This window comes from Xiphophorus maculatus, chromosome 16, assembly GCF_002775205.1.
Source record: "Xiphophorus maculatus strain JP 163 A chromosome 16, X_maculatus-5.0-male, whole genome shotgun sequence".
Classification (NCBI taxonomy): domain Eukaryota; kingdom Metazoa; phylum Chordata; class Actinopteri; order Cyprinodontiformes; family Poeciliidae; genus Xiphophorus; species Xiphophorus maculatus.
In genome coordinates this window covers 15094646-15166734 of record NC_036458.1, presented here as the reverse complement: position 1 = coordinate 15166734, position 72089 = coordinate 15094646, and the positions used below count along the sequence as shown (strand labels likewise).

Sequence of the window (72089 nt, the reverse complement as noted above, 5' to 3'; positions counted from 1 at the left end):
CCAGAGGGTCTGGGCTCCTCGCTGTTGAGAAATGATTGTTTCCTGGAGGCGTGGACTGTGTTGAGGTTCAAATTCTACCCAATTCTTATGTTTGCCCGTGATGTGTAATGTGCCAGTTCAACGCTAACCAGAAATCGTCTACTTTTTAAACAACCTCCACTGCGAAGCGAGAAATACCGATCCGAAGGAGGCGGCCGTTAATGTTAACCCAATGTGTGGCTAACACAAACTTGTTAAATAGGCATATTGTTCCCCCTTGAATGAGCCTCTCAATATGTTAAGAAATAGCAGTAAAGTAAGTGCATGTGTGAAGGGTTGATTTTTGCTATAAGAGGTTGACCAAGTGTTAAAGCCCAGGCAGAGGCCCATATCTACTCTGTCACCTGTTTAACCTAAATATGGATCAGAGAATTTGAAGACTTTAGTTGTCAAATAAATGTAAATCCAAAAAGATCATAGATAGTATTGTCATTATTCATCATTATTGTCCAGATTTCTCCAAAGCTTTATGTCTTCACTGAAGCTCTGAACCATTTATCCTCCCTGCTTATGGCCTTCTGTGCTTTCATTCCTTTCCTTACCTGCTCCAACAGAGCATGCCGAGGCGTCATTGACTGATTTAGCAGCTACTGTGTGAAAGACCTGACATTTCTGCTGAGACGACAAAAGTAAGGACATCATTTTTTTGGCTTCATTAGCACAAATCAGAGTCCTGCTTTGTTGCAGATGTGATGATTCTATTTTAAGCGATAAAACTCTCCTAAAGAAAGTTCGGTGTTGATGGAGAGTAATTGTAAAGCTTGCAATTATGCAAGAACAGTTGGGGGGCAAAAGAAAAAAACAACAAAAAAAAACCCAATTTGCAAAATGTATAATGTGGAGAAAGTATATTCTGAGTCTGAGCTCAGCATTCTCCTTTATTGCATGGCTTGGTAATGTCACAGCTGTCAGCCACACTCAGTGATTTACAGTTTCAGCATTAAGAGAGGTGTCAACAGCAGAAACAAATGGTCCGTGAGTTAATATACTGACGTGCACAACATGCAAACTGCATTTTCAAGGAGAACAGTTCCTGCATGCATTAAAACCGACGCAGTTTCAGAATATCTGAACTCCTGAAGCACCAAAGATACTTCATTTAAGAAGAGAACGGATGAGGAGGTAAAGCCAATTATTGACAATTTGTCACCTCTTCCTTGTCTACAAACCGTAAAGATGCAGAAAACGACCCATCTATTAAACAACTTTCTCTGCTTTGATTCCTGCTGCAGCTTCTTTTGCCATTTTATTCTCCCTGCCGGTGCATCAGCCGAGTTCCTAAAAATGCATTTGGTGGAGGTTTTTGGAGAGAAAACTGCTTGTTCAGACACAACCTTTCTTCCCCCGGGTTGTTTTTTTTTTTCTCCCTGACATTTGCAGTCACTGTCCTTCATTTGCTGCAATATGTACTTTTGCTGCCTCGTTTTCTCCTTCTCCGCTTTGCTGTGTCAACACGGATAACGCAAAACACACTCTGGCTTGAGTGAGGCTGTTAAACGCCTACTTCAGCGAATGCTTGTGGTCACAATCAGTTTAGCGGTGTGTTTTACACAGAGTGTGTTTTGAAATGAGCCAAGTTCTCCCCTGCAGACATTCTGACTGAAAACTTTAAATGTGGACCGACAAGACCATGCAAAGTTCTTCCTGAGGCCTGAGGTTGCTCCGTCACCCCACCTGAGCCCTGCTGAGCAACTCCCGGCCTGTTGCTGGGTAAATGCAAATCGCCACCCCTTCCTGTGATTGGTTGTTGTAGCCCTGATGGTCCTATGTACTGGAACAGTCGAATCCTCTCTGAGCACAGCCATCTGCCACAGACAGACAGCAGAGAGCCGTCCTACCAACTGTTCTGGGGCCAGGTGTTTGTAATGTGTTGGCTGCTAAACTTAGACAACACACTCGACTGTGTGTTGTCAACTGACTGATCCAGTATCAGTTTGTTTTTTCACATTTTCCCAGTCAAGTATGTATCTTCTTTCAGTGCAGATGTCCTAAATAATCTCTCATATTTGTGTATTTTTCTTCCAAGTCTTGATTAACAAAGTGATTCCAAAAGAGCTGAATACTTGGCATAAACTAGATCAGGTGCTCTCAAACTTCATGAGCAAATGTCCAAGTATAATAATGATGTTCGTGTTGAGAATTAGGGCGTGATCTGCCTTCAATTAACGTGTGCAATTCTTCTATGGTGCAACTAACTGGAATGCAGTCATTATGGTCGGTGGTTTAGGTTACATCCCAGTTTGATTGCTCAATATGGGCTTTACTCCAAGGTAAAGAGATGTTCAAGTTGCAAAATTTATTTCTACTTCAGTATAGTCTGCATGTGATTTTGCATTTGAATTACTCATAAAGATACAAGACTTTAAATCGATGACATCTCAGGATCATCTTCCTGTGCAATCGGCACCATGGCATACGTACTGGGTTCATGTGGGATTTTTTTGGGAGGTTATTTTACTGAAACTCAGGGATCTATTATTTATAGCAAATGCATCACAACTGGTGAATTTTCCTTGAAGCTTGATCCCATACTATGACGATTCGCTCACATCTGCATTCAAAATGTTTGAGGAGGCTACAACAGCAAGACAGCCCAACCTAATTTTTGATTAATTCGGCTATTAATTAATTGACTTGTCTGGACCTCTTGCTGACTGTGGACAGACATAGCATATGTACATATCAATAATTACGAATGACAGTGACGTCACACCAAAAGGACCTTAATCTATGTTGATGCACACTTTTTTCATAAGCAATAAACATGAGTTACTTTGTAGATGTGACAAGATTTGGTATTTCACAGATGTTGGTTAATTTCTCTGAGTATGAGCTTAGCTAAAACAGAATTATGACTAACTGGATACAGTTTAAAAAAATGAAGGGCTGTGTTCATAATAGAACCGCTGTGCAAAATCTGTTCAGTCATATGTTGGGGCAGAATTCCCCAGAAAGCTACTTAGGGTCATGGAAGATGTTCTTTCAGTGAACATGCACCTTTGGATACAATATCATATGTGGCAATAAAAGAAAATGTGCAACAGCAGCTTTGGCCATCTGATACAACTTTCATGTTACGTATGAGCAAAAGTTCCTGTGTCAGTCCATTTATAACTCTTCTATAAATACATCAAGCTTCTATTTCACCCTTATCTCTGGTCTGCCTTTAATAATAAGGTAACATAATCTTTGTGATGAATCCTAGACGTTGGCAGCTGCTGAATGTTTATCTTCTTACATCTAAATCTCTCCCATCTGGTCAGTGTTGATCTATAGAACTGATAATGCTGTTGCATTATGCACACTAAGATACACTTTTCTTTATAATCATTTTTTGCTATTTCTTTCAGATGCAAACACTTCTGCTGCATTGGTATTTTAAACATGCTGGTTCAGATGCACATTACTTGTTTCTTTACAGAATCTGCAAAACTTACATTTTTGAAATAACACAGCTGAAAGGCTGGCTGAGCTGCCACAAACACACTGAAAATGGCTGCTCAGATTTTCGTTTTGCAGTATTCTGTCTCACCCTGCATCACTTTTAACAGGTGTGACTGTCATTGTCAAAAGACATTAATTCACATTTGATTTTTTTGTCATCATTAGTCAAGAGAACCTAAAGGATATCAAATTTTTTTTTAAATTTGGAATAATTAAAGTTATCAAAACTTTTATTTTGTATCTGTAAAGGACATACGACATTTCACAATGTGCAAACAATATTCTTCAAAAAATCTAAAGCCCATCAGAACCAACAACAGAAATATTTGTTATATGTTCAAACCTTTTCAGTTTATTTCCAACCATTGCTCCACTCCTTCCTGTCTCAAATCTTCCATGAAAACTGTAAAGTTAGCTAGCTAAAAGAAACCGAAGCACTTAGGATACCTAAAATAAACATGATGCTCAATTTGACCTCAAATCACGCTGTATTTATTACAACAGGAAGTGGAAGGTAATTACTTTATTTTGTTTAATTGGTTTTTATTTCAGCTTTTTTTTTAGATTTTGGCACTGGTTTTTCACAATCAAATTATTTATCAATCAGTTAAATTATTTCTCTCCAAACTGACATTGCCTTATCACTTACCTTAATTCTGTTTGTTGTTTTTTGTTATGTGGAAAATCTATGAACATGATTGTTTTAAATTTACTTTTTGTGTCAGTAGATGAACAGAGGAATAATAATTATTATTCACAATAACCAGCAGAAAAAAAGAAAAAGTTTTATAAGTCAAGCAAGAAAAATCTTTGACATAGGATTGCAATTAGTGTTGGTAATTTGTCCATAAAGTCTAAAATACAGCGTCCTTTGGGGAGTATTTATGTCCCTTGTCTTACTACATACAACATGATGTGTTGATGTATTTTATTCAAATTTATTTGGATTTTATGTGACAGACAAACACAAAGCTGGCATATACATACACCAGAAGCATGATAGCAATTGATTCTTTAGCAGTTATTCACACAGGGGGACAGAATGCAAATGCACACCACAATTTTCAGATATTTGTGGTGTGACAAGTTAGAAAGCTATGTATAATTCTCTGTCCACTTCACAATTATGCACTTATGTTGTGTATAATTTGTTGACAAAAGGAGAACAAGTTCAATGGGCGTGAATATTTTTGCCAGGTACTATGTATCCCTTTTTAAGAAACATAATGCTAGTTTAAAGCAAAGATTTTCCAAAGATTTGACTAAAGTTAAAAATACAAATAGTATAACTCAAACATAACTTTTTTTCTCTCTGTCTTGTCTTTTGTCAGATAGTGAAAGGCCTGGCCTTCCAGGCTTCCTCTTTCTAAATGTTTATAACTTAATTCTATGTACTGACCAAAGCATAACCCTGGAAGTTGTGGTGGTTTGAATTTTATTAGTGTGAATGCAGACAAGGACTGACTGCATGTGTATCTGTGTGCACAGACTGAGAGTTTGGCAAAGTGATGTCCTTCCAGAGATTAAAGCTGATTGCAAACAAGAGACGGGCAGGGAAGCAGGGGGAGGAGCAGGCAGAGGACATGGGCAGTGGAAATTTTTCATCTACAACAGGCTGCCAAGTCAGGAGTCTACACAAAATAATATGTTGAGCATAAATCCCAGTGCAAAGTTTTGAGTTTTGTGAAAAAGATAGAAGTGAGATTTAAGGCAGATGGGTTTTTTTTATGTGATTGAGCAATCTGTTGCACATGAACATGTTTTAGATGCTTCAGTATTCCTTTGAGATACTGCAAGACAAGTAATATATATATATATATATATATATATATATATATATATATATATATATATATATATAGATATATACTGTATATATAAATGATAAGAGTGTGGAAAGAAACATCTGGTGATTTCTCTCCTATCTAAAGCAAACAAGGTCAAAGATCCCAAAATATTCATATGGTTTAGCAAGACAAATCACAGAAGAGTCCCCTCTGTCTTCTCACAGGTCAGTGCAGGTTACAAGGCTGTGCCATGACTACGCAGGCACACTCTGCCTCCCTTAGTCCGTCCGTCCGTCCCTCCTTCCCATATTCTTTCTGTCTGTTGACCACCTGGCGTTAGGCAACACGCTCCCTTTCCATCTGCTCCTGTTCTCAAGCTGAGGAAAAAACTGAGGGACAGATGGATGGATGAAGGGGGGTGGGGTGTAAAAATAGGAGTAGGAAAAATAAACAGTCAGGTCAGCAGTGATAGCAGCTGAATATTCTTTATCAGTATTAGATTAGCAAAAAAGTCTGAGCACTACAGGAGAACACACATCGAATCAGCAAACAGAATTTTTTGTATTGCACTGCATCAAAGGTGTAGATCAATAGAGTTTTGCACCAATATGGCAGAGTAAGAATAATTAATGTTATAAGTTCTAATCTCCTGGAAACATTAGAGATGTCAACAGAACCTCATGAATCAAGCAGTGAAAGCATAAATTTTGTCAGCCCTGACATTTTCTGATTTGGGCTGAAATATTTCCCCCATCAGACAGAGATCTGATATTTTTATGATCCAGTCAGAAAAAAAGTGCCGTAGTTTGATTTTCCAGAAGCTGAGGCTTAGAGAACTGAGCTCCTCAGATCACGTACAGAAACTTAACCCATGACAGCCATGTTTGCCTGGTGATGTGTGGAGGTTAAAATCTACCAGAAATACACAGAACAAATAAACAAATACTAGAATATGTCCCTAAATAATTAAAATATAAAACAAATATATGTGTATTTTGACTTTTTTGAACTTTATATCATGCTATCATGTCATTCCCTGATTAAAAACAACGTCAATGGATGGAGAAGCATTGTTGTGATGAAACCAATTTTAAGACATCAAATATGGCTTTGATGCTAAATCGTTTTTTAAGTTGTTTTTCATGTATATAATTTAAAATACATGCTTAATTGCGGTACAAAATGTCACCATTTGAACGGAAAACACAACACCACTCCTCCCCGCTCTTTTATAAATATAAATTGAATATGTAGTCATTAGACAGTTTATTTTATAATGTCATGGCTGTATCCTGCAAGACATTGAATTTAAATTAATTAATTTTATCTGTGATCTTCATCCACTACAGTCAATGGGCGGGGCTACCACTATTCCTTTCAGTTTTAATTGGCCTAAACTCGACTTGCTTTGCAGGTTAACCAATCAGATGGCAGGCTGTATTTAGCAATGAAGACTCTAATGTGGAAGAGACTTGTACTTTTAATCCTGTAAGTAATGTTGTGAAGATAAGGGTAGACTATTCTCTAAATTTACTTTTTGGCAAGAATATTCAATTAAAAATGAATCTGGTGCTCATTTAAATGTTCCAAGGACTCGAAAGGTGTTTAAATATTAATAAAATAAAACATACTCACTGTCACACACTGTCGTAGTTAAACACACAGTGACACCTTCTCTGTTGGATATGATTATTAGATAATAAAATTGCAAATAGACTAATGCGGGTGCCATGACTTTTAAATTGCATTTGCATACAGGTGATCAGTGTTTACCAGATGAACTGGTGGTGAGTGGTTTATATAATCTCCCTTTGTTTTTTCTGTCAACATTACTGTCAAAGCAATCCATCGGAGGCCATATTAGCTAACACAGCAGACATATTGTAAAGCTACATGTTTAAACCTGTTTTGTTTCCACATTTCTGATTTCATATTTCAAGCAGTTACACTCTACATATTTTTACGTTGGACCAGTTGGATGGTTTCTGACTCTCCTTGGTGTACATACAGGACATTTATCTTTAGTGGCTGAGAGACAAAAGCTCTTTAAGATTTGCAGGGACATTAATAATAAATACAAAAGATTTTTTGTTTGTTTGTTTGTTTGTTTGTTTGTTTTTTTAATGCATATCAGTCATCTTATAACGTTACCCAGATTGATGGGCAGTAACAGTTGCATACCTAAAATTATTGCAGATAGCTTTCCATATTGGCTTACACTACTGAATATTGCAAACTAGGAATTTTCCAAAACAAAAAGAGACCATTTGAGGCAATTAAATTTTTTTTACTTGTCTCAGAGAAGAATTTGTATCAAGGTAATGTAAATGGACATACAATTAATGTGCACTGCTTTAAATTCAATTTACATTGAATCTATTGAACAAGGCAAGCTTCAATTTTCAAGTATAGAAATACTAGACAGAAAAGGCAAGAACATTTATTTACACGCCATTTCTATATAAATAACTTGGTAACTTTCCAACTGTTGTGAGACATTCGATGCAGAAACACACAGGTATGTGTTTCACAGCAACACAAAAAACATGGTGACCTTCAAGTATTAAGGGACGTCCACCCAATCTTTCAGATTCCTCAGAGACTGTCATAAAGCACGCTCTGAGCTGACACCTCAGGGTGCGAGGTGTAGGTGTGAGAGTTATGATGTGCAGTTAAAATTTAAAAAAAGCAGGATCAAACGCAGTTTGACTGTACAGAGTGAAGATGTTTGTGTTGTATTTCATGCAGACTCCTCCATAAAACTATCCTGTATGCTTCACAGTTACTGACCTCAATTTACTGCAACAGTTTGAAGGAACAGGCGGAGTTACACCCCACATTTGCAGTCAGAATATTTCGCCAGGCAAGCCAGTCAAACTTTAATCCAATTTGGAAATGTTTGCACTGCGCTGTGCAACAGTCAGAATACATAAAACCGTCTGTGTTTAGATGAGAACAACCATGGTGAAATATTCATTTTTCTGCATTCATGAATGCCGGAGCTCTGCTCCAAATTCAATGACTATATTTTTGCACAATTTCCTCAGACGAATGAAGTAACAAATCTGATTCAAGAATTAGCAGCTAAAAAAGAAGAAAAAAATGGATGATTTTATGCTTCAGCATTCCTTTACATCATTATGCTTCCCCTTCAGGCTATTTGGGGCATGAGGTTACTTGCCACCAGTAAGGTTTAGATCTATTTCGGATCAGAGCAGGGTTTCTTAAGCAGCAACATAATCACAGCTAATATGGACAGAAATAGGAGCTGAACCAGGGCATCGCTTTCAGAGTGCACTACTGATGCCCTTATGTTCTTCCTGTCAACACAGCACACAACTGCAGATTGTCTGCAGGCGGGAGAAGTCAAGTAAACAGAGCTGGAGAGAAAATTGCTCTTGACAATGGTTTTCTGTGGAAGTTTGTTTTTAAGCTGCATATAAATATATTTAGGATTTGCATGTCAGACTTTCAAGTGGCTTTCTGAAATGGTGCATTCCTGACAAATTTGTCCATATATTCCCACTTATGAGAAGCCAGCAGTAAAATGTGTTGTTACAGAAAGCATTTCCATGAAAGAGCAGGGTGTTAGCGGCGTTTTCAAGTCGGACTCTATCTTTTGCATTCCTGGAGTTTACCTCTTTTGGGCAAATATTTGAGACAGGTAGGTCGGCAAGTTTTACTTAGCAATAAAGAGCCTAAAAGAAGTCAATGAAAGAAAAGAAGGAAAATGGACACAAAAAAACAAATCTGAAAACTAACAAGAATATATGAGAAATATCAACAAAGCAGAAACAGACACTATAAATACAGGCAAAGTAAACTATAGAAAGAAATGTGATGCAAATCCACCACCCTGAGCTGGTTTTCTTACTTTAGAAAAAACTCCAGTGTTTTATTTATTTTTTCAGCAATTCAATCAAGATTTAGGCTAACCTTCAGCAACATATGGCAAAAAAGAGGTAACTCGGGTGTGGAGGACAGATTTAAAAAAAGTTTGTTTTCTACTAAAGCACCAACACTGGTGGCATCTGGTTCTTGGCCAATGCTCCGAAGCATGGCATCCAGCTATCACTATGAAACATGTTCTATCCAGACGCCTCAATGCTTCTAGTAAAACTACCCACGGCTGAAGTCCAGTAATTAGTTTAATCTTAATGTAGTTACTCAAGACGAGTCAAATTTGTGCTAAACATGTCAAGCTAGCTGAGAGAGAATGAAGAGAGTGTGGTGTGAAATAAATATTCTTGAATGGCTCCATAAAAATGTCTCTTCATTTAACAGGATGTAGTAGTGGGCTACTGAGTAGCGTCCTTCTATCGAGAAGACAAAACAACGAGTCTACTGAGGAACCTGGGGATGAGCTGCTGCATATTTGGGTTGTTACTATTGCCAACTAGTGCCACAGCATATACATATACCAGTTGGTTGCCATGGAGATGGAATGCCGTTTGGTGGACAGACATTCCAGATCACAAATGCCTGATTCACATGGCAAGATTTTAAAATTGTTGCCTGATTTTCAAAACCAAAAAGACCATGCATGTGCCGATAAAAAATCTTAGGTATAGAGGTTTGTTTGTACATTATGTGGTGTCACCAGAGAGCGTTCCCGTTTGTCCTTGGGGGACACCACACACTCTGTGATATCAGATCAAGACAATCCAATACATTGAATATCCCTCATTTTAGACCCTAGCAGTCCCGATGTTCATCCAAGCAGACCAGATTACTCTTAACACACGACACCTGACAGAAATATCTCTTAAGATTATCTTAGGAACCATCCCGATAACCAGGGCGTCCTTAAGGTTGTCAGAAGGGGAAAATCAGGACAACAGCAAGCATAAAACCTTTGCATTGTGAAATGGGTGGATGTTGCTTTGATTTCTTAAACAAGTCAATTTCTTGCTTTTTGTGAAGAAATGAAATGTGGTATATTTTTATTTCCATACGTACATATGATGGATACCAACATTATAATGCATAACCCTTCTGTGCAGGTGATCTATTAATCAATCTCCTCTATCTTATCATCTATCCTTCTGATATGAATCCTTGACATTTCCGGAACATCATTAACACCATGCATTTAAAAATGCCAGGAGTATTTAAATTTTGGTGCAATTATTTATTTCCCATCAGAGACACATCATTTATAGACTGTCACTATGACTCCTTATGAGCTCCTCATTAAATCAACGTATAAATCTATTAATCCAGCTAATATGTTGGTAAATATATTTAGCATTTATAAACAAATAATACACTGAACTAACATAAATTCAGGCTGACTGAGCAGAGAGTAACACTGTATTTCTACTGATAAGGGAAACAATGTCTCAAGGAGGAACATAAATTTATTCTACTGAGTATTTAAACCTCATCAGACTTTTGAGAAACCTCGTAGGAAAGTGTTGTTAATGTTTTCTCATTCTACCTGAGCTGCGTGAAAAGGAAACAGGGTTTTAACTTCCTTTCTCCTCATCCAACAGAAGCCCCCCACCTCAAGGCCATGGAGATATCACAAGCTTTCAGGATCTCAAGCTCTCATTCAGCAGACAGGATAAACGTCCAGCTTCTTATCTGTATGTCCGTTGAAGGATTCCAGGCCTATCGCAATTAAAACAGTCCTAGCTTGGGTTGAGCTACGGGAGGTTCCCCAACAGGCGATAAGGGAAACACGTCAATTCTTAGGTGTTGCACAGAGAAACCTCTCTGATAAGAATGTTTGTAAAGAAACATGTATTAGAAATGTTTCAAAGGAAAAGGTAGCAAGCACAGAAATAAGTGATGCTGACAGAGAGAAAACAAATGAATCTCTGTTATCATGATACAAACAGCTGATAAGAGTGAAACGGTGATGGCATACCTCTTGGGTTAATGCAGTGGTTTCCAAAGATTTTCTTCTGGGCCCCCCTATGGATTACAATAAAATCCCCCCCAAAAAAGAAAAAAAAATCAACTGGACACACACATGTTTTGTTTTCAAACTCCACTGAAGTTTATTTCACACTTTTAGGTTACAACAAAACACACTACAAACCATCTTTACAGTGAAACACTTTTGTGTAACTGTTTTTTTTTCATTCATCCATATTGCTTCCCCCGCCCCCCACACTTTGGGAACCACTGGGTTAATGGAAGCTTCACATATCGCACACTTTCTTCTTCTTTCATCGTGGAATTGAGGAAAGCTGCATTTAATCGGCCTCTCATGCCAGGTCTTCCAGCCAACTCAGAAATGTGGCTTTAATAGAGAGGAACCTCAAACTGGAGGTGATGTGTGTGAGTGATAAACCCCATCTAAAATTTATCTGCCATAGAAATATTCAAAACGCTTTAAGCATCAGAAATTATCCTCACAATAATATCAGCTTTTAAAATCTGTGAAAGGATGAAATTCATAACCATTCAAGGACAGCACAATTATTTAAGTGTGACTCAATTATTACTGAGAATCAGAGCTACAAAATAAACGTTATTAAAACTGTCTAGTCCTCTCAAAACACACAGTCCCTGTGCTAACAAAAGAACCTCCCTCACTTGCTCTCTTTATCTCTCAAGGCCTTCAGCTGTGCTTCAATTTAACAAAACATTTCCTGCAAGCTGGAATTGGAAATGACAGTCTGGATGACTTCAGAAGCAAATGGAAAGGTAAAAATGTCACATATTTCAAGCTTCTTATTAATCCGGGGGATTAAGAAAACCAGAAGCTAAGAATAACATTCAAAATAGAATGAGATGCAGAAATATTTTAGCCATTTCTAAACATTTTTTCCTCATAAGAATTCACCAGTGTTTTTGGTTCAGGTTATTCCTCACAGCATCTGAAAAATATCAACCAGACCTTTGCCAGGAGTAGTTGCATGGAAAATTGCAAACATTTGGAGGTTGAAAAAAGAAATAATTGAAGTTGTGATGTTTCCTTTAATCGGCAAGTTCTTGGTTGTAAGTGTTCTAGTATGAACAACATAACATCGATTTTTATAAGTCAGAACAGTCATAAAACACATTAGGATACAAAACCAGAAAAAGCTAAATAAGTGATGGACAGATAGAGACTGGGTGGAACATATCATGCTCTCATATGAAACTGACAACAACAGGATTCAATTAGAGCTAAAGCGAGTCTCAGTTTGGAAGATACTCATTGAAGGTTAGGTGCTGGATTTCTTCGATCCACAAGGAAATGAGCACCAGGGAGATTTACTAGGAAGCATTGATATTCAGCAGCAGTTTATACACAAGGATGCATCACTTTGGAGACTTTATGAAATAGACTTTAATGTTACCAAGCTCACACCTTCAAAATAAAGACACAATACTCTTCCAACAGTATACATTTTTTATTAGATGTATATGCACATTTCTGACTGAAATCAGGCTAAAGTTTGGATTAGGGCATGACAGAATAATGAGATAAAATTGATTTCTTTACTTTCATTTCTTTGGTAATTGTTAGGAATGTCTAATTCTCATCCTTCAATGTTGGCTGATTTTCTTTTGCAGTTGCATGGAAAAGCCTCTATATAACTCAAATAATTGATTGGATCTTATATCAAGTGTATTATGTAATACTAGACGATTACAAAACCACTACATCATATGTGAGTTTGAGGACAGATATAAAAATATTTTCTATAAATGTGTCTCTATCTCATTATTCTGGCATTCAGGAAATAGAAATAATTGTGTTTATCTTTAGTGACCTAAAATACAATATGTCTAACATATATTCTGTCAGAGAGACAAGAGTATCCTTTGTATTTCAACTGTGAAAATGGCAGTGCAGTTAACTAATATTGATCCAGTCTTTCTGAAGGTACATCCAAAAGACAATCTTGAAACTTTTAGATGTATCCCTTGTCCTACACGGTTGAAGTAAATAGTGAAACTGTCTCACTAGCATGCAGTCAAGCCTCACACACCTCTACTAATGAGTTTATATTGGAGCCAGGTGTGCTGAAGCAGAGCGACATCTCAAAGTTGCAGGACTCTGGCCCTCGAGGAATGCAGTTTGAGACCACAACTTTAAACTGTTGTCCAGACAGATAATTGGTAAATGTACAACTCAAACTCCTTCACTTCTGTTTCCAATGAAATAAGCTCCAGGGCTTTTCTGCTTCAGCTGGATCTGGCTCTGACTGACCTCAATCCCCTCCCACTGAGGATCCTAACCAGTTGTGCAGCCCTTGGTTGTTTTCAGAGAAGGCATCAATCCAGCTTGTTTTCAGCCCTTCAGCAAGTCAAGGTTCCCATGGCTGCTGTGTTTAGCCTTACTCTTCATTCCCCCGCCAAAGGTCTCTCTCAAGCCTGTTTTGTTTGCAATAAGACATGAAAACTCGACTGGTTTGAATTTGAAAAACACTCTAAATGTATTGGTTTTAAAACCACATGGGAAAAAACGCAGGGACAATGAGCAAAATGCAAAATAAAATCTGACTGCCAACTACAAGCTTTTATGAATTCAATTCAATTCAAAATATATATATATATTTTTTTTATCCCAAAGAAAAATTAACTCTTTTTTTGTGGAAAGCAGGAAGTCTTTACTCTTAAAAAAATAATAAAACCGAACATGCTGATACAACCAAGAGAGCGATCGGGCGAACAGCTATAAAGGGATGAGCGCGGTCACACAATGAGCCTGTGGCAAATGCCTAAAAACAGACAAGCACACGCAAACAAACCCATATTGTTATGCCTCCTCTTTTGATTTATAATCTGATATTAGCTTTGATATCATCATCATGCTGCTCTGTCAAGGTGGCATTCGGTGAAACGGAGCCAATTTCTGTTGTTGTTGCCTCTCAAATCTTCTGGAGGATTTCCCAAAATAACTGCCTCGGCTTCCACCGGCGTGTTCGTATTTGTGCCAAATAAGGTAAGGAAAGGTTGAATGAATGGCGATGTCATGTCAGAAAACAGACTGTAAAATATTCTTTTTGTTGATGGAAAAGTTGCTTGACAATTACTGACATGTAAGCCCAATGGCTCTAAAATGAGTACTGTATAACCAAAGACAAGTAAATCCTTTCAAAACTGTTCTTACATATAGAGTGTGAAATAATAATAATAATAATAATAATAATAATAATAAAAACATTGGTTTGAAAGAAACAAAAATATTGCAAAGTGTGCATACCCTTAAGCTTTGACCTAATTTGACCTTTTAATTCATTTTCGGCTTTCAGTCTTTGTTGGTTGAAGTCTCTCTCTTTTGTACCTTTCAAAAGTTCTCCAAGTCTGTCAGTGTAGGAAATTGTCCCTGTTCACACCCACCTGCTAGATTTAGTTCTGGACTTCCTACAACTTTAATTTCCACCTATAAAGTCATTCTTTTGTCTATTTGGATTATTTTTTATGTGGAGAAATAAAATCCATCATCTTTCTGAGAAACACTTAGAAGATTTTAGGTCAAAACTGACTGGTATTTGAAAGTGTCCAGAATTTCATCCACATAGACACCTTTGTATGTTTGAATACTTTTAATCTTTGACAGCCTCTCCCAGATTGTTGCTTTAACTGAAAGATCCAAAGGAGTTAATGTCAAGAAAGTTGGACTAGGACAGATTACATTCACTACAACTGACGTAATTTCTTTACTTAACAAAACAGAATGCTAAACCTAAATCAAAAGGTGTTTCAGTTAAGTGGAGTGGACCCCCAGGTTTCACGTGGTTGGAGACCATAACTGCTGAATATGCTTATGATAACCTTAATCTGAATAGTTCAACCATCTTAATATCCATGTACAGAGAAGAAACTGTCTTTGCACTACTACAGAAGCTGGTAGTTTTAGAGAAAAAAGTATAAGGTTCCCTGGGATAAAGAAGTAAATGTCATCTTTGACATTTTTTAGCACAGCGGAGGAGGGGAAAACATCATTCAAAAGGTGTAGGTCAATAGTTCTCAGCCCTGTTCCTCAGGGATCATTGTCTTTCATGTTTGTATGTGTCTCCACCACACCTGATTCAAATTAGAGCATTATCTCATTGGCTTGGCATAAGGGCTACAAAAGCCTGGTAATCACATTTATTCGTGTGTGCATCAGCAGGGAGACATCTAACACATGCAGGACAGTTGGTCTTGAAAATAAAATTGATAAGAAACCAAACCAAACTTGGACTGGTATATTGTAACAACCCCAATCAAACTGAGTCACCAGATGGACTAATTTTCATAAAAGTAGTTTATTTTGTAGCCTTGACAACAGGCTTTTCTGTTTTCAGTGACTGCTGTTTTCTGCTTTCAGGTGGCGTCTGGAAGAGAAAATGCTGGAGTTGAAACTTTTTGATGGGGGTCGAGTATAATGAAAGTTCAATGTACTTTAAGCTTCACAGGAGGGGAAACGTGGCTCAGAGGGGAGTCCAGGTGCTTGCAGAGCTGAGTGCTCTCAGGAGAGATTCACAGGAATAATCCTTGGAATCACAGAGGACACATAACCGAAAGGGCAGCTACAAAAGGAAGCTTGATTATTCTAAAAATGGTCGCTCATCAGGTGAAGTAGTTGTTAGCCAGCTCCTCATATCCACCGCTGCCTAATCAGTCAACCTGCAGTGAGATGTGTCACCCTGCCTGTCCCCAGTGGAAATCTGCAACCTAGTGAAACTTAGGCAAGCAAACACACACAGAATTATGACATAGCGCTATTGTACATTTCTCTTTAGAAGTCATGAAGCTTCTTTTAAATTTATGGAATGTAATCAGAGTATTTTTAAACCTCATCACCCACTCTTTCTCCACTTCAGATACATTTTAACTCCATAGTTCTGTCTTTGCTATGCTCTAAAGGGCTCCCTCCACCCTTACAAATACTAGGGCACCGTGTCGCATGAAAAAGCTAACCAACTCACAGAAATAGTATTTTCCCATTCAGCTAAGACGCACCAGCTGCTCACCTCATGCTGTCACAAAAGAGACGGATGTTCTTTTTCCAGCAAGGCGGCTCAGAGGTCGTGCAGACACGTTCCACCTCTGCAGCTCAACCTTGGCAGATACTGTAAATTTTCTTCACCTCTGCTTAATGTCTTCAGTGTGCAGCACCCAGTAAAACACCAAAAAATCCATAGCTGCTCGCGTTAAATATCATATAAATGTGTGTGAAAGAGAGAGACACACACACACTCCCACAAGCGGAGATTAATTTAGTTTGACACATATGAGGTCGCATGCCTGAGGAGATGGTTTAAGATGTGGAGCTTCAGCAGGATTTTATCTCAAAGCTTCAGCTTTAGAACGGGCTTGGTTGCAAGAGTTGCATGTTAAAAAAACATGGAAAGAATGACAGCAACGTTTACATCTTCTGTTATTAAAATGCTCCTTGGGGATAAAAAATTAGGAAGGAATGAGAAATGGAGAATAACCTAATGCAAAATGAAAGAGAAAAGGAAATGAGGAGAAATGTAAACAACACAGGCCATCTGACTACTGCGCTACTGGGTCATCGAAGAACAAATGCCTGCCAATTTATCTCCTTAGCTTGTTATTTCTTATCCTGAACTACACTTTATTTTTCCCTCAGTTATTTAATCTAGGCATTGCAATCTATTTAGTAAAAGTCAAAATAACATATCATATTATCAGATCCTGTCACAAAGCACATGTTGGAAACTTCCTTTTTGATGGCTTCCTGGCTGTAAAGTTTATACAATTCTTCATAAGACACAAATAGCGGTGTCAGTCGACTCCCAGGAGGTGAAGTAGGGGAAATTAAGTATTTTCTATTTGCAAAAGCAGGGTTTTTTTTATGTATTTACCTACTTCTATTTTATTTGAAGTGTGTTTGGATGAAAATGTTATGATAAAATGTTATTGCATCTTAGCTTGGAGTGGACAGCAGTCAGACTGATCTCAGAGTTTGGAGAAATAGAGGAACTTTTATGGTGGAGAAAATGGTTCCTCATATATAAGCTCCAGTGTGGTTCTTGGGCTGCCTTTACTGGAAAAAAAAATCTGCATACTTATTATTAAATATGAGTTATTTAAGCGGCTTTTGCTTCATCAGGAACCTTTAAAAAGATAAGTGAAGTGGAGAAAACTTTTCAGTAGAAAGTAAAGTGAATGACCATGAACTGGGAGCAGGTGCTGGTGGTTAACCCTGACCCCAAATGAATCACTCTCCCGTTCTAAGTTTAAAAACCATTTAGATTTGGTCATTTATATCCCAGGTGACAATGCTAACTACGTTTAGCAATGCGAACTAATAATGTTTTTCTCCTAATTGTTTACTTTCAAATATTAGTTATCTGTTTGGTAATTGGAGACTTTTTTTTTTCTTTGGTAAATGATATTTTAAAAAGCCCTGAAAAAAATATGTGAATAAGCAGTTTGCTGTTTATTGCTCCTATCTTTAGTATTTTGTGTTTTGAGGTCTGGCTTAATGAGAAAGTTCTCTATTTCTTACTGGGAACTTTTTAGTTTAAGAGAACCTTTGTGTTGAAATGTTTCAATTTCAAACTTAGAAATATGGAAGTCTGAGTAAAGACTGAAGACATAACTACATCACACCCATCCACCATTAATGCAGTGATATCTTTTTTTTTGTTTTTTATGATGTGGACCTTACCCAGCGTTCTGACCCAGTCCAAGACCTGTGGCGCAACCATTTTAAAATGTATAGAAAAATGGAGTGTTGATTTTTCATCTGGGCTCTAGTTGAGACACTAATGACAAAAACCTACTTTACAAATTTAATAAAAGGTCCCTTTGTTGCAGCAACTTGAAAGAAAATATGAATGTCCTAACACGTCTTATTCTTTAGTGGGGCTAATTTGCACTTTCCATAAAAGAAATCAGTCAAATCTTGCACTTATAAAATGACATACAGAGAAACATGCAAGCATGTTAGACAATGGCCTTGATTAGTATACAGGCTTATAAAGACACACATCTTGTACATGTATCCTTTGTATTTATGTGAAGTTTCTTGGTGCCTCTGGGTTTTCTATACCTTCATTGTATATCTATTTCACTCACCGACACACATACACACTCAACACACGTGGACGTTCCTTGACCTAACGTGCTTCTTTTGCTGGGTTGAGGTTGCTATGGGAACCCACCTCTGACAGTTTTCAGCTCACACATAACATGCACAAAAAAAATCCACTCAGGAGGCATAGAAAGTACAGACATTGGAAGGAGAAAATGAGGACTGCCTCCTTTTCACAAGCTGTGGAGGACGGCTGAATTGGCCAAGATTATGTCTCTGTGTGGCAACATGTTGGCCTGTTGATAACTGATCACAGATCCTGGCTGGAGGATGTATCTAATATAGCTAGAAGCTGAAGCATGGCCAATCTCTATGAATTTTTCGAATGGTATGCAATATTTTCGGGAACCTGATAATTATACTATCATCATCTTAGTTTTGTGTCCAGGTTTAAATATTGTTTCATGCCCTGGCTAGGACACTTTTAAAGACTCATGAGCAGCGATGTAACCCGACTGCAGCTGTCCTTTGACTTTTGAGTTTTGAATAGAGCAGGTGATTTTATAGGGAACTCCAATGATGTCAAACAAAAAGTTGAACAAAAAATGTATATGAGCAAAGCAAATAATCAGCCTCATAATTTGACACATTTCAGTATCAACATGAACAAACCTCTGTGATCTGCTGACAGGTTTACTATTTGAGGTCATTTATCTAAATGCTGCTCACTCAGCCCACTTTCTTACCAATTATCCAAACTTTTTGGTAAACAATAGATTCATGTGCAGCTGGTTGTTTACAGCAGATCATTTTCAACTCATATCCTTAAGGGGAACATTTTGTACTTGCTTTCCATTTCTTCACATCACCTCTAACTTGCATCCTCCAAGTTATTTATTAGAGTTTATTCAGTTTGATGGGGGTAAAGGTCAACTATCCCAAACAGGGCTCAGAACAAAGCATAGATCAATAGAGTAATCTGAAATAACATTATTTTAAAAGTTATCGCTGCTATTTAGGAAAACAATAAAGTACAACAGAAGCAAGCTGGCATGCAATCACAAGGTTACCAAATTGTTTGTTTATGGATGCAATTTGGCAGAAGGAAGGAATAAAATGGCAGCATGTGGAATGGAAATGGGTGTTTGGAATTGGCCAAAGGGTGAATTTAACCAAAGCACCTTGTACAAGTAAGGTTGATCAAAAAAAACAAAACAAAACAAAAAAAAAACAGAGTTCACGCCACTAAATCCTTTGGTTTAGTCTGTCTGTATATCATATAGTATGTGCATGGCATGTGAGGAATGGTACTGACTACAAAGTACTTATTTCCAAACCCCATCATACATTCAAGAAACAGTGAAAACAATAATTTCCTCAATTTCCTATTGAGCAAATATAGAACAGCCCACATTACACAATATTGACCATCTGGTTGCACTGAACATGCAGAGATAAGATTTAAGTGACTTTACACAAGTCACAAAAGACTTGTCTGACTTTTTCCAGAAGCTGCTGATTTTAAAAACTGAAATGTAACAGAAATATTAATCATTTTCATTCTCATTGTCAGACAAAGCTCAGGAACTGTCCAGTCCACAGCTTTGTGACACCCAGTGAGATGACACATCATGACTGATGCCAAATAGTGTGATAGGCAGGGGGCGCCGCAAGAAAATGTAAAGAGAGGAGGAATCATTCATTTTTCCTTAGTCACACATAGACATACACCTACACAGAGTGATGTAAGCTTGTTGTTTTGTTTTTTTTTGGTGAGGCGGGTATTCTCTTATCTGTCTCTGTGGAGGTCTTCAAGTGAGTCTGACACAGGAGGGGGGGAGCTGTAGAAAGGTCAGCACTGCTGTGACTCCCCGGTGGGAGCACATCAGACATAACACTGGGGCATCAAAACCAGAACAGTGGGATCTCCTGGTGTGACATCACAGAGGCGGAAAGTCTGGCTGAGACGGAGGATGATGAAAGGCAGCTTGGATGAGAAGAAGCTGCAGAGGAAGCAGGAGATACGAGGTTTTGGAGAGGATAGATGAGAGCTGGAAATGGGATCATCCCACATGTGGCCTGCATCTGGTCAATACAGTTTCATTTATGACTGTTGCTCTGGCGTGGTGAGTTAGGACTACAAGCAGGACTTTTCATCACTTCAGCTCTCTCCTTACTACTCTTCCAAAAAGACAAGATTTATAAAGTTGTCCTAACAACAGATTTCTACACCTAAGATCCTCCAAAGCTAAATTATGTCAGTGGATGGCCACACATTAGATCTGTTGTGACATACTACTTTTATTTTCAGATTGTGACTATAAAGAGTGGTCTTTTAGAAGCTAAATTTATTGATTGGATTGTTTCTGCAGGCAAAGAGTCGCAATAGATTTTATTTAGCAGTGTCAAAGGAAAGGGGTGGAGATTAAAATGGCAAATATTTATTTGTAAAAAATGCAATAAAGCCACAAATCATTTATAATTCTGCACTGTGGAAAATTCTAAGACTATGAATGCTTTGCAACCAGAGGATGCATTCCACCACCAGATTTCCAGAGGTATTTTTTTCTGCAACCTTTTACTTTACCTTTAAAGATTTTCCTGATTATTATTTTTTTTTTGCTCAGCTCTTCTGTTTATATCACATAAACACAGATTACAAAGAGCACAGATGGCCCAAAGGTCTTAATGACCTTTTTTGAATAAAAAAAAACAACCACCATCTGCATGAATCACATCATTTAAAAGTAAAAATACAGTGACTCATAAGACTAAAACCTGCTTGATTCCAGAAGCACATTAGCGTAAAAAAAAAAAAAAAGATTACAAATAAAGGGAGATGGAGGAGAACGATCACAGTTCATTGCCTGCGTCACTGGTAAAAGAGACACCAGAGCCTTGGGGTGGGGTGGGATAAATAAAGTGTGTGTGTGTGTGTGAGTGGGTGATGTGGGGGGAATTGGTGGTAATATTATCCACGTCTCCCTGCTGCCTGTCACACTCTGCGGGGCAGTGATGTCACTCTGTCCTGCACGTCACACAAGTACTATACACAAACACTTGTGGTGCACGTACGGAGCACCATCCAATAATAAAGGTAAATACTTAAGGTAAATCGTTTCTGGCTTCTCCTTCATAGAGTGAAGTAAATGGGTGAATACAAATAAAACTAAACTCAATTCAATAACATGCTTGTGTGATTTTCTCTGAAAGAGCAGGATGAGAAACAACCTTGCACCCACACTTCCACTTTCCCTCGCTGCTGCTGCTGTTTGATGTCACATCAAACCCTGTCCCTGTTTTCAACCCCACTCAGCACTTTTACTCCTCCTCTATAAATAGTCTCCCATTCGAGCCAGCCCCTATCATCCCCCCACCTTATTTCATCCAGCTGCGATCAGGCCTCACCTGGTGCTTCATACACAGCACGCCACGATGGAGGGAGTCACGATGACGAATGGCTGTGTCGGATCTGAAAACACTTTAGCCCGGCCCGTCACAGGAAAATACTGCAGCACCTGAATGGGAGGCCAAGGACGCTGCTACAATGACCAGAGGAAGCTTTTAGATCCCAGTGGGGGGGAAACACTGTGTACTGCAGAGCTGGGTGGTGAACACAACTGCTACCTTTGTCTATTAGTTTAACATGGATTCAATTGGCTGAATGACATTACAGCAAAAACACAAATCAATGAATACCTTTTTGGCACAAAATCATTTGCCTTCCTCAGAAATTACACTCTCTGCCTGCTTTCCTTCCTTATATTAAACATTTTTGTTTTCTAATGTAAGGTCTATGCATTTAAAGATTTCTTAAAGAAATGAAAGCTCTTTCAGAATCTCCTACACTGTAGGTGAAAGCTTCAGATTCCTAGAAGCTGTGTTTGTTTCAACATGTGAACGTACTGTATGTTCTTAGGAGATCCACCTTTACAAGGTTTCTCAGTTTTAAGTTGTTGGTAGATGAAAGCATGCTATTTATTTATGCCAGTTTTTTTTGACAACTTTTAATAGCTTGAGATTGAAGAATCTCATAGAACACATATTATTAAAGTACAGCATTCACTACCATTATGAGCGTCACTTATGGGATACAGCAGCTACCAGCTGGATTCTTGATCAACATATCACAATATCAACATATCCATTTCACTCCATTGTTGTTTGCTAAAGCTGCACTCTGTAGACATCCTCCACTCTCTTGTTTTTTCGAGATTCTTAAATTTCTTCCTGTTTAGTTTGCGTCTAACCTTTTTTACATTAACGTCATGGTAGTCAAAACAATATTCAAACCTGAACCAGGTATGGGTGTCAACTTTCACAGCATAAATGATCAAAAGATTTAGCTCTGAGTAGGGCTTTGGCTTTGATAGTAGAAACCAGTGGAGCAATTCATGAAACAAACAAAATTGTCCTACAGCCCATTTTCTTTCAAGAAATCTTATACGAAATTTGTTTATTATCATTATTATTATTATTATTATTATTATTGCATAAAATGGATTTGACACCATTTCTAATGTTTTATAATAACCTAGAAATACTATGGCTCTCAGAAGTTTGCTGTTCAAACCAGTCGGCTAGAAGAGATGTGAAGAATTAAGAAGGTTGCATATGTCTACACACATTTAAGCTAACATTGTCTGAACACCTTTTAGATTGAAACATAGCTTCCAGCTTTATTAGTTGCACAGCATTTAGCAGGGATAATAATGATGACGATGATAAAAATGCATTTCAGTTCTCCCAGTAGAATTTGTCTGATAGTTGCTAATTTGCATCCTCAGCTAGAGTTTGCAGAGAGGTCACACAGGCTCTAAATTAGCTCACTGTACAGATTTATCAGTTAGGGCGCAGAAGAAAACACAATTACATTTGTTTTATATGACAAGAAATGTTGCAGTGACACATGTTTTGTACAAGGATGCGGACCTCATTATGGTCAACCAAAGATCAACAAACTGAAATCTAACCAAAGAAAACAGCGGGAGGGTGCAGGAGGGAACAGCGGAAACACTGAACAGACTGAATGTTCCCATGGTGCCCCCTTTCTAAGGCCTGCTGATTAGGCAGACTGCAGTCAGAGAACAGGAAGGTATTTTCACAGCAGGCAGGTGAAGGTAGCACTGACCACCTGCCTGACTGAGTCAATGCAAAGCTCCAATTGTTTCATGTTTGTGCAGGCCACATTTCTGCCAGACTGAGTCATTAGAGATGAAATGTTGCAACTTGAAGGACAGAAATGATTGCTGTTTTTAGCCTGAAATAGCTAAAATCACACTTGCAGCTGTAATATTAGGACTTATTACATAGCCTAAACTAATTTCTACTAACTGTTACATTTCATTCCCATGTTTCCGTCTTTAAAGCTGAATACAGCGGGTATTTTCTTTTCCACGTCTAAAATGAAACGAGTTGATCCTATCTAGCCTCCCAGCTGTAATTCAGTCTGCCATCCAGGCTCAGAATCCCTCGCCTGCGTGACGTCAGAAAGCTCATTGTGTGCCTGTTTGCGGCATCGTTGTCGGCTCATGTGTGGCTGAAGAGGATGAGGGTGGGTGGGAGGTGGGCTCTGCACTGTGATGTCAGGGAGTTGATTATGTGTGGAGATCCTGCATCGACACAAGCTTCACGGCCTCCTACTGGCTGAGAGGAGACCATATGGCCTGACTGATTGTTTTCTGTGTGCACCATGAAGAGGACATCCAGAGAAAATTATGTTCTGAGTTTGCTTTATTATTTCAGGTGATACAAACACATTTTTGGAAAAATAGGTATGCTCTATATGTGGAAATCGTATTCCAGTTAACGACCATTCAGGTTTATATTTAACCCCATGGTCAGGTTTGGATAAACAGTTACTCTTTGTGATCCTTAAAGGATGAAATCTTCTAAACTTCTTACCTGTCGAGCCATTTGGAAACAATGCATGCTGTCTTGGAAAAAAATAGCTAGGCCTATACCGCCCCCCTGTGGATGAAACCATGTTATAGTTTTTAAACGGGACTCAGGGTCCTCCACATTTGATGGCATTTCTGAAAAGATTTTTAAAAAGCGATTGTGATTTTTTTTTTTCCTTGCAGAAGCATAATTTGACATGGAAAAATCTGCTGCAGGTTTATTTTAGAGTTTTGTAGATTTCTTTTTATCTCTCCTTCCTCAGTGTGTGAGCTGGCTTGTTCGTTTTCCTTTATTCCCTTTGACTGTAAAAACGTTTTGCTTTCATCACGTGTTCTTTTGTCTTTCCCATTTTGAAGATGGGCTAAGAGACTTAGGCCTTTGTGTCGCATCATGTTTACACTCCTGGGAAGCAGGACGTTATGGATTGCTAGCAACAAGTTAAATATTCGGATGGACTTGAAATAGTACTCTTTCTATCTCCTTATTTTTTATGAGGTGGCAGAATTCATGTTTCCATAAATTGCAGTTAGTCATTCATGTCCTGGAGCAGCAGCGTATTTGAATTAGATGTTTTGGGTTCTTATCCAACATCCTGGAGGACTCGTAGCTGTGGTTATGGAGTCATTTCTTTCTAATTGTGCATAATGGCTCTCAGTGTGGTTCATTTATGGTCCAAAATCTCAAAAGCATGATTTGTTGATCTGTTTGGGGTTTTTTAGACTACGGTACTTCATGCAATTAAACTTGGTTCCATTAAAGTGATTTGGATTTATCAGTTTAGCATTAATAAAACCTGGGTGGGGATCAAGAAACTGAACCACAAAGCTCTGGTTAATAATCACATTAGTGATTAAGCGAAGAGCAATAACTTTTGTATATTAGCCAGGTTGGTTTCAATTTTTATACATAAAAAAAATAAAATCATAATTTGCTTAATGATTTGAAACATTCACATATTACGCAAAAGCAATAACATAAGGAATGTTTAAGGGGGTAAATATCTACCTCCTATTGGGCGAACTATTGTTGAAGTGAAGTTGTAAGAGCTGAAGAGCTTTTTGTTTAAAAGTGAATGGACAATTTAGCACAAATCTACCAGCATAAGGCCTCAATCCAAACTCACATCCAATGTGGCAGAATTAAACTAAGATTTCACAGATATTAGTTGTTATATTCAAAAGAACACAAACACACACTTGCTTGCATTAATCTAATTTATTTAACCATTATTAACAATCATGTAAACTCATTGGACTATTTTGTTCACAATAGCCTCCTATGATATTTTGTTCATGTAGAAAGTTACATTCTGAGTCCAAACGGGCTCCTTAACAGAGGAGAAAATAAATACTGGAATGGCACACACGCACAATATAAAGTTACTGCTATGAAATGGACTTGGTGTCAGACTTGGCCCAGCTCTGTTGATATAAAAACAAATTAAAACATCTGCAATCGTAGAGCCATCCTGCTATCATATTACGGTCAGCCTTTAAAAACACTCTTTATGGAAGTGTCTCCCAAACGAACACAAAAAAAGCAATAAAAATATGAAAATTGCCTTTAAGACCTCCAATACAGGAACAAATTAAAAAATAAAAGAGATGGACGGGGAGATTCTAGCGTCACATGAATAAAACTTAAAACCACCTATTAATTCATAAATTCCTTGAGTCAAAAATAAAAATGTCCCTTCGTCTTCTTCCATCATTTGGTTACTGTGACGTCCCTGAAAAAAAACATTTGAACGTTTTTTTTTTCTCTTCACAAAATTAAGACGCAGTAAATAACATTACTTACACTCGTACTCCCCCAGACTGTAGGTGACTAACATTTAACATTTTAAAGTGCCAATGAGCTGACGCAGACAGGAAGCACTGAGCTGATGGCACCGGTAGCCATTTACTTATTTTATTTAATTTTTTTTTTCCACCAATGGGACAGAGGTTTGACTCTCACGTGGCCAAACGGATTTTAGTGAGGACACCGGACTTCCTCATGCTAACTAATGCTAACTTGGTTCTTCTATTCACAGGAAAACCTCACCAAAGTGAAAGGATGTTTTTTTTTTTTTTCTTGTGGCAACCTGGATATTAGAATTTAAATTGTAAACCAGTCTCTGAAACAATGTTTTGTCCTATTACTTTTTACTCTGTCAATGCAGAAAATCACAAAAATATCCTTTTAATCTTCCATAAATGAATCCTTTTAGGTAAATATTAACATGATCAGTCCAATCATGCTGTAGTGCGATCTTCTTCTTCTTCTTCTTCTTCTATACCAGCGTTGCCAACATGCAACCCAGCAGCAGGGGGCATTTGGACGGTTTCCACGTGTTAACATAAACATGAGCTTACATATTTCAAATATATGAGGAATAAAATGGTACAAAACACTGAATAAAAATAATTAGTTTTTTTTTTTTTGTTTTTGTAATTGTTTTGTTTTCTTTACAAAGAAGTTGTCTAGTCAAGCAGAGAGGATAGTGGAAAAACTCAAAGCAGGACATGTGAGCTCGCTGGACGGCCCCATGGCTGATGTAGCAGTCTGCAATGATTTTTAGTCGTGAGGGGTCGCGACCTGCCAGACGATGAGGTGGCTTCGCTCGGCCTTGGCGGGCGCCACCGGCTGGCTGCCAGCCTGCTCAGACAAACCGTCCAGCTCGCTGCCTTCATCACCTGCGGAGGAAGAAGATGAGTCAGATAAACAATGTTCAGTCACGGTAAACAGGCGGGACATAAGCTGTAGTGTTTTTACTTTAAATTTGTTTCCTTACTGTGTAGAAAAATACAAAACACCCCTGGTAAAATGCCTGGATGTGTTGATGTTAAACAAATGAATGTATGACAAATCATTTAAAGACATTTATTACATAGATTGAGACATAATACTGGACAATACACCAGAGAAGCACCGGGCATTACAGTGGAGCTTTGCAGACATTTAAGAGTCGCTGTGTTTGCAGTGTGCTGGACCCACCGATTCTAAAATCAATGTAACCTTCTCCTCCGCTCATGACCAGGAATGTTTTGGGCTCCGAATTTGCCGTGTCTGAGGATTCAGATGGAGGATCATCAGAACCTGAATCTGCACTGCCTGGAGGTGGCATCGCTTGACCTGGGACAGAAAGCCAAATAAAAAAATAAAACAGAGTTTTTGTACAGATTTTTTCTTTCACGCACAATTGCAAATATAATCCCTTTCATTAAATGAAAACTACAGCTCTGAAAATCATTCTTCTTTACTTTTCTGTTGCTACTTACTATGTTATCCTGGTCAAAGCAAAATTTTGCACTTAAATTTCAGCTAGAAAATATAACATCACTAAGACTAAAGAAAATCTTAGTAAACTTGAAATAAGACATAGCTAACAAGTAACTTTTCAGCTACTGCAGATGTAGGAGTGAGAGCTTGTTTTAAGTCAATAATTTACTTATAACAATACATTTTTCCAAACTGTGAGAGAATTAATCTGCCAGTGGAATTAGTACTTTTTCACCAATGTTAAGAAATTATTTACTTTGAACAAGCTCATATATCTAGTTGAAAACTTACTTTCAAGTTAGTTTTATTTCAAGTATACTACGATAGTTGCACTAGAAACTAGACAGAAAATACTTAGTAAAATTTAGTTTCTATGTTTGTTTTGCAGGGCAAACAAAGCTGTTTTACTTCATCGCTTATAAGGCAAAGCAAGTTTAGTATTTATTTATGTAGCACTGTTCATACACAAGGCAATCCAAAGTACCTTAGAGGACATCAAAGGAAAGACAGAAAAAACAAAACCCACAAAAGAATGAGCATAAAAGAAAAAGATGTTATGATATAAATATTCACGCCTGACATTACACTCTGCCTTTTCTTATCAACACTTGCCTCGTCAGCCCTCGACTCTCACCTGGAACTGTGACAAAGAACTTCACCGCATCCCGATGTCCGTGGAAGCAGAGCTGGGCGTGGGCCATGGAGCAGTACGGCACGAAGCTGCACGGCACGGCGCCTTCTGAGCAGTCATCACTGTAAACCCGCACAGCACTGCCAGGGCGATTTGGCACTATACCTGTGGTCTTATTAGCTGAAGCAGGAAGAGAGGAAGATGTTAATAAAATGTGTAGATGTAAAAACAATTTGTGTATTTTGAAAAAAAATTGTCTACTAAAAGGACCTTGTTGAAGTGAACATGACAAAAGTCCAGCAATTTAGAGAGCAGTGTCCATGGCAACGAAAGTTTTATTTCTAATTGTGACCAGGATTCCAATCATTTCTGCACTGTCTGACCTTGTTTTAGATGAAATATATGTGAGAGGCAGGCAAGTAGAACAAACATAGTGGCTGGAAAAGCAGGAAGGGAAAAAGAAATCATGTTGGTATCCAGGTCTAATGAAGCTCAACTCTTGATACACATTGTTCATATCCTGTATGATTATATTACTGCTTTTTAGAGCAGATTTTAAAAATTACAGCATATTTTTATGTGGCTCGCTTGAAGAGCTATATAGGTGTGTTTTTGCATTAACAAACATGCATTCTACCTGAATATCAAATAAATGTAATTTTTTTTACAATAAGTATATAAATTATTTTGCCTTCTATATGTGAGTCACTCTGCAAGAACTGCTTAAATATTCCCAGTAGTGGGACAGAGCAGCTAAATCGCTGCTTCTTAACCGATAAGATGCTCAAAGCAAACTGCTAAGTTTATGAAGCAGAAAAACGAACTTTTATTTGAAGTTCCGCCTGCAAATTATGAACTGGAACCGCATTGAAATATACCAAGTCAACTTATCAATGAGTCGTATCAAAATTGAGAGAAAACATGTTAGGATTAGCTCAGCAATTTGGCAAAGTCAGGCAATTTTGGTGCTGGATGTAAATGTTTTTGCTCTAATTCAACGCTCTACATCTTTGGATAATGTTGGTATGAATGTTTGTGGTACCTTCAGATAATGGGATGGAGATGATGACTCCATTTCCTGTTCCCACCCACAGTCGGGTGCAGGAAACCACCAGAGCTGTGATTCTCACAAAAGAGAAGCCCAGTTTACCGGTACCTGGAATGGAAGTGAGAAGAAGCAGAGAGAAACAAGTTCAGGACTGCCTAAAAACACACAGGTGGTAAAACGGTAATAACCGTGTTCTAGAGCGATAAACATGATCTCAGATAACTTTTATATGGTTTTATGAAACGAATCTGGGTTGTAAGCAACATTCATACCCAGCATTTTGCTGACGTAAGGCTCAATGTCCACGTCTTGCAGGTGCTGGTAGGTGTGGGCGTGAAACAAGCGCAGGGTTGAATCCAGTCGGATGGACACCCAGATGCCGTCTCCAACCCAAGCCAGTTGGCGCACCTGACTCTCTTTTCGAGGATGAGCATCAAAAGATTTCTGAAAATAAAAAAAATATAAAAAGAGCAATGAATGTCAAGCATTACATACCTTTTGCTAACAGGGTTCATAGAACTGGGGTACCTCTATCCTCATGGCTTTGGGCTGGATGACGTAGATCTTATTTCTGTAGCCACACCACACCTTGTCATGGACTACTGTCATGCAGCGGATAGAGTGATGCGGCCGCCCCAAATCCAACAGGTGGTAGTTGGTCAGATCCCACTGACCGTCTGGAAACAGCAAAAAAATAGAGTAAATAAACAGAATCATCATTATGAGCCTTTGTAGTTTGAGCAAAGACAATTGTAAAAGAAATAAATTCCACATGATCCAAAGATAAAGATAAGATAAATATCCAAAGATAACATTAGTTAACTCTTCAGATGCTGCATGTTACACACTTACCAGTTCCTCTGTGGAAAATTGCTAATGTCCCATCAGCCAAAGCTACCAGCACCCTCCCTTTAACATGCCTGCAACAAGAAAATCATATAATTTAGAGAGATCTATTGTATGTTGGTGTATTCTCCACAATTATTGGCACTTCTGGAATAAAGCCTTAAAATAAGTTGATATTTAACTACAGTACCAATATTTACAAAAAAAAGTTCCACCATATCTTGATCACATTTCAAAGAAGGAAAAAAATCTGGACTAATAGTGAGTTTCACATCAGTGGTTTTACAAAAGGAAAAAAAAAACTTTTTTAATGTTGGGATTGTTCAGCATTTAATAAATGTAGCAATATTAAATATTGTTTTTTTTAATATCCTAGTAGGAGATTACACAACTTCAGTAAAAGACTCATTTCATAGAATGCTTCATCTTCTTCCTGTTCCCGTTTTACCCATGCATAGTAAGTATTGTAAGAGAATGCATTGTAAATTAATGATGAAATTGGTTAAACTGAGTGAATAAACTGATACATTAATTGATTGGTACACCATCACCAGAGGTGCCAATAATTGTGGGTGGTTCTGTATGTGTGGCACATCTGACACTGTACTTACACTATGCCGAGGATGGAGTCTTTGAGCTTGATGGCATGAAGACACTTTCTCCATCGAGCCACAGACGAGTGGACATACAGGCTTCAGGAGGAACAGAGAGACGAATTTAAGACTTTAGTAGTGGATTTTGAAATAAAAATAAATAATTTAGGTCATAAATAATTCAAATCATCAGATTCTGCACTTATTATTAAGGTGTCATAACTTCCTTGCAATAAACTTTCTCATTAATGGAGGCACTGCCCTTTCATATCAGCTAAACAAACAGCGCCCTCTGGTGTAGGCTCCCATGCTCACCATCCGTTCTGAGCTCCCAGCCACATGGTTGGAAGAGCGCTGCTCATCCTCAGGACTTCACTATCTGACGTTTCCATGGCTTCTGGTAGGGAAGGCTCACCGTCCTCCCCAGAACCCCTGAAGGGAAAGAAATCAGCAAACGTCTGATTACATAATAATTTACCAATAAATGCTATCAGAGTAAATCCAAATACTGCACCCTCTGTCTCAAGTCCCATCCTTTTCAGAGCTGATCATTCTCACCTCTGTGCTTCAGTAGGACAGGAGTCAGTGGGTCCCACCCCCAGAGGGTCTGTAAACACATGTTCAGTGTAAATCCCCGGCTGGTTTGGATCTGCTCCCTGATCCTCCTCTCCTTCCTCACCAACACCGGCGTTGGCCTCCGTCGCTTCTGTTGCCTCTTCGGCAGTAGGGACCCCGTCCTCTGTTGGGCTTGTCTCTCTGGACAATTCAACTGAGGGAAGAGAGAGTTAAATGATTGATGAAATGTTAGTATTTCAAACTTATGAGTCAAAGACTGATGTCTAGAGATTTATACAACACAAGTGTTGAAATGCTATTGATCAAAATAAGCTGCACTGAATCTAAAGATGTCACATCCACTGAAACTAAGTGTTTTAAAAGACGTTTTTGTCTCTTTTTTTGGCTGTGCATAGGTACATTATGTTCATGTCCCTTTAAAATGCTGCAGGAAGAATGTACAGCTACCTGAGCCTGAAGTGGCGCTGTACTCCGCTGGCTGCTCATTGACACCTGAGCTCGCCGTCTGAGGAACGGCGGTGACACCTTCAGCTGCCGCCGTCCCGTCGCTGCCCGTTGAGCCCACACTGGCCACGCTGCCGGCCAGCGACACCCCATCCCCTTGACTGGCCTCTGGGTCCTGGGGGACCTCCTCCCCTGCAGGGTAATCTGAATCCAACACTCCTGAAAGTAACACACAAGATTATTTTTTTAACCTACTAAAATATGTGCTAAATCAAACTGACTATGAAGAGTGAGCCGTTCACCTACCCGGTACGCTAGCGATGCAAATCACATGTGTGTTGCAGGCGTAGAAGCTGTCAAGCAGCTCAGTGGGCTGGGTGGCATCCACTACCATGACTTTAGTGGAGGAACTGGTGCTCATGCACACCCACACACGACTGGACATCTCGTCCTGGACTATCGGCTCCTTCTCCCCTTTCTCCTGTTTTTCAACGCAACCAAATAAAAATAAACCAACACTCATCTCTCATTTAAACATGACATTAAACTTCTATGAACTCCTCACCTTGTTCTCTTGCTCCAGCTGGTCCAGGCTGCTCTGGGAACCCTTTATCTGCTTCGATACCTCTAAGGAGGAAACCATCCGACCCCCAGACAGGTTGACCCCTGCAGCGCACCACAGCTGATGAACAAACAGAGAGTTAGTTAAAAATATCTTTTCAGAAAAAAATAAAATAAACCACACACCAAAAGTCTTAAAATTTGCTGTTTTAATATCTGTATTTTCAAACTCTTCACTTGTTTACCTTCATAGAAGCATCTTTCTGGTCCAAAGGTCGGAGGTAGACTGGGACAGGTAAGTTCATTTTGTTTTCCATCTGCCCTCCATTTGCAACCTGGAGAAACAAAACCAGGTAGAAGAAACCAAACGTATGTGAGTAAGAAGAGTAATTAGACAGAAAAATAAGAAAGCATATAAAATATGCCTCATCTGAGCATCAACTGAAGAGACTAATGTTAAAATCCAGAACATGAATCAAAAATTAAGGCAATGAGATGAAAACATTTTAAATAGATACAAAAAGATGAGACGCAACAAAATGGATGACAATCAGTCTTACTTGTGTCAACACTGCCTTGAACAGTATTCATACTTGAACTTTTTCATATTTTATCATTTTACACCCACAATTTTTCACCTATTTTACTAGGACCTTTAAGTTTGATACAGCAGCACAAGGCTGCGAATTATAATTTTTTCAGATTTTTACTAATATGAAAAAGGGGCATGCATTGGTATTCTAGTATATCCAACCTGGAATCTGTGGAAAACTTAAAAAGGGATGTTCACATATTCATCCAATCTGACTTATTTTGAGCGATTTTGCAAAGTATTTTCCCAGGGCATCTACTGTAAGTACAGATCCACACCACACTTTTCAGATTTATATCTGAAACAAAAAAAAGTTAAACTACACATCCTTTTTCTTCTTCTTGACATTTTGTTCACTAAAACAACCTAAAATAAAATCTCAGTAATGTGCATTGTGATTACAATGTCAAAAATCTGTTTAAAAAATGAAAGCCTGTGAGATTTCTCACCTTGTGTTTGCCCGGCAGGCTCCATCCATGCACAGTAACCCGGCCGTCCTCTTTCTGCATGTGGGCCTTAACCTGTCGGTACTGGGCTTTCTTCTTCTCCTTGTGCGAGGGTGAGCTGCACTGCTCCGTTCTACATAAATGTAGAGAAACATTGTTAGCCAACAGGTGCGCTGTATTCATGCACTCCATGTCATTTCATCACTCACCCTTCATTCATGAAGTCAAATATCTTGGACTTCTCAGTGGGGAACTGTGAGAAGGTGCTGCTCCTCTTCACCAGGCTGCCTGGGGAGTTGTACTTTAATTTGGACGGATCTTCGACGGTCTTCATGGCCGAGGAGCTGGAGGAGGAGCTAAACAGTCTGCTGAAGCTGCAGGGGGGTGAAGTTACAGAAAGCCGAGAGGGACACAAAGCAAACAGGAGTGCAGGGGAAGAGCAAGGCAGGGGGTCACCAACCGGACAGTACAGGAGCACCAACATTTGCTGTACCATGACAAACAAGGAAGCATGCTAGGAGTTTTAATATAACACTTTCTATGATATCCTTATACAGTCGAACTAACAATAAAACAACCAAATAATTATGATTTCCAAATTTGGATCATCGACTGTTGAAAAAATCTAATTTAAACACATCAGACGTAACTGACTGTGCATTAAATTTCATTCTGATTCTAACTCTAATTAAATAAAATAAAGCATCTGACACATCTGCTGAAGACTTTTGGGTCCTTACTGAACTACTCCTCATAATAGTAAATAATACATCTAATCATCTCTAAAAAGATCTATATATAAAGCAGAAATGTTCTCATTATGGAGTCATGAACAGGAATTTTAAGCAAGAAGCATTTGCATATGTGGTCTACCTGCAGCCTGCTGCAGGTAGACCACATATGCATCAAAAGGCACAAATAGAATAGAAAAAACATCAAAAGGCACAAAGCAGGCAGGAGATAAGAAAGATCCAGGAACACAAGGAGAGTCTTCTCTAAGAAGTTAGTAACATCAGCAACCAATCAGTGCAATGACTTTGGATAAAGATACATTTAAAACTCAGGAACAGTTCTTTGCCAGTAGAGGGAAGTTTAACAAGGTTCAACAAGGTCAAATCCTCTTTACCTAATGCTGCCCATTCAAAACCAAATCCAGAAAAGAAAAGAACAGATTTATGGGTTTAAAGAAAAGTTAGCTTGAAGAAAAACTTGGTTTTCTGAGTAAAGTCATGAGGAAAGTATGAAATGAAGCACATTTAGAAGGACTCACAACTGCCAGATGCTCGATTTCTTTTTTTCTGTGAGAGCCGGATTTTCTCTTGAAGCCCTGCAGGAGAAGACATAATGACTATTGATGTCTACAGACGCACAATTAAAAGCACATGCAGTTATTTTAGTGACCTGATCATCTCCGTCCACCTCACAGCTTCCTGGAGCTCCATCAGCCGCTCCTTGTACTGATTCCTCTCCATCAACACTCTGGCCATTTCCACCCTGGTGAAGCGCTTCCTCTGAGCTGTTGGAACCTCACTCTGTGGCAAGGCAACACAGAAATATAGTCTTTATCTTTGGGACAAAAGCAAGAACATCGACAGCGTAGATGAAAGTAAAAGATACTCACATCTTCTTCATCTTTGCTTTTCTGTTTCACTTCCTCTATCTCCTGTCTCACTCTGGAAAAGATCAATTACTTCACTTAACTGGATGCACCAGAAATATTTCGCTGTTTATTAGTTTGTAGTTCTAAAGAGCTATGATCAAAAACTAACACTGTTGTCATAAGCTAATATATAAATCACAAGAAAGACTAATGCATAGTTTTCATGGGTCTTCATGGGTGATATGCTATCCTCATATTGTCTTCATGTATTTTTTGGTTTAATAAAATTTGTCATGTTTTTCAATGCACCAGCAGAGAAATATAATTTCTTTAATGTACAATAACAACAAAGAAATTGTAGCGAATTTGTTGGTGCAATTGTAGTATTTCTTCAGCTTAAATCAGCTGAGACAAAAAATACCTTCAGCTGCAGCAGCAGAGCAACATGAGACAAGAGACCAAAGTTTGGTTGACATTGGTCAGATTCGAAAGCAAAAGTCAAGTCTCTAAAGTTTTTGTGTTACTGTGGTTTTCCTGTCACATTGTTTCCTTTGTTACCTCGTATGCTAGCACAGAATGACATGTGATGTTTGTGTAAAGGTGAGAAAAACAAGAGGAAGGGAAGGTTAGGACATTAAGTCCTGCTATATTTTTGAAGCATCTGACTCATTCTTTATGTCCTCCATGACAAGTTTCACTGAGATCCATGGGTGAAATTCACACTGTTCTGCTGTGTCATGACTTTGCAATGATATGACCAATTCATCTTCATGTTTATTTTCATATTACAACATCAACTGATGCCTGGGAATTATTTTCTCTGCTCCTACGGGGTCAAATAAGTATTAGGCAACAATATTTGTTAAACTTACCCTGTACTTCAAAGCTTGGCAGAAATGTCAGGGTATAGAGCTGAGCTACAGTTAAAAGTTCCTGAATATATTAATTGGAGACATAACAGCTGTGGCAGCTATATACTTGTATAGCTTTATATCTTACTTTTTCAGTTCATCCTCCAACTCTCTGTTTTTCTCCTCCATCTTGTTTTTTGCCAGCACCAAAGCCTCCATCTCTCCCTGCAGCACCTCTTTCTCACAGGTCAACTCATCCACTTTCAGGATCAAGTCTTTATTAACCACATTCAGAGCATTCCTGAAAAAAGAAAACAGCCAAAATTTAGTTATTGTACAGGTAAATTTAAGTAAATTCAAAAACTCTTGTGTTTTTCTTTTTTTTTTGTATACTCACTTTGTCTCAAGCAGCTGTGAATTTTCTTGGATTAGATTCTCGACTTCGCGACCCATTCCTGAACAGAAGAGAGAGCAACACTCATGTTTCAGGAGACATAAAATCTATTTTAAAAATTAACATTAATCTAAAGTTCTAATATTTTAGCACTACAACTACAAAATTGTATCTAATATTAACAAACACAGAAAACCTCTACTGGGATATCTACTACATTCACAAAACAACAATGACACACAGCAGCACAGCACAGGTCACATGACTGACCGGAGAGAAATGGATAGAGCAGGTGAGGTCTTACCAATCAAACTAAGGTCTGAGAAAACCATGCAATCCGAGTCAGGCAGAAGAGTAAGAAAGAGAGATAGAGAAATGGAGAAAAGCATGAGACAATGAAATGACCAATATGATGAAGGAGTCAGAGCTAAATCTTTAGCAGCAGACTCCACAACCCATAAAGGAAGAGCTGCTCCCAAATGTCTTAGGCTGGTTACATTTGATTATTAAAGCATCAGAAGACAGGAATAAAAATACGAGGCTAAAAATATACGGCCACCGCTGAGAAAAGAAAGGATTCAACTCCATCATTCATGCAGGAAACCTTGTAAAAAAAAAAACAAAGCTGAAGAATAAACTGTGTTTTACTAATGCCAACTAACATAATGAAAATGAAGGTTTGAGGTATAACAATGGTGCATATGAAAGAGGGTGACTAAAGAGGAGAAGTCAAGGGGGCATGACAGAAAACTGTAAATCAGAGGAAAAGGTTGAGATTATACACACCAGAGTACTCCACTGGGATTATGGATAAAAGCCAGAGAATGGGATACAGGAGAGAGAGAGGTGATGTTACCATGGATACATGGCTGGGAGAGTATATAACAGCTGGACCAGAGCACACAGTGGGGAACAGAAGTGTGGAGCAGGTGAAACTGGCCACTATTAACTATATTATGCTGCGGGTGGTGGTTTATTTTATAATATACCGGTTAGGACAACTAGGATTTACAGTAATTTGCAGAAATATTTATGCCTCATTTTGTCACAAAACATGGAAACCAATATCTGTATATATTGCTATTTCTTGTCACAGACCAACTCAAAGAAATGCATCATTCTGAAGAGGGATGAGTCAGATTAAGCATCATAGATAAGCACAAATATCAGGAAATTTCCAGCCAATATTTCTAAGAACTCCACAAAATCTGTGATTTTGATTGCAAAAAATAACAAAAACAATCACAAAATCCAGGATGAACTGATAATAATTATAGACTGAATTATAAGCAGGTAGATCCAATTCAATAACTAGATTAATTCTAGGTATCAGAGTAGATTGGGCCAAATGCATGTGCAGGCCACATTTTTCAGTTGTTTATTTGAAATAAAAATATAATAACTATTTTTTCATTTCCCCTCCACTTCACAGTTTGTCACTGCTTTCATTTGGTCTAGAACAAAGAAAAGGAAACACAGAAGTTTGTGGTTGTAAAGTGACAAAAGGTTCAAGGTATAAATACTTTCCTACAGCTCTGCAGCTGGCAGTAAAGTTAAAAAGATTAATAATAGCAATAAAATAATGTTAGTGCCAAGTTAAATAACTGTTCTAAACTACATGGCAAAGTTAAAGATAGATCAAAGTCACGCATTGTGATGGTAAAGAGTAAAAATCCAGGACCCACAGTTCACCTTTCCTTCTTAAAATGTGTGAAAGACAAAAAAAAAAAAATAGAACAGTGTGAAACATTTTATCTTGACGACTCAGAAAACACACAAAACGTCAATGCTGTTTACATTCTTTCTTTGACCATGGTGTAGTCTTTAACATAGCATCCAAAACTGAAAATGAAGCTTCATTAGACAAATGTAAATATTACAGGATAAAAGCAATCACTTTCAAATGAAAACATTTCATAGCAGCTTTTTCCATACAAATCAGTTGGAATATCCCCAGGAATGGTTTCTGTTCGAACGTAGTTTTAACTCACCCAGCAGGTCGGCCCCTTCGTCTACGTCTCCTATGAGCCCCGTGCCTGCAGACGACAGCTCCTCAAACAGGGAGTCTGTGTTTCGGTCAAATGCCAGGTTTTCGATACCTTTCGTGGGAGTGCTGGAAGAGTAGCCGTAATGAGAAAATTCTGTTTTAGAGCATAGAGAAAACTTGATGCAAACCAAGCGCCTGTTGCTCTACCTGCAGGGTTTGTAAGAAATCAGATCCATGTCCAGCTCTGGTGTGGACTCAATAATGTCCTGCACCTCTGTGTTTTCCTCATTGTCAGGCAAACCTACACAAGACAGAGAGCACACACAACTAAGAGAGGTAAGAGAACAAGACGTCTTGTTGAAAACCAAAAGGTTTATAGCTGGGAGTAAAGAAAAACATTTTCATATATTAAGTTTGAAGGTGTGTGCTATTGTATGTGAACGAGAAAACCTATTAGTGGTTCTTACTGTATTTAGAAAAGCAGTAGTTAAATAGTTAAATATTTTTATGTGATTTTATGAAGATGTTGTGTCACATATCAATACAAAACAGTGCATAATTCTGAATATATATAATGTTCAACAATTTGTCTGCAAATAAAATCTTAAAAGAGAGCAGAGTCCAATTTAATCTGATGTTTTTACAGTCTATCTGTGTAAAACTAAACCCACAGCTTCCAAATAGAGCAGTAATTGAATGGGGAAGATTAAAGTGTATTCATATGTTACAATGGCCCAGTCAAAGCCCAAACCTAAACCCAACTGCAACATATGATCTCCATTCAATGTGAGTGAGCTTGAGCTAGATTTTAAGAAGAGTGGAGAAAATGTTTGTCAAAGATGTGCAAAGACTTGCTGGGAAAGATGTGCTTTACAACACTCAGCTGTAATTGCAACAAAAGGTGCTTCTACAGAATATTAATTAACAGAATTGAAATCCAAACCACCTTTCTCAAAGTTTTGCATGTAAAAAAACACGTATCAATTTGCATCGGATTTAGTTTCGGATCCCCATCTCGTTAGCAAAGCAGATCAAACCTGAATAAAATACTTTGAAGTTAAACAACAAATGAATGACGCACTGGATGCAAGAACGTACCGACTGATATGGATCTGGTTCCTGGTGCAACCTGGACCTCTGTACTCTTACTGTCCCCATCTTCTCTCTGTATGTCTGCGAGCGTGGATGATATCGGCGTTGCCAGTTTGGAGCCAGCGATGTTTGACAGTTCATCCTTTTATGGAATAGGCAGTTAGTTAAATAGAAAAAATTTTAAAGGATCTAAATAAAATGGCAAATTAAGCCAAATATTATAAAATGAAAAGACAGATTCAGGTCACAAGACGTACAGAACAAACAGATAAAAATACAAAGTCGACAAACCACTACAGACTGTGGAGGGCTTAGCACAACATCTATGAACAGCTACACAGAAGGGATTTACACAGCAGGATGAATCTACACGACATTAATCCATGGAGGATCATAAACTAAAAGCTGCTTCCGAAGAAATCTTTTACAAAACTACAGCATTAGGAGGCAGAGAGCAAGCTTTAAAGGTTTGTTATTGTACAGTGGCATGATGGTTAATGAACACAAATGAAGCACAAGCATAAAGCAACTAAAATTCAAAACTCGCACCTTTTTAACTGAAATGAAAAGAGGCCAGATGCAACCAGGCTGTTGTTGGCGTTAACACGTAAATAATTAAGCAGTTCCCATATGTGGACGCAGGTTTTGCCTTCAGACAGAGGCATGGTTGCATGTGGCGCTGCACAGCACAGGGGGTTTCTGAGGTGAGGTTCTCTAAGTGATGCAACTATTTGGAAAAAGATGAAACTACAGCCGACACGCATGCAAATAACAAACTGTGGCATCGGCAGCCAGAGTGCCGGCCGGCACAGACACTCGTCCAACTACCTTGCAGTCGTCTGCCAGTGATTTTCCCCAAGCAGGGTCCTGCGCTCTCTTACCCTCCCTTTCCTTTTGGGGGTCGACAAAGTCCAACTGCTTTCAGGAGGGGGTAGGGGCGAGAGTAAGAATGAAGCTTGCATGTGCAGAAGCAGTTCAGCAGAAATGTAGACACTGAAAAGTGTGCATGACGGTGAAGTGAATGGAAAGCCTGTGAGCTTATGTGGTCACTTATGTGGAAAACTATTAGTGGTTCTTACTGTTTGGCTCAGAGGAGACTGAGTGTTTTGAGATGACCTCAAGAAATCAAATTCAGTTTAAAGATTTAAAGAGCAAAACAATGAGAAAACAACAATAATATATTGTTGAGGCTGTTTGTGTCATGAAAATATTTTTCACTAATCTTTCATTTAATAGCTGTGTTTGTAGTTCAGCTACCAATGATTGTTCAACTGAAACATCTTTACTCAGTTCGTCTCTCGTTTTTCCTCAGCGTAATACCGCAAATAACAGCACCACAAATTATTTAAATTAGTGAAATATAGAAAGAGAAAAAGCCATTTGAAGCGCAAATAAATCTAAAAATGATTTCTGTATTTTCCAGTCCACAATTAAAACTTCGTCAACATCAAGTTACAGTAATTCTTACTTGCAACAATTTTGTCCAGTCTGCACTCTGAAACCACAGAACTGAAAAATGACACGTATCTATATCAAAATAATGCGTAATCACTTTATTTGAGGAAGGTTAAGATATTTATGGAGTGGGATGAACTAAACACTTTAACTTCTGCGGATGTTGCAAAACTCTACCGCTTCAGTTTTTATGGTGGGAATTTGCTTCAAATCTTGATTGAAATGAGGAGTGTTGAGAAATAAATTTAAGGATTGCACAAAATTAAACCTGCAAACAGAATATTATGTTTAAATATTCTGATTAACCAACATTTCCCATTTATTCCCATACTTTGGGAATAATGTCTTCACACTCTCTGAGCTTCAGTGTCTTAATCCATGTCAGAAAATCATTAGCATTAAAACTATAAATGCAGAGAACCTCAAATACAATCATAAAGTTGTAATTGCATTATTATATGTACTGAGAGATTAAATTTGATATATTTTGCATCTTAAATTGACTAAAATCTCATTTGAACTCTATTATAGCTCTGCCTTAGAATGACCTGCTGGCTTCATTTCAATGGCCTTATTGTTAGCTCACAGGAAAGTGTTAATGAGGACAGAACAGCTGCAGGATGCTTGCTTTAAAAGGAATCAGTGCTTGAAATCATTCTCTATTTGTCAACCATGATTACCTCTGGAGAAAATCATTGCTTTGCATCAAAGCTTCACAAGCAAAGATATTGCTGTTAGTAAGTTAGCACTGAAGTCAATAACTTACTGAATCACTACTAACACTAAGAAGAGACATTTAATTGCTGCAAAAATACTATTTAAAAAAATAAATACTGTAAATATACAATTTTTAGATGCAATGAAATGGTTTTATTATCTAAATAAATGATATTGCAGACAATGACTAACATGCAGCTACATGCATGTAATTAAATGCAACAAATATATCCTTAGGCTGCAGGAAAAATGTGAGACATAAATAAATATGACCTCACTGTTAAACCAAAAAAGCCATTGTTCATAAAAAAGCTCCTCGTGTTAAAAAAGTACCAAGTTTTTACAGGCACTAAACCTCCTGCAATTATATAACAGCCAATCGGATTGCAGCTTTCTCTCTATGTGACTGGATATGGACCATGCATCGGCATCGCTCCCATCATGCTTTGCTCTGCAGAGCTAATGTCCCATTTTTAACAACAATAACAGCAATAAAAGAAAACTACGGAGTGATGAAAAAATTCTGCCACGCTCCCGGTCCGAACTGCCACACACTCTAACATACTGAGCAAAAATGCTTGTTCTAATATTACTGTGTCATTGAAATAATACCAAAAAAACATAAAGCTTAAAATCAATCCCAGTTTCTAGACTTACATCAATTAAAAACTCTGATACTCGCAACACACAATGTTGTGGAAAACAATCTGCTCACTTACAGACTCCAGTTTGCTTCTTTGTCAAACTGGCATGTTTTGAATCATCAAACTAATTTTATAATCAGACAAATATTACTAAGTAATTACAGAATTCTGCATTTACAATAAAGTTTAATTTATTAAGGGAAGAAACTATCCAAACTGTGTGTTTGGAAAGTCAGTCATGCGAAAGCTCGGAAACTTGGAAACTGCAGCTGCATGGAGGAGCTTGGTCCTTGAAGTGGACACTCGCTCCTTCCAACCGTTTTGTACAGCTGAATGGTTGCCACGGGAGATTCAAGGATTTCTCAAACATGCATGAAAGAATCGAGGAAACACTCCAAGTGTGTTTTTGATGACGGAATGACATCAAAGCATTATGTAAAGCTCAAAAACGTTGACTTTACATAATACTGCCCTTTAAATGCGACAAGAAAATAACAGTAACATATCCGTAAAGAGGAAAAAGCATTTTTTCACAAAACTGTAAATTATTAGTAGAATCAAACTATAGTGAAAAAGGTAATAATAATAAACATTTAAGTGACACATTTAATTATCTCCACTGGCCACTAAGGGAGAGGCAGCTTGCATATTCATCAGTGGTTAAAGGAGAGTTTGACAACAGAGGTGGCCTTGTCAGAGACCAACTAAAACACACACAACCCCCATCAAAGACACTCTTATTTTTTTAGTGGATCAGAGCCTAAGCTAGTAGGTCAAAATGCTTCAGTAGAAAAACCTGGAATAGGCAATACATGTAGTTAAATAATTCAATCAATTTTGTATACTTATGTTTTAATGTGAGATGTCAGTTTGCTTTTCATGATGTTTCTAATTCAGAATGACAACCAATGGGCAGAAAGACGGATGATTTATAATTTCATCAACTGCAAAAAAACGCCTAGTTTGGAGCTCAGAACCTGACATATGAAGACAAAGGTCCTTGCATGACACAAAGCCTTTTTCCAAATGTCTTTGTGTATCGGAAGCCTGATGTTGCTGAATAAGACGTGAAACTACTCTCTGATGGAAGAATCTCACTAAAATAATCCAGGGAGGACCGACCAAGACACTCACCTTCAGACTAGTGTTGGAGCACAGCTGAGCTGAGTCAGTAAACCTCCAGCCCTCTGTGCCTGGCGTCTCCACTCTGGTGTGGGAATCTGGGATTATCACAGATGCTCCGCCAGAGGAGGGGAAAATCCCTAAAGAAAGAGGCCGTTCTCTCCTAAAGGGATGTTTCAAAACATGGTTTGAGATCACAAGTAGCAAGTCCCCAGACAAAAAGAAACGAGACTGAATAAATGTGAACAAGTTCCTATCCATCCAACCCAAACAATGCAAGTTCATCTCACCTGATCCGGCCACCAGTCGTAGACTCTGATGTTTCATTTATCTGCTGCAATTTGATTCTCTCCACATGCTCCATGTAATTATGGATCATCTGTAGAAGTAAAAGCAAAAACACTCAGAGAATATTGATGATTTATTCTATAATATTCCCTTCTCTCCTCTTTCTTTCTCTGCACCTCGGAGTGCCGCTGATGCAGAGAGTTGTATTCCTTCTTCAGTTCCAGCTCTCGCTCTTCCAGCCTGCTGACTGAATAAGACAGAGACACTTTTCAGTTTCATATGGTCATTTTTAAACATGTAAAGCAGGGAGAGATGCCAGAAATACATGGAATACCAAAATATGTGAAAGAACAAAACGACACAAAAATAAACTTTAATGATTTTTAAAGCCTGTACATGATTGTTGACTTAAATTTCTAATACCCTACGTTATAAATTCAAGTTTATAAATACTTTTCACTCATTCAGGCTAACCTTTCAGGAAGCAGAGGGAATAATATCAATGAAAAAGGTTTCAGTGTTGGGTCGACGCACAAAATGGCAAAAATACATAATCCCTTGTTAGTGTACCAGCTTTAGACTAAACCGTGCTGTGAGCTGCTGCTGCACAGATTTACAGAGGAAAGCCTGAATACTATCAATTACAGCTGCCCCAGCTGTAACCATGTTGAAGGATGATGTCTCACTCGAGTGTGGATTTTGACACAAACGGAGGGATTTTATTTAGCTGGTTTGACTCATCAAATCTCAAGAGACGAATATGGAAGTGAACAGAGATGCGTTGCGCAACTTCTTGAGTAAGAATATGACAAATTAATGTGAAAAAAAAAGTTCTGATGCTGCTACATTGTACGTTATATTGGACCATCTATAGCTTTGACTATAGCACCTAGTAGCCATGCTGTTTAGTTGGACTTAAGAACAATAAAAATATTTTTTGCGTGCAAATAAAAAGAAAAATCTGATTACTGGCATTTGCTTCTGCTTGTGGTGCCGATCTCCAGCGGTAATTGGGCAGGAGATAACTGTGCTTAGGAATATTAAGAAAATGCTATAATATTGCCCATCTTAAAAAACTGCTTGGCATGAGAACATTCATCCTGCTCAAGAGATCGTTGCTGAGAAGCTAAAGGTCACAGACAAATGATGTAAACATTGCACTGTAAAACAAAAAAATTTACAGTCAACTTATTTTCCCTATGTTCAGTGCAACTAAGCAATATATGTAGACAGACATTTGTTAAAACTGTTACATCCATCTATACAGGATATGCAAAAAAAAACACAGGAGGAAAGGAAATTACATCATTTCCTTCATGTTTAAAATGTGTTCAGCAGACTTTTTGTTTTTTTATCGCCCCCCCCAAGGGTTTTTTTTTTGTGGGGTCTAGTGTCCCTTTTTCAAAGTAGGCTGACAGGAAAGGGGGAAGGAGAGGGAGGAAGACATGCGGTAAACGTCGTCGGGTACGGGAGTCGAACCCGCGACAGCCGCGTCAAGGCCACGTTGCCTCTGAAAGTGGGTCACGCTAACCCCTCCGCCACCACGGCACGCCCCAGCAGACTTTTTATCACCTGTCACTTACAGGTGACAGGTGGAAGAATGTCTATATAGATAAACATTGTGATTATGATAAATATTAGGAATATATTATTATTATGCAATTGCCATTTATGAATTAAAGCAAAAATAGAAAAATGATCAAACGTAAACATTGAGAAATTTGCAGGAATAAATGCTCTGTGTTTGATTCATTCACATCTGTTCAACATAATGATCCTGATCACGCAAACCAATCATATTCAGATGATAATAAGACAACTGCGATGAGTCTGGGCAGTTCTCTGGCACATTGAGATTGTGTTTAATCCTGTACTGACTAATACCTATCGACTTCATAGTAGCTGTGGACTATGACTCTAAAAGCAATCAGATCAGGCACTTCAACGTGCAGGAATGGATGAATGATTTACCACAGGGAGTGGCAATGATTTAGCTCCAACTCCTGACCGATCAAACTGCGTGTTCACTGAAAGGACGACATGTATTCTAGCGCTCAGTGAGTCAAAGAGAAACATGAATACAAGGATGTGGGAAAGTAAATAAGCATCTATCCTATTCCAAGCTCTAAGTGAATGACTCACTTTAACCAGCTCTGCTGCTTTGTGCACAACTAATCCAAATTTTTCCACCAAGACAGAAAGTATTAGCCAAATTCTCCTCTGTCGCTTAATCCAGTGAGATGAGTGGTAATGCACAGCAGTATTATAGGAAATGACACAAATCCCATAATCCCATTACCAATTGCCAGCACAAAGACGGATCTGAAAAGTATACATCAGGTATTTTGGCTTTATATCCTACTACAGGCAGTCCTCCTGACCAAATTTACATGGACCAACCGACTTTCAGGTTGTCAACATATTTTTAGTAAGTTCCACACAATTTCAGACTCAACATAAACATAAAAGTGAATTATTAATAGGAATTTATGGCAGATTTACAGTTTTTAATTCTTGAAACTGATGATTTTTCATTCTCTGTTTTTCCGTTCCACACTCACCTTTACCTAGGTTATGTAGAGACAATCAATTATTAACAAGAGGATTAAACTGGATGTACAGACAACCAAGTAGAGAGGGTTATAATTTATTCTTTTAGGAATTATAATTAGGTGACAGACATTTAGGTTTTATGATCAGTGTTCAGGCATTCAGTAGTGAAAGTGGGTAAGGGGTTTATGAATGCATTTTATCAAACTACCATGAGCTAGGGATAGGCATTTATCGTATTGTTTATCAATTATTGTGAAAAATTTCTTAGCATAAGAATTTTGATTTGTTATTGTCATGATAAATTTCAGTTATTAATGTTAAATAAGAGAAAAAAAATGACAGTGTGTCCAGAAATGTTATTTTTGCTATTTTGTCCACGTTTTCATTTTGAAGCATTAATAAATATTAGTAATTTCAAAAATATCATAAAACTGAGTTACTGTGTGCAGTTTAGTGATATAAAATCAGGGTTTTTTTTAAGTATGTAGGGTTCTTAAGAAGCCTAGTTCAAATGGGATGGTTTTCCAAACACAGTATTTGTTTATGTGGCGCTACTGTGCCACAAAGTTATACAGTTACCTATAATATAAGTAATAAATAGTTTTCTCTAATCATAATCTTTATTGCTGTCACAACAGTGCTACAAAATCTTGTGATAAAATTCTGAGTACACATCGCCCAGCCCTGCCATAAGCACAGAGAATCAGTGCTTTTGTCTGTGTGTGCTTACTCTGGTCTGCATAGTTCTTGATTTTGAGTTCCAGTTGCCGTGAATGAGACTCCATCCGGTCCACATGGTTCTGCAGGTCCTTCTTCTCCTGCTCATGAGTGTCTTCAAATTCAATGAACTTCTACTCAAAACAAACACAGACAAACGCAGAAGGCTCAGTCATACAAACTAGAATTCATTTCAAAGTCATCAAATCTTATCTAGCATTCACAATTTGAAACGAGTAAAGGTTTTGTTTTGTTTTGCTTTTCAGTAGCAATGCCACTGTTACACAGGATCATTAGGATTATAAGAAACCATTAACTATTTTTGTGCTAAATGATTTAGAAATGTCTGAATTATAGATAATATATTTCAGTTTTTTCTGGTCTCCTTTGGGCGGACTCCCTGATGGGAAAATATGTGGTATCTGCATACGTCCACTTCCTGTCCAGCCAAGCAAGCCAAGACCCTGATGTCGCTTTCCTTCTTCCTGTTGGCACACAGCTCTTCCTTTGCTTTGAAGAACAAATACTGAAACAGCCTTGCACGTCGAATGAATGCTGAGTAAAACAATATCTTCATTAAATGTCAATAGCTTTAAAAATAAATGTGTTTATTACATATCTAAAGTAAAAATGTTGTGTTATCAATAAAAGCAACACTCTGCTCTAAAAGAGTTACTAAAGCTAACTTGGAAGGAAAATCAAATCCATAATCTTACTGCTGATTCCATGAAAATGTTACGAACTGGGATGCATTATTCGTTCTGCTGGATAGATCCCTGAACGTACACAAAATCAATTTTTATCTAGTAACTAATTTCCATCATTTAATTTTACCTCTGCGTCTTTTAACGCATTTGTGTATAAGAGAAAATACAATGAGTAGCATTAGATAAGAGCTAATCCTGCTGTAAAGGCCAGTAAATGACTGTTTGTGGAAGCTTACTTTCTCACTTCACTACAAACCATGAATTCAGTAAATGAAATGCAAAAAAATGCAAAAAATAAATTAGATTCATCTGGAAGCAGCATCCTTCTTCTAGTGCACTTGGGCTCTTGTCTGCTGACGCTTAAAACCAAAACAGTAAGACAATAGGGAAAAAAAGGAGGCTGGAGGATGTTTCTAATTTGACAAAGGATCACATGACCTGGAAGTAACCAGCAGGCTGGATGAGTCCCTTTCCATTCACTCTTCCACAGAGAAATTAATTTAAAAAAAATCACCATTAATAATCTAACAAACATCTTTTTTATAATTTTAAACCATTTGTGTTTGGACTGAATTTACTCTGTGTGTGTTTGTGTCTCCTGTCTCCCTGCTTCTGTTAGCTAGCATGTGTTGCATTCTGGGACAGCTTCCCCACTGCGGCAGAGCCGTGGGCCAAAGACACAAACTGTGGCAGACGCTCCGACTCGCATCACATCGACGTTTACACAACACTGTGGTTCATTGCAGACACCATAAACAAACACGAGCACAAGTTGGGAATTATAATATTTAAAACAGATGACAAGTACGCACGTTTGCCCTGCAAGTGTGCTGGAAAGAAAAGGAAATTTCCCTTTTTAAATGCATAGGCTACTTCCCTTGTTTTTTTACATATAGGCTTCATTAGAGCAGCCTTCAATGGTTTGAAATTAGAATGATGGAAGAGAAAAGACAGAGATTATAAAGACGAGGTTTGCATGGTGGAAGCTCAAATATGATAAAAAGCATCACACTTAGTGGAACAAGCAGTTGGAAGAAGCAGCATTTTACTGCTTAACTCAAAAACCACAAGCAGAGATCATCGATTTCAAGCTTTACAAACTCTTAATAATGTAATAGTACAATAAAAACAATAAAAATATAGCTTGCAACCACTGCTGGAGAAAGGAAAGCATAAGGCTGTGAGGATGTTAGTAACTGACCTAACCAATGAAAACATAAAAATAATCATCAATGGATAATCTGAAATTACACTCTGTTAGCAGGTTATAGCTGAAACAGTTAACTATCTCTACTGCAGCTTCATACCTTCTTTGTTTTGGTCATTTTGTAACCTACTTTTGATTTATTTAATTGCCTTCCATAGGGGTTTTGCTCCTGCTTTGACAGCCTACGATATAAAGCAATTTCCTATATTCTCCTCATAGTTTGTTGTAAAGATGTGTGGTTAGACAACTCTAATAAATAATAGGATGTTTACAGTTGTTTTGGTTTGACCAGAAGTCACAATCTCTCATATCAAGAGTTGACAAGTTATAAAATGCAAAGTTTTCAGAACGTAACACACAGATTTGAACCTTTTCATGACTATTTTTTTTCCATAATTCTTGAAAATAGAACTACTCAGATAAAATAAATGCATATTTGTTCATAAATTAGTGTGAACTGACAATAGAAAAAGATGAAATAGAAGCAGGCAAAAATGTGTGAACACATGCATTTAACATTTGCATTGTTTCTTAGCATTTTTCCAGAGCTTACAACTGCTTTTTTTTTATACCACTGTGTTCCATATTACTAATTTTAGGGAGAATTAGCATATCAACTGACAACGTTTCTAAGTATTTGATCCCGAATCCACTCCGAGGTTATACAAGTTGTCTCCCGCCATGTTTTCCAAGTTTGCCCACACATTGGCTGTTAATCTGCCTGTGCATGTATTAGTGTGCAGAGTCAGACTATGTGCAGAAGCACCCAAACTATTCACAATTAATTGTGAAGATTGTGTGAATATGTAAATAGATCAAATTCAAACAGGAGAAAATCTTAAAGGATTTTAAGATTTTCTTAAAATCCTTTTTAAGAAAATTTTAATCATGATTAATCATGATTAATCATAATCATGATTAAGGTGATTATGTATCTTAATCACCTTAATCATTAAGGTGATTAAGATACATATACTTACTAAACCAGTCATTTACAAAATTAGTGCATCTTTTAGTACATTAATTAAAACTGCTATTTTTTCTACAGTGTTCCACTTATGACTGAAGTGTAGCCAGTTATTGTTTACAATTCAGTCTTTTGTTTTACATTCTGAATTCTTAATTTTTTTTATTTAAGAATGCATAAACAATAAAGGTTTCATTGTATTTACTTTCATCATCCAGAAAGCAGAACTTAATCATATATAAGGCTCAAAAGCGAAAACCTACACGGTTACTATCATCTTTATTCTTACTCCAGCTGAAAGTACTTCAACTTTGTGCTAATTATACTAGCAATAAATGCCTTCCTTTTGTTTTTTAACTATTTAAAAATCTACCTAACATTAGAGCTGGTGATTAAGGTAAATTTATATCAACAGCTGCATGTTGTTTATGTCTATCTGTTTTAGGCATTTTATGCACAAATAAAGGAGAGTGAGGGCTAAAATCGCTGAGTCACGTCACCTGCTCCTTCATTCTGGTTCCCACGGGACTCAGACGTGACTTCACTATCTGATGCAATGACTAAGCTCGAATATTACAGGTGTATCTGATAGAAGGCTGAGCCTACATGGCATTTTTGGTTGTGCTAGTGTACTACATAGTGACTAGTGTGTTACTGCACTGACTCCTTCACCAGAAAACCCGTCCACTATAACTACTGGGTCTTCTGTTAGTCTTGTTTACATCCTCAGTGAGCTCTGTGGATGCTGCCACGCCACGTGGATTCACCACTCAGGGATGCTGGGAGGAGAATGCACCTCGGGCGGCTCTCGCTAACCTCCAAAAAGACAACAGCTCGTTTTTTGTTTGTTTGTTTCGTGCCCCCCTCTCCCTTTCAGCCCACCTCCTCCGCATGTTTCCTCAGCGCTTTCTCCCGCTCGTACTGGGTGATGAGCTGCTCGTTGTCCTCCTTCAGCAGCTCCAGCTCCACTTCGTGCTCCTGGTTCTCCGCGAACACCGAGTCCAGGTTCTCCAGCACGGCCACCACCAGCGGCATCAGCTCCTTCACCACGTCCTCGTCGTACTTCCCGATGAGCCTCTCGAACTCGCGGTAGATGGAGCTGGCCAGGCCCGAGACCCGCTCCGACATCATCGCAGATGTCCCCGGGTCGTCCTGGTACACAACTCCGTCTTCCAGCTCCATTTTTAGTCCTTTTCCCTTACAGCAAAAAGGACCGGCCGGTGTGGGGTTTTGTCCGCGTTACCCCGCCACTATGAACGCATATATCCCCTAAATTAAAATACGTTTTCGTTAAAAAAACGGACACATTTGTAACGGCGTACAGATATATAAGCTACGTGGATATCTTCCTATTTATTCCTAGCTCGTCTCGTGCTGCCTTCAAGTGCTCTCCGAAAGTTTGGGCTTTCAATTCATCCTTAGATAAACACCACAACGTTTAGTGTTCAGACACAAAATTGTGTTTCATTTGCCGAAAAGCACAAATACAAATCCCTATTACTCATTTATAAATCGGTATAAACGATTTTCTAAAAGTCGTTTATACCGAAAAATATGTATAACTTTTTCTCTATCATGTATTTATTTTCTTTTTGGATCGGGTGATTTTTAAAAAAAAAAAATTATTTGTGCAATCCGGTTGTAATCAGAGAGATGATATACCTAATTTGAGATTGTACGTTCACGTTCGAAGGTCTGATTTACAACATTTCCAACGATCTTTGAACCCACCGTCCAACAGCTGAGTCGTTGACTGGATCACGTGATGACGTCACATCATGCTACAAACGTAGATCATTTGCGGTGACAAACTGTTGTGCTCATACCTCGTCAATACTTATTGTAAAAAAAAACTAGTAAAAAAAAGTATTATCATTATTTTTCTTTCATTTATTTTTTATTTATTTATTTTTACTTTTTGCTCATAGATTGGAAACGTATGTGTTTTGCTCATAGATTGTTCTAATACAATCAAAACATTACAGAAATCTGTAGCTAAAAGCTATGTTCTATTATTACTCACAAGATTAGATGACGATGGCATGTTGAACAATAGATATTTCATCTCTTAGAATAAGATAATATAAAATTATCCTTCATTGTCCCTTTGTGTGTCATCAGCAGTTCCAGGCGAACGCACTTACACAGATACATACAACTATCAATAAAAATAAGAGACACTGTACAGTACGGTCAAATATGCAACACAGGAAAAACTCCTGCTTATGAAAAATAGTGGAAAGTAGAACATTGTAATAAATGTATAAGTATAATGCGGTAATATAAAAATTGTTCAGTTTGTGCATTCCAAAAGCTCAATGTCACCCTGCTTTAGTTCATGGTGTGTTTTGGATCATTGTTCTGACGGAGTACATAACTGAGCTTTAGTTTCACTTCTCCCTCTGTTCATTGTTTGCGCTTATTCTATTCAGATCTGGTAGTCTCCATCAGCAGTTTTTGGTAGAGAGAAAAATTTATGTTTTCAACACAAAGCAGCAAATCATGCAGGTCTTTTAGCTGCAAGGCAGGCCCATAGCATCTTACTACCACCACTATGTGTTAGTGCCAGCATGACATTGTTTTTGAAATGCTGAGTTCTAAAGAAACACAGCATAAAACTGTGTTAGTTTTATACTTTTTGTAATGGTGACATTTATTTCATTATATTATATTATATTATATTATATTATATTATATTATATTATATTATATTATATTAATAATTGTACTTTTTTTAACCACCTTAATGAACAGGTATCAAAACTATGTCTGTGTTCATTTACAAAAAAGCACTATCATATCTTTGTTCTTAGAGATACTAAATAACTTTTTTTTAAAAAAAAAAACAAATAAATTGTCTTCTGTTTTAACTTTAGCTGAAAATCTGTGTGAAGCAGATCAGTATAACAAAAAGCCACACCAAGTTTCTGAACAAAATATGTGACAACCAAAATGAAAGCAAACAATTTTTTTACTGAAGAATTAAAAGCAAAATTTCCTTGGACTTCTTTTAAAATAAGTAATCACATGTACAAGTGCAATCTGTACGTCTTTGGACTTAACATATATTATTATTTGTATTTATAAAGTAAAGGAAGATAATTACAATGATTCTTTTTAATTTTATTTCTTTTTGTGATTTCACATCCGTTTGTATATGTAGAGGACTTGTTGGCAGTTTGGACACCGATGCTCCACATCTTTACAGGAGTCGATGCAGAACGGGATACAACAGCAAAGCCAGCATCTGTATGCGGATAAATGAGAAATTCTGTTAGATTCTAGGCAAATGTGGTTATTTGTATTTATTTTTTAAAGAAATTTAAGTTGCAAGATATTGAATAATGAGCAGGTATTTACAACAGGAAGGTCATTCCTCCACAAATAGCCCAGGTCAACAATCCTGACACGTGCTCTGTCTGGGTGATCACAGTTTGCTGACAGTGAAGACACAAAGTCTGACCAGGGACGTCTCTTAGTGTTTGAGTAGTTATTATGTGAGACACTGAAAGACCCAAAACACAATGAAATTAGAAAAAGCTTAAATATTATTTCAAAAGTAATTCAAGAATTTGACGAATTTTGTTGTTATATGTGCAGTTAAATTCTTTTTTTGTTCTTTCTGCCTCAAGATAGCAGTCAGAGATAGAGTTTTATTCAAAGTAGAATGCTAGGTTTTAAAAAGATTTCAAATGAATCAGTTTTTTAAATAGACAAATTTTATAAGATGGCATTTTGCTCCGTCTATCAAGGAATGTCTTTTCAAGACTTTAAATTTCAGGGAATTAATTTTATGCCCATTCTTCTGTTCAAAATAGCCCAGATTCAATCAGACTGGACTGGGAGCTATTTTCAAATGTTTCCACAGATTCTTGTGATAAACTTTATGTCTTGACTTTGACTGGGCCATTCTAACATATGCTTTAATCTTAACTATAGCTGTGGTTGTTTATTTAGGGAAAGTGAAGATTCGCATAAATATTTTGTATTTACCAGAATCCATCGGTCATAGTAACTGGTACTCCAGAAAAATACAGACTACAATCTTCAGATTTTTATTCACCATAAGTCATTCTTCTACTTTACAGTCATGTCCTGCCATGTGCTGGTCTGTCACAAAAAAATACCATAAATTTCAAGGCTGCAACATAAGAAAGCAAGAAAATATCAGATAGTTGTGGACATTTTTGCAGTACCTTGAAAAACCCCTTTGTCACATCAGGAATGAAATGAAGGGATTCTTTAAGAACAGCACCTTTGTGGTGCTGTTTGTCAAACATCTGTCAATGTCAAGTTTTCATTCTTGACATTCTGTCAGTGATTTTCATTATAAGGAGAAATCCTGACCCCTAGGTAATGTATGGGAAAAACTGCAGCCTCTATGCTTTATGAGTTTGTGTGGGCATTTATATTAAAATAGTTCCAGTTTGGATTTTATGGCAAATAAAAAATAAAATAAAAAACACCGAAGACATTTATGGTATCTTGACACTTTCCCATAAGCAACTACAATTATATCTTAGGCGAAAACAGAGTTTGCAGTGACTACAAGTCTCCAGCAGAGGATGTAGATGTAACAATTGTTATGTAATAATATATACATCTTCTATGAAATGGCAGATTGGTATCCCTCAACTATTTGTCTTATATATTATATTAGAATTTACAGAGTAAGAAAAGAGCAGAGGAAAATGTGAAACATAATAATTAGGAATTTGGGTAGAGTGTGTCAGACTACTCTTTTTGGTCAAACTATTGCTGACAGACTAATGGAAAAATAATGTTTCACTTTTACTTTAATGGACAAACAAAATAAGATTATGAATTTCCTGTCAGCAAATCAATTTTCAGAAAGGGACTGTGCTGGGAATACACTGAGAACAAAAGCTTTCTGTTAAGGCCAAACACCACAAATAGTCCCATTCTTTCAGAATGAAAGATATCCATAATGCTTCGGCCCACTGAAGTGGTGGTGGAATGGAAAGAGCATTTTATTGTGATGTGTGATCTAAACTGCAAAGTTCTGCTTGCTTTCATAGGAAGACATGTTTGTTTTCCATGTAACAGTGTGTTCCTGGAGGAGGCTGCCTCACCTGCAGGTGCAGCTACAGCAGGAGCAAATGAATCGCCTGCGAAAGGAGAGAAATAGTTCAGCAAAACAAGGACAAATTGTCTTAAAAAAAAACAAAAAGTGTATGTTTCAACTTTTGTTTTGAAGTTTACACCCATAAATTTCCTACATTTTAAGATTTTTGTGTTCTGCATTTTATAGAGCATGCTGTCAAACACTAGAAAGTTAAGAAGTGACCACATGCCTCCCTGGTATCCAGCAGGAGCAGCGGAGAAGCCTGGTTGAGCAGGGAAGCCTGGTTGAGTGGAAAAGGCTGGTTGAGCTGGGAAGCCTGGTTGAGCTGGGAAGCCTGGTTGAGCTGGGAAGCCTGGTTGAGCGGAGAAGCCTGGTTGAGGCGCCATACCGCCATAATTCAATGGAGGGCCAGGGTAGGGTGGAGCCATATCCTGTGGTTGGGTTCCTTTTTCCATCTTCAGAAATTCCACCTGTAAAACAAATAATTATTTATGAAACCACTATATAAAAGTTAATGATTAAACCCACAGACTGTGGCACTCCTGGTATTGAACAGGAAGTGCAAACTAAGAAAGGAAACTCATTTCAACATGAATTAATTGTGTCACTGAAACTGCTAAGTTTTTTTTTTTCAGACCCTAAACATGTGAGAGGAGAAGTGAGAGCACATGCTCTGTAACATACAAACCTGATACAACCAACAGTTTGGAGTTTTGAGTAAAAAATGGGTTTTATGTCTTGTGATAAAGGTGTTTGAAGACACCTCTAACATATAGATGGAGGAAGTAGGACATTTTTATGCTATAACCAAAGTGGTGGAAACTGTACATTTTGAACTGCATCCTCTTTTACTATTACTCGCATGCTCTTTTTTGTTTTTTGTTTTTTTGCAAAAGTAGATTTAACTCTGTTTCTGAGTTATTGCTCTGTTTAGTTCAGTTTTTTTTTTTGATAATATATGCAGGGAACTAAACAACTAAACACTATACCACTTCTGAATGACAAGGCAGAGTCAGGCAAATTACTAATCCCGATTAAAAGGTCCATCTGACATCATGAATTCCCATGACATTTAGACCGAGGGCAGAAACAGATGTTCGGAAATGTGATGTTTCAGGTCTCTATAATGTTTTGGATATTTTCTGCTTGAACGCAACTGTTTTAAATAATGCGGCCTTGTATAAATCTCAGTAACTTGGTATCATCTAAACATCTAAGCTCAGTTTGTGCATGAAAGGCATTGGGCCCTAGTGCCTCCTTCTGAATGAATGCAAAGGATGCCCCATTATCAAAAGGAGAACATATATTTTTATCAAGAGTATGCATCATTTATATAATGTTCATACTAGTTTATCTACTAATGCAGGGGTGCCAAACTCCAGTCCTCAAGGGACACTGTCCTGCAGTTTTTAGATGTGCCACAGGTACAAAACACTGGAATGAAATGACTTAATTTCCTCCTTCTTGTGTAGATAAGTTCTCCAGAGCCTTGCTCAACTGTTTCATTCTTCTGAGAGAATTTTAGTTCAGTTTTTTTTCCAATTTGAAGGTCATAAAATCCTATTGACAAGTACAAAATGATCAACCTGTTAAACACTCTAATGACTTATCATTACCATGCTCATGTTTATGCAAAGAGGTCTTTGAATAATAAATGCAGGACACATAAAATCAATTACATCTAATCATTACAGTGCTGAAATGTTCTTATACTCTGTTTTGTTTTCTCTGTCTGTAATACAGTTTCAGTCAAAAGTTTACATGCACTCAATATCGGCACAAGTCTCATGATCATTTGGATCTCATTGTTTAATTTGAATTGGTTATTTTTAGGTTGGGATGAAAACACAACACATAAGAGCCCAAAGATTTTCACACACCCATATTATTAATTATGCACATGTTATTTATCAAGTTTAACCACAACAGCACCGAGTTTGTAACAATCAAGAAGCTTCGGATATAATACTGCTCAGATGTTTGACCACTCTTCCTGTCAGAATTAGAAAACTTTCTCAACTGGCTGATTTCCATGCTGACCATGCTGATTTCTCAACTCCCATGCTATTTTCGTTTCTGAGGAACATTAATAATGTTCCTGGGTCAATTTGACAAGTAGAATGTTTTATCATGCAGTGCTATCAGAAAATAAGAAACTAAAAATTCCCCTAGACATTTTTGTATCAAAACTCCAATACTAACCATTTCAATCAATATTTGTGTATTGATGTTTTTATATTTTTTTGTTGTATTTCTCACAGTTAAAGAATCAATGACAACAATTTACTTGCTTTTCATAAAAAAATGTACATTACAGTTTTTATGTCCACTGAAAAAACCTTGACACAAAAAATAATGATTATTCTTGAAAGTGACTTTTTTTTTTTTTTTAGATTTTATTATGTTCAATTTTATTTTATTTTTTTTCAAGGAGTTAACTTTATAATTGAACTTGAGACACTTGTTCTGTTCTGGGTCAAATTGACCCGCTGATTAAAAGTCAAGACAAATGAGTCATGAAGATTTGTATTGAGAGTAAATTTTATTCAACCACTGTTTTTGAACCAGAAATAAACAAAACAACTATAAAATAAGATATTAGGAACATGAACACAGCATATGTACTGTATGTCTGCGAATCTCCACAGCCCACAAGTAACTTGTCACCATGTTACGATAGCATGGGCGTAGGTTTGGGTATGGACGGTGACATGTCACGACCAATATTCAAGGGATATAAAATAGTCCCGACCAATTTTTGCCATATAAATTAAAAAAAAAGAACATATGTATTTTTTAACAAAAATAAAATAAATAAACGAAAATCTACATTGATTAGTTTAATATTTCAATATACTACGCAGTGGTAGCATTCATTTTAAATGCTGGTGAGTTGGTAAGTTGTAAGTTCCCACCAAAACGTAGACCAAACCTTCGCCCTTGTATGATAGCAAACAACATGCAATGAGTAAATTCAGAAATACCACAAAAATGGACTGATGGAAATGAACTAGATGCTTTAGTTTTGTCATCCACAAAGCACACGAGGGACATGTCATCACAGTGGGCTTTGTGAAAACGAATTTTGCACATTTCACACAAGACAAGCTCATCTTGACTTCATCAGAAGTCTTGCAAACCTGACACCTCCTCCTCTTCCTTTTTCCTCCAGTAGCAACCTCGAAAGAAGAATAAAATGGTTAGTATGTTTTTTTATGCTCATAAGGCACACACAACATGCTCTCACACAAACACACACTTTTACTTACCTCGTGCATTGCTGTACTGGTTGTAGTCCTCTCCTGGAAATCCTCCATTATATCTGCAGTAGTTGGGCTCCTTGGTAAATGCTGTTTTCGTTGTATATGTGGTACCCCAAGCACCTTGCCCAGCTCATTTCAGAAAATGCACCTCTTGCACAGCTTTGACATTCCACTACGGAAATTGTTAAGGAATCATGACTATTTTTGATGGTTTAATATAGTTAAGCTAATGCCATGTGTGTTTAAGTAGACCAACATTCCTTTGGACAAAAGCAGATGCAAGCAGGAGTTCACAGATAAACATTTTTCTGGCAAGGCTGTAACTTAGATCAGCCATAAAACACAAAGCTCTTGAAAGGTTTTAAATTAGGAGGCCATAAAGAATATCTTCCCCGGCTCGCAGGTCAGAGGTCGGGGGTTTCTCAGGAGCTCAGAGTTGCATCTGGAGTTGATCACAACTTGGGAATCTTGGAAACACTGAGGTTTAATTTCTGATACACTTTCTTAATATTAATAGCAATAGTGTGTTAGATTAAAATATATTACCCAAGTTACAAGTACTAATCTAGTTAAATGGAATGTATTTGAAAAGGTACTAACTATGACAATATCGGAAACCAAAAGGGAATGGTTTGAATGTTATGTTTTACAGGATGAAAAAGACTTCTATCTCATTGTTGTTTGTGATAAGGTAAAGATTTAAATCTTTGGAGAAGCTGACTGCAGAGGAGCAAGATAGGTTTTGTGAAAATAACTTATAATTTTAATAACTAAAATGACTCTTGATATTTGTCATTAAAACTCAGGGGAAGGTCTAAGTTTTTTCCAAGGTAGCTCTTGGTTGGTCAAAACAGAGGTACGCCCTATTTGCATATATTAACAAAGAGAAACGCCTTCACTAGAAAAGGGAATGCTCAATAATAAGAATTCAGACAACTGCCCTGTTTTGCTTTTAAGCATCAGCTGTCTCCAAAGGCGCCTTTGTTCTTTTTCTTTTAATTCTTTTGTCTCAGGTAAAGAATGTACTTCTGTGTACTCTGAAGTTTTCTTGTTAAATTCATACGGTGTTTTCTATTGAATTAAACTCTGCATTTCTGTGACGTCATTGTGCCTCGCCGTCTCCTTGCCAGCCGTGACGACATCCGCTCGCGACCCGGCGAACAGGAGGGAAAGCAGAGCCATGCTGTTTCCAAAACTTAAGCTAACCTAATAACTTTCCTTCCTTAATAAAAGCTTTCCGCCCAAATGACAAATGTATTATATGCGTCAATATATGACGAGTCGGGAGTGAGAATGTGTTGGTCAGTGATGTTGTCAGAGATGGCCAATGCACAGTCATTTGCTTGGTGTGGTATGACCCTGTGACCTTCTCCAAGTTGTCAACCCGCCCTTTATAGCTGTTCCCTTCATAGTTGCAAGGAAACAAATAGTATTGGACATTTTTTTTATCCTTTTTTTTTTTTGCTATGTCTATGGACCAAAAAGAGGTACCAGTTTAAATGCTGGTGGCAGATGAAGCTTGGTATTCATTTGTTTCACGCTTAACCAGAAGTGACTTAATTGTTTTCTAAATATACAGTTAATAACAAACTCTAAAATGAACTTAACATTCTCTTTTTCACCGTTAATTGGTAGTTGTCTTCCCTTTTTTTTACTGTACTCTCTCAATCACAAAGCGTTACATATTAACATGAAGAAGTCAATTCTACTCATCAGTGTGTTATATAAGAGGCCTGATATTTTTTTATTTTATTTTTGTCCCCATTGCTGAAGTTTTAAAAATTTAACTGGTGTAAATGAAAGCTGTCTAATAAACTTTTGTTTATTGTATTATTTTACCTAACTGTTATTACCTAACATTTCTTCTTCAAATAACAAATTTTTTAATCAAAATGCTTAAAACTGTAATATGAGTTGAAAATGGCTAGAGAAGAGCTAAAAAGTTACACAATATGGAAAACACAGATGGCAATACTCGGCAACAGTAAGGAAGTAATTTACCCTGTAAGTCATTTACTTGGTGGGAGAGGCTCGATGTTGGAGCTTTGCTAAGAGCACTTTGCCCATCTTGACCAACGTTTATCTAAACAACAGTGGGTAATTGCTATCCTGGGAGTACAGCACTGCAAACAGGCCTACTCTATTAGTACAAATCATTGTAAATTCATCCTAAATCAATTAGAGTAACATGAGCAATCTCCTCATGAAGCAACCTCTGTCAATAGAGCATTGTGTATCTGCCTCACCCTGTTTGGTTCAGGAGATATGGCTTGTTTTTAAACTGTATTTAAACATAAAAGCAGTAGAAAACACCAATAGGAAATACCATAACAGTCACAGCTCAATATTAGGAGGGAAGAAGAATAAAATTGATTTAACTTACCAGTAAATTTTAATTAGAAAAACAGCAACAAAGGAGAGTGATAATCTTTTTTTCTAAGTCTGATCCTTAATGATGGATGTGCAGGAAATCCCAGACTAAATAGTAGCTGGTAGAAGCAAGATCTGCCTTTTACCAGAACTGAATGTTCCGCCCTCCGTTTTTATTTCCTCCTCCCATGTGACTAAGACCAGAGAGCAATAAAGAGAGAAACAGTGACACATTCAGCTTAAAGCTTATCAAATATAAATCTCTCATCAAATCAAATCAATAATAGTTACATTTTCAGTGGATTTCTACATTTTTTAAACAAGTTGAAATGTCTTATAACTCTCAGTGCTTCACCTCTTGCACACATATCAATACTTGTCAGTTTCCTCACTACGTTCACTTTAAGTGTGAATGATTCATCTTTAACACATGGTTTCCCAGTGACAACAAAACACACAAAGTCTGAAGTTCTTCAAAGTTCTTACACAAGGTCATGGCAACCTCACGCTAATCACCTGGGAGTGAATTGCAATTTAAAATAAAGTATTTTCTATGTTAAGCAAGAATGAACTGCATATTTTAGAAAATCTTTTACAATTATTGCAAGATGAAAGCAGGTAGCTTATGGTTGTGACTCTGCTTATGTTAAACTTCAGTAGCGATGGGTAGTAGCTATTAAATGTACTCAGTTAAATTTCCTCGAGTAAGTTTTTGGAAGAAAAAAAATTACCTTTAGGAGTAGCTTTATTACACCATGATATTTAATTTAACTCAAGTAACATTCTTTATAAAGCATAGGTACCCTTTCTTGAGCAAGCAGTGTTTTGTGTTCTCTGCATTTAAAGTTGAAAGATGGAATTAAATAAAGTTTCCATGACATTTAATGCAATCATGAGTAAAACAAAGTAGGACACGCTTAACCTGCAGTAACTTGAAGTAGGTGTCTCCAGCTTGACTTTGTCAGTCTTTCTTGTTTTTGAGGAATTTTGTCCCATTTGTCTTTGCAACATTGTTTCAGTTCACTCCAGGTTTTGTTTCTGTGTAGCTCTCTCAAGAGCCACCATCAGCTTTTCTATCAGACAGGGACTTTGACTTGGCCGATGAAACTCTTTGATTCCCCTCAACTCAGAGATTACTTTATAGATTTCTCATGTCTGTGGTATTGTGGTCCAAGTGACGACCCTGTTTTAGCTCTCAGACGAGTCTTGTGTGCCAACATCAAGAAGTAATTATAGCATATAAAAAATTATAACACTCAATAATATCAAGACGCTAGGATCATATAGTTACTAACAAACGAAAACATCAGATGTTTAAGATAAGATAAGATAAGACAGCATTTGCAAAGGTGTGTCAAAGTGCAGACAAACTAAAGCATATAGTTCAAACTCTGATTCCCCTCTACACTTAAAAAAAGTAATGACATGCAGCAAATGTCATGAGGCCAGAATCAAACCTGCAACAGCCGCAGGATGACTAATGTCTCCTTATGTGAGTTGTGCTCTACCCCTGAGCATCAGACTTAATTGTTCAATGCTGGCCATTATATGTTCAATTCCAGCTTGATGACCTTAGCTACTCGGCTTTCCATCTCTTCCATACATTTCCTCATTGTTCTTCCAGCAGCCCTCCTGGAATACCAAACTCGATCTGACAACACTCACCTCCTCAATTCTGCCAGGGCGTTTCACCACGCCTCTGGTCAGAATTAGGAAACTTCTTAGATTTAGTGGATTATGGGTGTTGAATATGAACACACTTGTTACAAACACCCATATTCAATTAGGCTCAAGGCCATGATGAATGTATTCAAACTTTTAACTCAAACTATGAATGAAGAGAAAGATCAGCCTTGTAGTGATGCAAATTTGTTCTTATATAAGCTAACTCCCAATGAAGACTTAAGTAGCACAAACTTAGCATTCTTTTTTTAAATTTAAGCCATTCAGAGGAAATTGCACTTTTCACAACTTTGCCTAAGTTGTATATTCAGATAACACAAAAAGAAACACTTTCCTGGTAGAATAGCCCTATTTCATTGCAGACAGGCCTACTGTGTTGATAAAAAAAACCTTAGTTTAATCTCAGTGTGAATTCCTCCTAAATCAAATAGAGCATAATAAGCAGTCCCCTCATGAAGCAGCCTCTTCCTGTTGAGCATTGTGTGTCTGCATCCCCCCTGTGTGGGTCAGGAAATATGACGAGTTTTCTACTATAATAATCCTCCTGATGCTGTTAAAGCTTTTAGACGAGTGATTTTACATTTGACTCTTGAGGTCTTTTGGGCTTTTTATATCTGCAGAACAAGCTCAAATCATAACCCTTCACCACTATGCTTGACAGCTGTTATGATACGATTAAGTGTGTTTGATCAGCAACATCAGATAGTTACCTTCACATTCACAGTATTCCATTACTGTAAATGCAAACAAGGAAGACTTATTTTTTTCTATGCATTTAATGCTTTATTTAGTCATGACTTGAACAGGATTATTAATAATTGTAAATACACAGAAAGTGAGAAAAGATGGGTGAGAAAGCAAAGGTTTTCTCAATCCATTGAAACAAATAGAATAGTCTTTTTAAATTTAGAATATAATGGAATTAGCCCTTATGATCCCAGAGTGGGAAAATTCAGACATTTAAATCTTTTTTACATTGCTGGCAATAGGTTTGTACACAACCATTATTTGAAGACATTATTGGGATAATGGCTGCACAATACAGTTGGTATTACTACTGCCTTACAGCAAGAAGGTCCAAAGTTTGAATCCTTGCAATGGGTCTGTCTGCATGGAGTTTACATGTTCACCTCCAAGCACAACTTTGTTCCCTCTTGGTACTCCGACTTCCTCCCACAGTCCAAACATATGACCGTTAGGTCAAATGGATACTCTAAATTGCCCTTATGCATGGATCTGTGTATGCCTGGTTGTTTGATATGCGTGTTTCTTTGTTGTGATGTAAATCTTTGTTTGTTTTAATTTCAGCATAAAAACCATTTCATACAATTTGACATAAAAAAAGAACCACAATTTTCAGCATAAGAGATGTGACAACATAAATGTTAACTCTAATTTTTCCAGTTCCTTATGAGACTAGTTTCACATCCGTTTGTAAATGTAGAGGACATGCTGGCATCTTGGACAATGATGCTTCACATCGTTACAGGAATCAAGGCAGAATGGGATACAGCAGCAAAGGAAGCACCTGTAGGGGGAAATGGAAATTTGATTCTGTTAGATTTTATGCAACTGTGGTTATTTGTATTTGAATGAAATTTTTTGACTTTGATGTACTACTTTGCATATTTAGTAGGTTTTTACCCCAGAAAGCACAATCCTCCGCAAGCAAGCCAGGCCAATAATCCTGGCTCTGACTCCGTACGGGTGATCACTGTTTCCTGGCAGTGGGGACAAAAGGTCTGTCCAGGAACGTCATATAGAGCAGTTGATATTGCCACGCGAGTTACTGAAATATACAAAACACACTGAAATTAAAAACAAAAGCTTTACACATTGTTTCAAAATGATTCAAGGATTTTATGGAGTTTGTTGTTAATATGTATGGTTTAATTTGTCCCTTGCCTTCTGCTCTAAGATAACAGGGATTGATTTTCATAAGAAGCAGAAAAAGAAGCTTAGAAAATATTTAAATAAATTGTTTAAAAATGTAGAAGATGATGTATTATATAATAATTTTACATTAAGTGATTTGTACAAACTGTGTGCAAACTGTGTGTAATTATGCATTTATACAAATATAAATTGTCAAATATGATTGTTCAATCATTACTGATATTCATAAGTTTTGGAAAGATCCTGTGTTGATTCTGCAGAGATTTTAGCTGCCCTTTTCCTGACCCTAGACCTGTACAAGTCCTAGATGAAGGTCAAATCTACAGACTTGATAGATCATAATTCTTTGGACTTGTACATACTAAGGAGAAACCCTGACCTCTAGTGGATTCACACAGAAATCTGCATCTTCACTACAATATGAATGACCATTTTTTTGTGGCCATAAATTTATTTTACAGTTTTTCTCAGCCACTGTGTTGCATTTTTTTCTGACAAAATTCAAATTGTTCAATTTTCAAAACATGTTGTCACTTGTGCACATCAAAAAAGCAATTTCCTGTTCCTGTGAGCAAGTTGCAAATGCTTTTGAACATCATGCAAGTGACTATGTGCAGTTTTCTGACTTTCCCTACAATTTCAGTCTCTTTAATCAAACATTGGTCCCTGTTGAATTATTTCTTCCTCCACAACATTTAAGCATAATTTCAATGTATAAGTCTTAACATGCAAAAAGCTTGAACAGGTGGTTAAAACTTAGCAAGAATATTTTTATACATTTTGATTAGACGTTGCTAATTGCTCCCAAGTGAATTCTTAGTTTCTTCAATGTAGGTAAAAGTGTGAAACATTAGATCAACCAATGATCAACCAATTTTCTGAAATAGCTCAGAGATGCATCTCATGAGTCATCAACTGGCAAGTATATAGTATATAATATATATAGTCAGAAAACAACACCATGTTACATTTCTGACAATGGAAGGACAAGGAACTGAACAGGTCGACAGCCAGAGAGAAGAAGAGGAGGAAGAGGAGTGGGACTGTGGCAGAGGAGTTAGGAGGCAAAAACGGAGGAAGAGGCAGAAGAGGCAGAGGACATCTTCCAGGATCCATTGTTCCAACATCATCAAGATATGGTTTGCAACCCACAACAAGATGCTGATAAAGTTCCTCTCAAGAATGAAGAGCTCCTACTTCTCAATTCTTCACCCCATAAAAGATTGTTTCTCAGTAGGGAGACAGAAAGCATAAGAAGACTGCACTGTAATTCCTACAGTCCTGTCTTGTTTTCCTTAAGGAGATTGTCTTATGTTCTGTTATGGATTCTGTGTTTTCCTTCATCTCTTTTAGCCTCTTTTATCTGCTTACAAGCACACGCTGCAGCTTACATAACCATGTTTGTGTGATATTGCCTCCAGTCATATGTAAACAGACTGAAACTGATTAGTCTACCCTGTAGGGAGGGTACAGATTGCAGAGAAGAATAAAAAGTTAAACTTGTGCTACAATCTTTGCCTCACTGAGTTACATCCATAAGGTGAGCTAAGTGTGGCCCCAGTGCTGGATGGTGAATGTAACTCTGTATCTGTTCTATTTGTATGACATGTATGGCTTGGAACATTTTATCATTTTTCGGCATTAAAGCCTGTTTTTATATATAACCAAATCTTATTATTTCTCATGGTAATTTACACTGTTGTTCTGGTCGGGTCCTGAAACTGGTTAGCGAACCTGGGTGGTGCACAGAAACAGAAATGAATGGACTCCCACAGTTCCTATTTCTACTTCTGTTTTTTTTTTGGTCTGCTTTCTTTATCACAATGGATTTGTCTGTCAACAAATTACAGCAAAAGCATAAACATGATTCTTGTCCAGTCTCTAACCATTGGTCTCCCACCATTACAATTTACAATTCTTGTCATCAAAAGATTAGCCACAGTTTACATTCGAATATCTCTCCAGAGTACACAGCCATATTGACAACATGACTAATGAATTCAACTGTCTTAGTCAAACAATGAAACGATTACTTGACATTCTGAAGCACTGACATATTTAATGACGCAGACAATTCATTCTGAACAATGAACTAAGGATTTCGTGAGAGAAACTGGAATTTGAAGGTAACCCAGGCGGTTTTGCACAAATTGTTTTTAGAAATGCACTTAATGTTGTGCAAAGGTCAAAAATTCACCAAAGCCACTGAAAAAAAACAGTCCCACTCTGCATTTTCTAAGAAAGAAAACAGATTTACAAGATTCCTAACATGTTACCATGTGAGTATGGCGTTTGATGTAAGCTAAACTGGCCTATAGTAGAAAGTTCTGCACACTTTTGTTTTGACACACAGCAAGAGGGAAGCACATGTTTTTCATTCCGCAGCATGTTCCTGGATGTGTCTGCCTCACCTGTTGGTTGAATAGGTACAGGAGCAAAAGCAACACCTGTGAGATGACAGAAACGGTTCAGCAAAACAAGGAACTAATCATCTCAAAACACCATCAGCAACAAGTACATGCATTTGTACAAAGATCTCCATCAACAAGCACTATAATGTGCTTATATATATTTTATATTTATAATTTTTGTTCAATGTTATGTAGAATATACTGCTAAACAACAAGAAAATTAATAAGTGATCACTTACCAGCAGGAGCAGGAGAGAAACCTGGTTGAGCGGGGAAACATTGTGGAGCAGAGACACCTTGTTGAACGGGATAACCTGGTGGAGCGGAGAAACCTGGTTGAGCGGGGAAGCCTGGTGGAGCGGAGAAACCTGGTTGAGCGGGGAAGCCTGGTTGAGTGGAATAGGTTGGTGGAGCATACATTGCTGGCTGGCCATAATCCATGGGAGGGCCAGGGTATGGTGGAGCTGATTCCTGTGTGTGAAATCCTTTTTCCATCTTCAGAAATCTCACCTGTAAAACAAATTATTTTTATGGAGCCACTAACTGAAGTGCAATAATTAAAACCACAGAACTTTATCATGTTGTACGCACAGGAGGAGCAAACAAATCATCTTAACATGATTTTGAAAATCTTCTTGTGCCACCGGAACAGCTTTCTTTTGAACTTTTAAATTAAATGTGAACTGCTTTGATTTGTTTGACTTTTGAGACACAGATTGGTTTCATACTTTGTGAGAAAATTTGTTCGAAAACACCCTGAGCTGAAGATGGTGGGACGAAAAGAAACCTTAGCACATGTTCTGACTAAAGTGGTGAAAACAAAATACCTTGCTGGAAACTGAAAATTTTTAACCCTGTCCTGTTTTCCTAGGAGAATAGGGACAACTTTATGTTTAATCACAATACGGATGAAACACCTCAAACATCCTCAAACAGTTGACCACACAGCATGCAGCTGATTGGCACTAATAGAAAGCATTTGATACATTGCTTAGGAATGGTGGTGACTCTCGAGAGGTGAATGAATATTAGAAATAAATCTAATATAAATGTCCAAAATGTAAAGAGATCTTTGCCTTGCTTAAACACAGAAAAGGCCAACGCCACCTGAATGTGGCAAGAAGAGAAAGCGATCAATGATTCATCAGGGATACATTGAGGAACCTTCCCTCCTTCTGCATCTCAAAATTTACCACCAAATTATCTCGGCAATACAATAATAATCACTTACTTACCTTTTCTTTTTAGTGCTTCCCCAGACTGTAACCTCACTTCTGGCACCTCCTCAAATAAACCTTTTCGAACAATTATTTGGTGTCTGTAATAGTTGCCTAGACTAGAATCTCAGTTAATGCTAACATGTAAGCACAATCTAGCAATCTAATCTCTGCGGCGTCGTCTCTACAAGTAAGGTATTCTCTTGGGTTCTCATGACTCCATTTTTCAGACCCTAGTTCAACAACAACTTTCTGTCGCTCGAACCACCTAACCAGTCAGTTTCAAGATCTAAAGGTAAAAATTCAAAATACTATCCATAAGTCCAGTCCATGTGCTCTCTCCACAGTTTCCACAAACACCTTTATTATGTTACTGTCAGCAAATTCTTAATCTTTATGTTATTAGGAGCTGAAAGTTACAAGGGAAGAGGGTTAAAGTTGCACAAAATGGAGAGACTCTGAAACCGAAACTCAGTGTTAGTCATGAACAAAAGTCATTTACTTAGAAGGAGGTTTTAGAGTTTCCTGTGGAAAGCTTACCCATAACTGTGGAAAGTTGTGAGCTTTACCCAGCTTAGACAAACATACAAAATAGACCAGATTTGCATAAATAACCTGTATAAATGACCTCATAAAGCAGCCTCTTTCAGTGGCATGATATGTATCTCCCTGTCCCTGTTTGGTTTGGGAGATATGGCTTATTTTTACAAGTGCATATCAAAACACCAAAATGAATTAACATCACAGTAGCAGCTCAATATTACTGGGTAAATATAAAATAAGTTTTAACTTACAGGTTAATTTTAACAATAAAACAGCAACAAAATAAGTTCTTGTTCAGTCTTCTTGGTCTTGCGTGATAAGACAGTGCAGGAAGTTCCAATCTAACGAGAAGCAGATTGATGCCGTCTGATGCATCTGACGCCTCCTCTAACGCAACCAATTGTATTTTCTAAAACTATGGCTCCACCCTTCTCTTTTTTCTCTCCTCCTATTACGCAAGGCTTAGAAGGCAGGAAAAAAGATTTAATGCCATGTGGACCTCAAAGCCTTTCATGCATACATGCACAGAAAATAATAATTCAAAAGAATTTTTTTTTTTTTACCAATCTAAGGTGGTCTTTGATAACATTTTTGCCTTTGTGGCTTTTTTTTTTTATTAATTGAATTGTCACCCAAATCTAAGTAAATCACATAGAAATAAAAACTTTGTGATCCGAAAAACATAGCTGAATACCATCTTTCATTTTCAAACTTAGCTTTGCACTCCCTCTATGTTAAACACCTGCTGTATAAATGCAGCACTTTCTTTCTTGTCAACTTCCTCCTGTGGTTTCACATCCGTTTGTTCAAACAGTTTCACTCATTCCCACTGAGAAAGAAGCACGCATAAGCGTGCCCTAAATACAAACAACTAAATCTTTTCACACGTTGTAATCAAAACAAATAATGTTCACTTCCTGGAGTTTCTAAGTACGCCAGAGATCATGAAAATTATTTACATACTGGTTACAAATCAAATCATTTATGTTGGATTTCAAAATATTTGAAATAAAGATGAAATTCTTGTGCTCAGTGCTCTCTGCCTCATGCAGCAATAAATGATCAGCTTCTTCATTATGAACACAATTTTGGACTTTTTGAGTAAGCCTGAATAGTAACTCTCCTAACACATGTTTTTCCTTTGATGACATAAAAGACAGGGTGAGGATCCATCCGGTTTTTTTCTCCATGTCTATGTGTAATTGTTTATGTTTATTTACATGTGATGTTATGCCAATTTGTTCAACACTGTAAGAAATGTTGTTATTAAATTGCAGATGGAGCCACTTCCTAAATATTATGAGCTAGCCATAGCACATTAGGATCCAAACAGCAGCTCTCATCACATCTCTGGTTACAAACACAGAAACTGAGATGGTAAGATTGAACATGAATGGTTGAGGTTCTGGACAGCACACACCCAGTATTGCTCTCCATTGGTCCAAATTGATCACACAGACACCTGAATTTTAAAAAAATACAAGAAAAAGCCCCAAAAACTAAATAGAATTTTCAATAATAGACAATTTTGGTTCAAAAATCATTCATGTGTACAGAATTAAGCTACAACAAATGTGACTTGGATTTATATGGAAACCCGTTTCTGCTACTCTGATAAAAATAAATTAAAAAGTTATCTCATTATAATGAGATGGTATCTCCTATAGCATATTTATATTTATTTTTATATATAGAATAGAATAGAATAGAATAGAATTACTTTATTCATCCCACCAGGGAAATTATTTCGCAGTTACAGCAGCATAGAGACAAGACACACAACAACCACCACTGAGTAGCAATTGTAGACAAAATAAAAATAAAAATAAAATATAACATGCTGTCAATATAAAAAGCAACTTAGAGCAGTCCTTGCAAAGATTCAAAAAATGCAGATACAGTATGTATATGTAAATATATGTACAGCAAGTGTGCCACAGTGCAGTTGTGCAAAATTGGACTGATTAGTGCAGAACAATGATTTAGCTTTTATTGTACAGTGAGATGGCATGTGGCAGGAAGGATTTCCTGTATCTGTATATATTTATATATTTTTCACAGGGGTAGTTTCTATTTGCAAATAGAAACTGACTGTCTCCAAATGTCTGCTTGAATAGTAAACTAATATAATTTATCTCAAATCTATAGTTTGGTCCTTTGCGGTTGTATGAAACTTGTGCTAGTAGAGTATATTAGTAATGTTGAAATGCAATTTTTTTCATCAGCCTGAAGAGGGAGCCAGAGCGCAAAGAAAATGATGAAACCAAGCGACTGGTGAACCATAACGTTGTTTCAGCGGATTATAGCTTTAGATTTAATTCAATTATTTAATTACTTCCATTGCGTGATTTTAAAGCTATTCTAATTCCTCAAGTATGGCTGCAGTTTTTAAAACCATAATATAATAATGTTGTTTTTTTTTTGTAATGTTAAAATAGTTTTTTTTTAATCATACCATTTTATCAAACAAACTTGTTTTTTTGTTTTGCTTCGTTGTTGTTGTTTTTTTTTTTGTTGTTGTTTTGAAAGTATATTTTTGTAACAGCAGCAGGTATCCTGAGGATACCTGTCAGGAACCCTGACAGAGGGTTGTCTTTGGGTATTACTGCTTCATTGTATGCTGACCTTTTCTTTTTAACAGCAAATGCTGTAAAGTCAGAACTTGCTGGCCAGGGGGGGTATTTGATTGTTTGGTTTCACAGCTGGAGATATTTCAGGGTCTCCACCTATATTTAATAATATCTCATCTCTATCTAATGCTATTGTAGGAACACGTTTGAGAAAAACACTTTATTATCATGTTTATCAGTGCTGTATTGCACAAAGACAATTATTCATAGACAGGAAATGAGGATGTAATCAGCCTTGAAATTAATTCATTGTAATGCTTAACCTTGTTTCCTGTTTTATCTTGTAAGTGATTCTCTTCTGCTTCTCAGTAACACAAGGCTTGAGTTTCTGATTAGCTATTTGTCAAAGAGAAGGCTGACATCAGATAGAACAGTGGTAAAGCGTGGTCCAGTGAGATTAAAAGCACAAGAATTAATCCACAGCACAATGACATTAATTTAAACCCAACTCTGTTATGCATATGTTGTCAGGCTTAAACTGAAAACAAACTTTAGAGAGCACAAAGAACAGAAAGTACTTCAGCATTGTGGGCATGCTTCACTCAATTTGTTTTTAGTTTCAGTTTTTCACATATTTATGTGACTCTCCATAAAAATGTTCAATTAAGCTTTTTATGGAGAGGGAGAAAAGCAAAGTTCAGCATTTATACAGTCACTGATAATTACATGACAAGTTATTAAATATGAGCATGTGTTCTTTTGAAATGACTATCTCAGGCTGTTGCTGGCTTCCCCAGCTCTCCACCTTATCTCTTCTTGATCCTTGTAAAGGAAAATCAGTGGAGGGCTCGGCAAAGACAAGGACACATTTATCTGCTCAGTGACTCATTCAGATCTAGTCCAACTATTTCATTTCTTTCCCAATCCACTCACTGGTGGAAGGTCAGTGTTTTGCTAACAACTGGAAGAGTTTTTTTTGTTGTTGTTGTTTTTTTGCATAAAGCATCCATCCATCCATCTATCCATTTTCTTCCGCTTATCTGGGGTCGGGTCACAGGGGTAGCAGCTTCAGAAGGGAGGCTCAGACTTCCCTCTCCCCAGTCACTTGTTCCAGCTCCTCCGGGGGAATCCGAAGGCATTCCCAGGCCAGCCGAGAGACATAGTCTCTCCAGCGCTTCCTGGGTCAACATGTCCTGCATAAAGCATGCTAGTTAAAATATAAAAACAATTTTTATGTCCTCAAAACTGTGGAAAGATATCACACTTGGTAATAAGGATGGACACTAAGCTACACCACGCTGCTGGTCAACACAAATTACTATTTTGATATGGTTTATTTCCTTTTATAAAACATTATGTTGGAGAAGCCACTTTTGAAAAAAGTTAATTGAGTTTAAAATCTTCTATCTAGTCTGAAATAGTTTTTGTTTCTCTGAATAATATGACAGATGGTGTAAAAACTAGAAGCCACGATGGATGCTGACTTGGATGGTTGAAGCAAAAAGAAAAAACATAATAATTGTCTTCAGAAATTTAACTGATGCTCAAGTTTTGCAGTCCCTACAGTAGCTCTGTGTAGCTCAGAGAAAATACTTTAAAATGCTTATGTTGGTTCATAAATCACTGAATGGCTTTGAATT

At 37.5% G+C, this 72089-nt stretch overlaps 3 protein-coding genes across 9 annotated transcripts; all 3 read right to left on the bottom strand.

The window, feature by feature from the left end:
• Positions 1–25304: 25304 nt before the first annotated feature.
• spag9 (sperm associated antigen 9) lies at positions 25305–50801 on the bottom strand. 7 transcript variants are annotated; one of them, XM_023348920.1, is made up of 32 exons: positions 50293–50801; positions 46543–46663; positions 43436–43506; positions 43262–43350; positions 42984–43134; positions 39862–39951; positions 39040–39175; positions 38149–38242; positions 37946–38067; positions 36259–36273; positions 35958–36015; positions 35709–35861; positions 34731–34782; positions 34511–34641; positions 34380–34436; positions 33319–33483; positions 33113–33242; positions 32317–32406; positions 32076–32192; positions 31817–31991; positions 31514–31729; positions 31170–31259; positions 31049–31097; positions 30806–30922; positions 30509–30589; positions 29904–29971; positions 29580–29728; positions 29324–29495; positions 29046–29159; positions 28007–28183; positions 27088–27225; positions 25305–26786 (listed from the first exon to the last, which is right to left on the bottom strand). In XM_023348920.1, exons 1-32 carry the CDS (start codon positions 50590–50592, stop codon positions 26668–26670), a joined length of 3807 nt encoding a protein of 1268 aa, XP_023204688.1. In that variant the 5' UTR covers positions 50593–50801; the 3' UTR covers positions 25305–26667. The 7 variants fall into 7 exon arrangements, with proteins under 7 accessions (XP_023204688.1, XP_014326993.1, XP_023204684.1 ...); XM_014471507.2 differs by lacking the exon at positions 36259–36273 and adding an exon at positions 36741–36752 and having other exon boundaries at positions 31049–31259; XM_023348916.1 differs by having other exon boundaries at positions 31049–31259.
• Positions 50802–52363: 1562 nt separating this feature from the next.
• On the bottom strand, positions 52364–60270 carry LOC102227351 (lipopolysaccharide-induced tumor necrosis factor-alpha factor homolog). The gene is made up of 5 exons (XM_023348419.1): positions 60143–60270; positions 54726–54966; positions 54504–54539; positions 52771–52915; positions 52364–52657 (listed from the first exon to the last, which is right to left on the bottom strand). Exons 2-5 carry the CDS (start codon positions 54949–54951, stop codon positions 52552–52554), a joined length of 513 nt encoding a protein of 170 aa, XP_023204187.1. The 5' UTR covers positions 54952–54966; positions 60143–60270; the 3' UTR covers positions 52364–52551.
• Positions 60271–62583: 2313 nt separating this feature from the next.
• LOC102238267 (lipopolysaccharide-induced tumor necrosis factor-alpha factor homolog) lies at positions 62584–68236 on the bottom strand. Its single transcript, XM_014475277.2, has 5 exons — positions 68131–68236; positions 66359–66629; positions 66120–66155; positions 63457–63601; positions 62584–63340 (listed from the first exon to the last, which is right to left on the bottom strand). Exons 2-5 carry the CDS (start codon positions 66612–66614, stop codon positions 63235–63237), a joined length of 543 nt encoding a protein of 180 aa, XP_014330763.1. The 5' UTR covers positions 66615–66629; positions 68131–68236; the 3' UTR covers positions 62584–63234.
• Positions 68237–72089: the final 3853 nt, after the last annotated feature.

Bases quoted from the DNA above. Each gene is read 5' to 3' on its own strand.
- LOC102238267 (XM_014475277.2), bottom strand. From the start codon at position 66,614: ATGGAAAAAGGATTTCACACACAGGAATCAGCTCCACCATACCCTGGC. The intron at 63,602-66,119 runs GTGAGGCAGACA...TGTATATTTCAG, and splicing joins TGTACCTATTCAACCAACAG to TAACTCGCGTGGCAATATCA. The intron at 63,341-63,456 runs GTAAAAACCTAC...TTCCCCCTACAG, and splicing joins GGAGGATTGTGCTTTCTGGG to GTGCTTCCTTTGCTGCTGTA.
- LOC102227351 (XM_023348419.1), bottom strand. From the start codon at position 54,951: ATGGAAAAAGGAACCCAACCACAGGATATGGCTCCACCCTACCCTGGC. The intron at 52,916-54,503 runs GTGAGGCAGCCT...TGGGTCTTTCAG, and splicing joins TGCTGTAGCTGCACCTGCAG to TGTCTCACATAATAACTACT. The intron at 52,658-52,770 runs GTAAATACCTGC...ATCCGCATACAG, and splicing joins GGAGGAATGACCTTCCTGTT to ATGCTGGCTTTGCTGTTGTA.
- spag9 (XM_023348916.1), bottom strand. From the start codon at position 50,592: ATGGAGCTGGAAGACGGAGTTGTGTACCAGGACGACCCGGGGACATCT. The intron at 39,176-39,861 runs GTAGTTGGACGA...ATTCCATAAAAG, and splicing joins CACTGGCAGACGACTGCAAG to GATGAACTGTCAAACATCGC. The intron at 34,642-34,730 runs GTGAGTATCTTT...GCCTTGCCACAG, and splicing joins AAAGCAAAGATGAAGAAGAT to AGTGAGGTTCCAACAGCTCA.